The sequence below is a fragment of the Blastomyces gilchristii genome, assembly GCF_000003855.2.
Source record: "Blastomyces gilchristii SLH14081 genomic scaffold supercont1.42, whole genome shotgun sequence".
Taxonomy (NCBI): Eukaryota; Fungi; Ascomycota; class Eurotiomycetes; order Onygenales; family Ajellomycetaceae; genus Blastomyces; species Blastomyces gilchristii.
This window is the reverse complement of record NW_003101641.1, coordinates 51,982-124,070: the sequence shown is the minus strand read 5'-3', so window position 1 is coordinate 124,070 and position 72,089 is coordinate 51,982. Positions and strand designations below refer to the sequence as shown.

The 72,089-nt window shown below is 30.0% G+C and overlaps 6 protein-coding genes across 6 annotated transcripts; 5 read left to right on the top strand and 1 right to left on the bottom strand.

The window, feature by feature from the left end:
- Nucleotides 1-29,029: 29,029 nt before the first annotated feature.
- Nucleotides 29,030-29,520, top strand: BDBG_18011 (uncharacterized protein; the record flags this gene model as incomplete). Its single annotated transcript, XM_031725608.1, has 2 exons — nt 29,030-29,140; nt 29,230-29,520. 2 exons carry the CDS (start codon nt 29,030-29,032, stop codon nt 29,518-29,520), a joined length of 402 nt encoding a protein of 133 aa, XP_031581412.1.
- Nucleotides 29,521-32,630: 3,110 nt separating this feature from the next.
- On the top strand, nt 32,631-34,617 carry BDBG_09440 (chloride peroxidase). Its single transcript, XM_031724012.1, has 3 exons — nt 32,631-33,799; nt 33,880-34,309; nt 34,413-34,617. Exons 1-3 carry the CDS (start codon nt 33,380-33,382, stop codon nt 34,481-34,483), a joined length of 921 nt encoding a protein of 306 aa, XP_031581411.1. The 5' UTR covers nt 32,631-33,379; the 3' UTR covers nt 34,484-34,617.
- An 87-nt stretch (nt 34,618-34,704) lies between these two features.
- On the top strand, nt 34,705-37,302 carry BDBG_09439 (cystathionine beta-synthase). Its single transcript, XM_031724011.1, has 4 exons — nt 34,705-35,318; nt 35,399-35,433; nt 35,518-36,194; nt 36,262-37,302. Exons 1-4 carry the CDS (start codon nt 35,068-35,070, stop codon nt 36,886-36,888), a joined length of 1,590 nt encoding a protein of 529 aa, XP_031581410.1. The 5' UTR covers nt 34,705-35,067; the 3' UTR covers nt 36,889-37,302.
- BDBG_09437 (SRP receptor beta subunit) lies at nt 37,077-40,628 on the bottom strand. Its single transcript, XM_002620151.2, has 3 exons — nt 40,357-40,628; nt 38,167-40,274; nt 37,077-38,102 (listed from the first exon to the last, which is right to left on the bottom strand). The coding sequence occupies exons 1-2, from the start codon at nt 40,552-40,554 to the stop codon at nt 39,504-39,506; spliced, it is 969 nt and encodes a 322-aa protein (XP_002620197.1). The 5' UTR covers nt 40,555-40,628; the 3' UTR covers nt 37,077-38,102; nt 38,167-39,503.
- On the top strand, nt 37,773-39,367 carry BDBG_09438 (short chain dehydrogenase/reductase). Its single transcript, XM_031724010.1, has 2 exons — nt 37,773-38,873; nt 39,023-39,367. Exons 1-2 carry the CDS (start codon nt 38,181-38,183, stop codon nt 39,098-39,100), a joined length of 771 nt encoding a protein of 256 aa, XP_031581409.1. The 5' UTR covers nt 37,773-38,180; the 3' UTR covers nt 39,101-39,367.
- A 22,214-nt stretch (nt 40,629-62,842) lies between the features above and the next one.
- Nucleotides 62,843-64,052, top strand: BDBG_18010 (uncharacterized protein; the record flags this gene model as incomplete). Its single annotated transcript, XM_031725607.1, has 3 exons — nt 62,843-63,209; nt 63,361-63,397; nt 63,906-64,052. Coding segments are annotated over 3 exons (550 nt in total), but the record flags the coding sequence as incomplete, so codon positions are not given.
- Nucleotides 64,053-72,089: the final 8,037 nt, after the last annotated feature.

Below are 72,089 nucleotides of genomic sequence, written 5' to 3'. Positions count from 1 at the left end.
GTGACTAGTCAGCGGTGTCACGTGAATAGTTGTTTGAGAAGCCGTATAAGTGAGCTTGACTATCTTGCTTGAATAGTGAGCTCATGAGCTACAGGGTTATTGCGAGGATATCATAGATATAGTACTTAGTATACTAAGAAGATTGTATAAGAAATACAGTAACTCTTATATATATTATCAGTAGAAAATAAATCACTGACTCTTTTAATAAGAAGTCAGCATCTAGCTATTCTATATAGATAATAAGTGAATACGTTTCTTCTATTCTATAAGTGAGAATAGCTGAAGTGATACCTCAGCAGTGTCTCACTGTTATGAAAGAAGTAATCTACTGACCTTGTATAGAAGTGAGATTCTTATGTTCTTTTTATATTACATCTGAATAATGTTATAGAGTGATTAGAAACTGATTCTCTCTCTCTTCTTATCTATAATAGTGAGTGTATGAAAGTATCATTCTTGAAAGATAATAAAAGACTTATTCTGACATTTCTCTAGTGATTAATAAATGTCTTTGTGATGTGACTGTGACCTCTGTGACTGTTAAGAAGACCAGGTTGAAGGTGAAGACAGTGATGTTGATGAACTGTGAGAGCACTGCTCTCATTATCACATCTTCTTCTCCTGCTTTTCTTGCAGCTGCAGTGATAGAAGCTGCGTCTCGTAGTAAGATATTACCTCTTCTCCTGATCAATTTAACAGTATTCAGTTCTTCTTCTATTTCTTTCATCATCATTGCAACACTGCCTTCTTTCTCAATTAACAGAGTAGTGTATGATTTTGTATAATCATTTGAAGAGAATCTCAGAAAGAGCTTGGTTTTGAGAACAGTAGCTTGAAAGAGTTCAATCTATAGTTCTTCTTCTGTGACACACTCAAGCTCTGCTTAAGATACTGCTGAGTTGAGTCTGCAGAATCTCATGATTTCTTTATCTTCTCTCTGTGAAGAGGCTCTGATACAGTCTCTGATCAGCACTATTATATATCTGCACTGTGCTAAGCAGCTGAAGAAAGAAGAGATTTTATATATTCATCTCTTCTCTCACTTGTATTATTTTCATTGTATCTGTAATAACAACATCTGTCTCTCTGTAAGTATTAACTACTCTATAAGAAGATATCATGTCAGTTCTGATAACAAGCTCAGATGCTTAAGTAATACAGAGTAAGAGTCTCAGATCTTTAAGTATTAACAAATTTTATCAAGACTGAGAAGATTATCTTTGCTTATTTATAAAAGAAGATGAAGACATAAGTCTCTGAGATGGAAAATCACCTTAAAATGACTGATCTTAAAAATAAGAGATCAGTCAGTACTGCTATTAAAAGTATTACAGAGACAAATCACTGATTAAAGAGAATCTCACTTCAGTTGAAGCAGATGACTGAGATGCTTTATAAATTAATAAGTTAATACTTTATTATATATCTCTCATACTCTTCTGTGATACTGTAGTACTAACTTTACAGTAGATAAAGATATCAGTACTGAAGACTTTAACAATAAAGAATGAGTTTAATGAGAGTGAGATTATTAATAAGTAGATCTTAAAATTCTTCTTTTTACTTTTTCTATAGACTGCAGCTCTATTAGAATAGCAGCATCTCACAGATTAATAATATTAATCATATTACTTTTAAATATCTCTTTTATTTAACTGCTTCAGAAATTTTATACTTATATAGTCTTATTAAACTTCTAAAAAACCCTTTAAGAAAAATGAGAAGTTTTAAGCAGTATTACTTACTCAATATCTCTGATATGTAACAGAGTAATCTCTACTAGTTATCTCATAGCTTATAATCTCTTTCTCAGTATTTTTCAAATACTCAAGCAGTTCTTATAAATTATCTGATAATAAATAATCTTCTTATTTAACAAGATATTGAAGCTTGCTGTAAGATATTCACTTGTTCAATATTTTCTCTATAAGATATTTAATATCATTTTCAATCTTAATATCATCTGACTGAAACAGCTTCACTTCAGAGTATTACTTATAGAGTTTTAAATAAAGAATGTGAAAAACAGAATGAATTGATTTCAATTCTGAGATTAATTTCAACTTATATATCTGTTTATTCATCACTCTTATTACTGAGAAAGATTCTAGTCATCACTTACTAAGCTTTTTACACAGTCTTATTATCTTGATATTCTTTACTAAAAGTAGCACTTGATTCTTTATCAAGAACTTTATTGAAAGATGTTTTCAATTATAGTATTTTATCTATTACTTCTGAGTATAGTAAATGCTTTTCATCATCTTCTTATGAATTTTATTTAAAAGTTTCAATCTAGCTTTTACTTCTGATACTGAGAGATACTCTGTTCTCTGTTTCTGTTTAATATTCTAACAGTCTATTCTTCTCTTTAAAATGTCATCTGCAATATCACTGAGTAATGAAGAAATATATTCATAATAAATATAGAAAGAAGATACTTTTAAGATTGCATTCTGTATATTATTATACATAAATTCAGTAGTTAGAAGATGTTTGAGTCAGTTATTCTAATAATATAAATAGAATACTTAAAGATGCTATTCTAATATCTGATTCTGATATTCAGTCTGATCATCTATCTGAGAATGAAATACAGTGCTGAGAAGATGTGTTATTATAAGATAATAGTAAAAGACTGACTAATATTTACTGATAAAGAGAGATTCTTAATCTATTATTAATAATTTCAGAGTATTATGATTATAAATAATAATATTTAGAAATAGATCAGTTAATTCAGAGGCTTTAATCTTCTTATAAGTAGAGATACATTTTACTATCTTTATAAAGTAGTTAACAATGATCAAAATTGAGTTATATTCTTTGACTCTTATTGACTTTAGCAGATCAACTATGAAATTCATTGATAGATTCTGTTATAAGCTCTTTGAAACAGACAGTGATATTAACTCACTGTATTACTTATACAGCAGAATCTTTATTCTTTAACAAATATTATAAGTCTTAATATACTCTTTAATATCTGTCTGAAGCTTGTTCTAAACATATTTATATTTTAAAAGCTCTTCAGTCTTCTCTAATCTGAAGTGCTCAGTATGAAGATTATTATAATGAATTCTCAATAACTTCTAACACACTGCTCTGCTATGAGAGACAAAGACTGAATTATTTAGTAGTAGAAGTTCACATTTTCCTAGGTATCAGTGACTTGATTTCTTACTGATATCATCTCACTCAGAATCTGTCTCTTTCAAGTTCAAATCAGATTCTTTCTTCTTTAACTTTTAAATTTGAGCTGCAGTAGAGATGTTTCTCTGCTGTAATATATTAATGAATTTTAAAAGTATTCAGATTGAAAGATTGTAGATCATTTCATCTTTTATCAATTCAATAATAGTGTGATATAATATAAGAAGCTTATAATCTTCAGTGTTAGTTCTCTGCAGAGATCTGAATTTTCTTTCATCTTCTATACTGAGTTATACAGCTGTCTTATCAGTGCTGTTTTCAAGCTTTAGAGAATCTTAACTCTCTACAGTTAGCTTCTTCTACAGTGATGACAGATGTTCTTTTATAGAATTTTCATTTTTATTAACAATATTATAATCAGACTGTTTAAATAGTATATCAGCAGAGTTAAGCTGATCTGAGCAGTATTAAATATAGAAATTATACTCTGAAAGCAGCTCTGCACATCTGACTTGATATTTTATCAAGCTCTTTATTGTTAAGAAGTAATATAAATTTATATAATTAGTGAGAACTTGTACTGAATATTTACTACTCTGAAGATAATATTATCAAATCTTAAAGAATTCAATAATTGCTAATATCTCTTAATTATGAGTATTATATCTTCTCTGTGTAAGTGATAACTTTTTGAAGAAGAAGATCACTAATCTTTATTCACAGTATCTTATAGACTCTGTGAAAAAATCTTCTCTTATAGATATTTTATTACCTGTATTCTCAGAGATTATTATTTTCTAATTCTTTTAATATTGAAAGATCTTTAGTGTTAACTGTGAAAAGATTTCATAGATCTTATTTCTGAATGTATCAGTTTCACACTGACTGAGTAGATTAGAATTAAAGTAATTCAGTATTATGATATCTGTAAAAGCTTATTTCAATTCTGTAAATACTCTCACAGTGTCTTGAGTGAGAATAAATAGTTTTATTTTTCTATCTTTAATATTTCTCTTTAACAGATCTGTAAGAAGGGCAGTAATCTATGAATATATATAGATAAACTGTCTATAGTAATTCATAAATCTCAGAAATATCTGTATTTTACAGTATATCTATGATACTGATCAGTTCTCAATAATAAAGACTCAGCTTTTGTTCATTGAAATGTCATTAACTTTAATAATACAATCTAAGAAAATCAATCTTCTGTATATAGAACAGGTATTTCTCAGTGTTTATATAGAGTTAATGCTGTTTTAAGTGACTTAATACTTTTTAAATATGAATATTATGTTCTTCTTTCATTTTTGAGAAGATTAGAATATCATCTAAGTATACTATATAGAAGATGTTGACAAGGCTCTACAGTGTCTTATTTATATAAATCTGAAAGATGGCTAAAGCATTATAAAAATTAAAAAACAAAACAAGATATTTAAAATTGCTGTATTTAATATAAAAAGTTATTTTTCAAATATTATCTTTATTAACTCTGATTCTATGATAGATATCTTGTATATTAATCTTTGAGAATATCTTTGCTTCAGATAATTAATCAATGATCTTAGTAATTAATAGTAATAAATAGTAATTCTTAACTGTCATCTTATTGAAATCTCTGTAGTCTATGTAAAGACATAGTCTACTCTTCTTCTTAAGTATAAATAGTATAAGTGTCTCTGCTAAACTTTTTGATAAGTATATTCAGTTCTTTAATTACGCTTTCTCAAGATATTTATACAGAACTTTTAATTTCTTTACTGATAAGTTATAAAGAGATCTGTACAGTGCTGTTATATCATCTTTAAGACAGACTTTATATTATATCTTAATATCAGAAAACTTTACTGCTTCTCTTTCTGAAAAGATATTCCTATAATCTATAAAGAGATATTATATTTATTTATTTTTAATAACAGATACTACTGCTAATCTTGCAGTGAGAATGATAACTTCTTTATCTATTTTCAAGTCTTAGTTATCTGCTATATAGTATATTAACTCTATCTTTTTCTCAAGATTTTTTCAATGAAACTATTCAGATTTCTCCATTACTATCTCTTTATCAGTGAGACAGTACTATCATATCTGAGTAACTCAGTCAATGAGAGAATTATTCTCTCTCAATTATAGAAGATCTAGAATAATGTTCTTATCTATAATATTAACAGTGTGAAGAAGCAGACTGCTCTTTTTAAAGATTTCTTCTAAGTCTATAATTATATACTCTGCTTGAATTATACTAAAATAATAATATTTTAATTCATCAGTAAATTTCATATAATCTGATAGATCTATCTTCTTTCAACTCTTTATCAAAGAAAAGAAATAGAATATGAAGTTAATATCTATCTCAAAGTTAATTAGATATCTCACTAGTATCTTCTTATTCAGAGTATTCATTGTAATTATAACATAAACTCAGAGATATAAGAATTATTAATTCTTTATATTTTTCTCTTCTTTATCTTCTACAGATATATTTACTAGAAGAGAAGTTTACTTTAAGAAGATATCTTCTCAGTTTCTTTTCTTCTTTAGTCAAATCAATCTCATGCCAGACAACCGCTTCACCACGAACTCGCTCGATTTTTCGAATAAGAACCCGCCGATAGTCCATCGAAAAGCCCTCGATCATACAAGCATTTTTGACCCCATCGCCGACCGCATACCCCGTGTGGTGGTGGAGTTATCCAGCCAAACATGAACCAGACATTGTTCAAAACTCCTGTGTGAGATTATCCCCTGTTCTCTCCTATCACATCACAACTCTAGGCCAAATTGCCATACAAATTGTAAGGTGAAGAGACCTAGTCATATGCATCAATCTTCTTGATTTTGAAAGATCTCTGATCTGTAATTGTGAAGATATCTGAGAAGTAATCTCTGTGAAAATCCTGTTCATCTTTGATGTTTCAAAACATCAACACTAAGTCTCACTCTCATATTATCTTTCTCAATCTGGCTCATTCTCAGCAGAAAAATACAAAAAGATATCTCAGTAATAATATTAAGCACATAATTAACAGATACTTCTGATGTGCAATCTCTGCAGTCTGTCTTCAGTGTATTTAGACATTAACATCAAGTCTCACTCTCATACTACTCCTCTCAATCTGACTCATTTCTAGCAGAATATTACAAAAAGATATCTCAGTAACAGTATTCAATACATAATCAGTGAATAATAAGTTAACAGAACAAGTTAACAGCACATCAATAACTATAAATTCAGTAACTTATATCTCAAGATCTGACTGAGTCTTTAATCCCTGCACAGTGAGATATATTAAATCTAGTTTTAATATCTCAATATTTAATACATTCTGCAAGAGATTGAGAATAGCAATACTAGATTTCTATTGAAATTAAGAATTAACTCTATATTAATATAATCATTGATAAAGTCTTCTATTTTAAGATATAAATAATCAGTTCCTCTATATCCTGCTGATAATATTTATATTATTATATAGAAACAGACTTATATTCTCTATAATATCAAGACTCTGAAGAGAAAAAGTCTTGATAGAGAATATACAGTAGTATATATCTTAGCAGTTTCTATCTCATTCTTCTACAGCAGTTAATACAAAAAAAATAGATCTTAGAAATAGTTTTTTACATCTCTTGAAAAAGTAAGATGTTTTTCTCTGAGTTTTATATAATATTCTTACAAAGAATTAAAAACAGAGTTATTTTCTGTTATAATTTCACATTCTTTTAAGTAAGAATTACTTTTTCAGTGACTGAAGAGTTTTATTAATACTTAATTCTTTTTTACACTTTTTATTAACTGATTTGAGTTGTATACTTGTTGTGTGAGAAGAACTGAATAATTTAGAATAAAATTGAATAGTTTAATCAATTTCTCTGTAAAAAATTAATTTATTTTTTATCAGTTTTTCTCTCAAAAACTGTCATATTATCTGATTTATTATCAATTGATATCATACTTTTTCTCACTGTATTTCAAGAAAGAGATTATAAAGATCTTATTAATTTATCTCAAAAATCAATTTTAGTTTATTAGATTCTCTTCAAAAATCTAATCTAGTTACTGAACTAGTGTGAAAAAAATCAGGTGTTTTATATATAAAAGTCTTTTATTCTTCTTTTGAAACAGTCTGATCAACTTTTCAATTGAAAACAGACTTAGAAATCTCTTAATTGAAACAGTCTGATCAACTTTTCAATTCAAAAGAGTTTAATAAATATCTCAATTAAATCAGTCTGATCAACTTTTCATTGAGTAAGAATAATGAGTTCAAAAATACACTCAGTTAATGTGAAAAAAGATGCTTTCTCAAATACTATTCCTGAGATGGAAATTCTGAAGAGAAGAAAGAAAGAAGAAATAGAGAAATAACAAGTTCTTGAAATACAGAACCTTGAAAAAGTAAGCAAGAGTCTTGAAAAGTGGTATCTGAGTGAGATGAATAAAGAAGTTCTGTTAATTCTTCATACTTAGACTAGATAACTATAGAAAGTGATTAAGTTCAAACTTGGAATTTCAAACACAGTTCTAAAAACTTTGAAAATTTCTAATACAATCACTGACTCTTCAGTTTGCTTTTCTTTCTTTTCTACTTCTTCTTCTTCTTCTGATTTAAATCAGAAGAAAACATATACTCAAGTAGCTGAATCTGCTATCTCTAAATCTGCTAGCTCTAAATCTACTGTCTCAAAATCTGCTCAAAATTCTGAGAAAACTGAGAAGAATACTGCTCATACTTCTATTGATAGAAGAGTGAAGAAAAAATATAAAAAGAGAAAAATCTTCAAATCTTCAGAAATAGAAGACTTATTCTCAAAGTCTCAAATCAGAATATCTTACAGAGAAATAAGCTAAACTTAAATTTTATTTTCAGAATTAGAAATGAAATCAATCAGCAGTTCTTTTCTCAGTTAATAACTGATATTAAAGTTCAAAAATCAGTTATAACTTTAATTGAGTCATTCTTCTTTGAAAACTTCATCATTCTGATCACAACACCTGAATTCAATGCATAATTTCTTATTCAGAATGAGAATCTCTGAAAATCAGCAGTAGAATCTTTATTAAACATAATAATTCTATTTAAAAGAGATAAAAAGTGAGATAAAATCATTCTTTATAATATTTCAGTTGAAATCTTTGACTGTGAGAAAGAAATGCTACTTCTCAAAAATGAATTAGAAGAATACAATTCTATTCAACTGAGAAAAGAGTCTGTATAACTTAATTTAATTAAGTTCAGATAGAGTAGAAGAAATGTCTCTGTTCTAATATATACAAAAACACTTGAATAATCAAGAATCTCTGAAGTAAGAGTAGCAGATTTGAAAATGAGAGTTTATGAATACAAAGACTCAAGAATGAATCTCAAAGCTCAAATACAGTGTTCAAACTGTCAAAGATATGAATACTTTGTAATCTCTTATTTCAGAGCCTTAAAATGCACATTCTATACTAGAGATTATAAAACTAGTGAGTATAAATGTGAAACATGCTTAAAAAGAGATGAAATATATTAATAGACTCTGCTTAAGTGCTTTAATTGTAAAGAAAAATATGCATCTAACTCAAAAGAATGTGTATTTACTTCAAGAACTCAGAAGAACTGAAGAAAAGATGAAGCTCAAAGTGAATCTAAAACTGAAGAGAAAAGTCAAACTAGTAAATCTGCAACTGTAAGCTTAAAAAGAAGAAATTCTCAACTATCTAGATCTTCAAACTTCAATTCTTCAGCTGAGTGTAAATAGAATTTGAATTCTCAAACTTCTATTAAGATTAGAGAATTGAGAAATAACTCTGATAATAAACTAGATATAATGTAAGCAGTTGAGATTTCTACTTTTTAAAATAGTTATAATCTACTATCTAATAATAGTGATTAGATTCTATTCTATCTCTACTTTCTTCTAGTATGAATATACAACAAAAACAATAAAAAAAGTTTAAAAACTCTTCAAAAATCACATTTTATTCAAAATAATGTAAATAGAAACTCTAATTGTATTTATTCTTTATCTTCAGATTATATTTAAATAAAAAGTTAACTTTTATACTTCTTTTCAAGAATCAAACTTTGATACTGAGTAAAAGTACATCATTTCTCATTCAAGCTATTACTACTTTCTTTCTGAAAAATCTGAGATAAAATCAAGAGTAGTGATCTATGAGAGAAAAAGATTAAGATATTAATTTAATTTAAGATTTGATATCATATCTGACTCTGATATTCTAGTGAGTGATATTATAGATAAAGAGAATGAGTTTGATACTATTTAACTTATAAATATCTATAATGAAAAGTCATTGAAAGAAAACAATAATATCTGAATAATTAACAGAGAATTTTTGAATATAACTCTCTTAAAAAACTCTATAATTGTAGAAGACTTTAATACACATTATTTCTGATAAAACTCAGAGTGTATAAGAGCAGTAAGAACAGATAAACTGATTAAATAAACTTTTAAATATTTAATAGATTTAGTTAACAAGTATGATTAATAAACATTCTTTAAAAAAGATATGAAACAGAAATCTATTATAGATTTAACTTTCATATTATAAAATCTAATTAAAAAAAGACTTATAAACTAATTTATTGATTTAAATAAAATCTCAGAATCAGATCATGAGATCATTTAATTTAATATTGAACTGAGTGAAAAATAAAGAAGTGAAAATCCTCTTCTCTCTAATCAGTATAACTTTGAAAAAGCTGATTGAAAAGTAGTTAAAGAAAGAGTAAAACAGCTGAAATCTGAAAGACAGAGTGAGCTCTATTGAAATCAAAGTCAAGATAACTCAAATAAAATACTTAAGAATAGAGTAAAGCTAATTACATCTATTCTTCTAATAAGTATTGAAGAAAATATTTCAAAGAAAAGTCTTCTGAGTATTTCAAATCTTGATGAAATGAGAATATCACTTCTAAAAGAAAGTAATTAATCACTGTTAAGAGAGATTGAAAGAATAACTTAATATCTGATAAAGAGTTCAAAGCTATTTAAAATGAATATTTTTCAGATATTAAAAGAGTCAAAACAGATTACTGAAACAAATTTCTTGAAGAAGTATAAGAAAAAGAAGTTTTTAAAGTCTTCAACTATACTAAAATAAGAAGTGTAGCAAAGCTTTCAATCTTAGAATATGAATTTCAGAATAAATTGTATACAGCAAACTCTTTTGAAAAAAAATATCAAGCTTTTATAAGAATTCTCTTTCAAAACTCATTACATTTAGAAGAGAAGAATATATCATTTCATGAATATATTGATGAAAATAACTGAGAATGATCTGAGCTTACATGTGATGAACTAGAGTCAGTAATATTCTCAAGTTCAATTAAAACTGCTGCAGAGCCTGATTCAATTAATCACTTAATTATTCAAAACACATATTCCTACTTGAAGAATGAATATTTTGAGCTCTTTTTCAATCTCTTAAAAAATGACTATTATTCTGAATACTGAAGAGAAGCTACTGAAGTAATCCTTATAAAATCTAATAGAAAAGCTTCAATTTCTAAGTTATATAGAGTAATATCTCTGTTGAACTGTTTGAGAAAAATTCTAGAAAGAATAATAGCTACTAGATTATCTTTTATAAGCTCTATTAGTAATTCTCTTCTATTTAATGAATAAATAAGAGATAGAAAACAATGTTCTGTAATTGACACTGTTCTTTCAGTTATTCATGATATTCAAGTAGCAAAGTATGAAGACCTGGTCTCAACTGCAGTTTTTATTAATATAAAAGATGCATTTAATCATGTTTCAAAGTCTGAGATAATTCAAACTTTGAAGATGTTAAAACTGTCACTTTCTTTAATAAAATGAGTTAATTGTTTTATATCTAACAAAATTATACAACTATTCTTTGATAAAAGAAAACAAGATAAAACTGAGATGAAAATAGAAGTATTATAAGAATCTTCAATCTCATCTATTTTATTTGTAATATACACTGCATATCTATTCAAGAATAGAGAGATGAAAATAGTGAGATCTTCAAGTTATATAGATGATATTGATCTACTCTACAGTTCAAAGATAATCAAAGAGAATTTAGAAGTGATTGAGAAAGTAGTAAAGAAAATCTTTGTTAGAGCAGATATCAATTTAATTTAATTTAATATGAATAAAACTGAGTTAATTCACTTTTTTTCCAGATTTAATAAGAAAGAACTAAGTCTAACTCTTTTAAATAAAGAGATTAAACTCAGTTTGAATGTCAAATGACTAGAAGTATGATTAAACTCTAAATTGAATTTTAAATATTATATTCAATAAAGAATTATTAAGATAGAGAGACTACTGAATAGAATAATCAGATTATTAAATACTGAGAGAGATCTATTCTTTCAGACTATGAGATAATTATATATAGCCTGTATTATCTCAGTAGCTGATTATGAAGTTCAAGTTTAATGAAATAATCAAGATAATTTCACTGATCTCTTTCAAAGTCTATAAAACAGAGCTTTGAGAAGAATTCTGAGAGTATTCAAATCATCTTCTATTAAAGTAATGAAAATTGAAGCTTCAATTTCATCTTCTACTATTTGATTTAAAAAGATCTGTATAAACTATACTCTGAGAGTCATGAAGATGAGCTTAAATTATATAATCAGAGAAAGAGTCTCTTCTTTATTTTCATCAGTTAACTCAGGAAATGAACTGAATTAGAATAGATTTCTTGATTGAAATGAGAATAATACTTTAAAGAAAATGCCCTCTCAACTGTATAGACTATATTCACTTATTAAAAATCAATTTTCTTCATTAAATATTGAGAAAATTAATCATGAGAAGATATTTCTCTGAAGAGAAAAGCTGGAATCTCTCATAGACTTATAAATAAGTGAACTATCTAAAGAGAGAGAATATGAACAGTATTTGAAGAAGATCTCTACAATCAATATAAAAGACTCTATTCTGATTTACTCAGATAACTCAAAAAATGAGAATTTAAATAGATTAGATACAGACATTGCTTATACTGAAGATAATATTAATTTTATCTCAGATTTCTGAAATTTAGACTGTGAATTCAAAGTCTTTGATACTGAACTATTTATAATAGTGAAAGCTTTTAAACTCATTGAAATAAAATCTTATAAAAGAGAAAATAGTTTAAAAGAGATATGAATATTCTCTGATAGTCAAGCTGCTTTAAAAAGACTTAGAAATAGTCAGATTCATAATAATCAAATAAATCTTGAACTGATTTTAAACTCTGTTTTAAAAATTTAAAAGAGAAGAATATCAAAATTGATAATTTATCTGCATTGAGTTCCTGCTTATATGAATATTCATGATAATAAATTGACTGATTCAGCTGTAAAAAAGAATTTAGAATTAAGTAGATCTATTCAAAAAACAGTCTTCTAATTCTTTATAAAGAGAAAGATAAAAGAATCTTATTTAAATAAGTGAAATAAAAGCTGACAAAAATAAAAGAAGTGTATATATTATTCAAGATTTGAGATAAAATCAAAGTGAAAATCTTGTTCAATTAAATGTAAAAAGAAAATATTCTCATCTATAATTCAGCTGAAACTAGAATATGATTATTTCAAATTCTATATACAAAGATTTGATGATAGATTTGATTCAACAGAGTACTCATTCTGCAATATGAATGAAAATCCTGAGTATATTGTAATACATTGTGCATTATATAATAGTCTCAGAGTCAGATTAAAGAAGAAGTATGATTTAAATTAATTAAATATGAGGTTCTTATTCTCAACTGAGACAGAAATTAAATACTTAATAGACTTTCTATCTTTTAACTCAAGCAGCTACAAGAAAATAACTGAATTCAGAAATATCTCAATATGAAGAGAAGGAAATTGATCAGATATAGTCTGTTAAAATAGCTATATACTCTCTTTTAATAATTTTATTTTGTTATAGTCTCTCTTTACTGTACTTATTTCTTTCTGTTCTTTTCTATCAATCTATTTAATATATCTATCTTTAAGACTATGTTCTCTTTTTCTTTGTCATGATATTTTCAAATGATTTCAAAGTATCAGAAGGTGTTGAAATACTGTAATTTATAAACAGTTTTTGTATTCTGAGCTGGAATTTTCTGATTTTGTATATCTGAAATTAATAAATGTATAATAGTTGACTCTATAAATATAGGAAAAACCCTGAGATTTAAAGGTTCTCAGGTAGATGTCATAGTTTATGACTGCATACATCTATAATTGAAGAATAATAATAATAATAATAATTCACTGTGATTCACACATCTCAGAGCTTTATATATAAGATTGTTGAAAGAATATTGAATGTTGATATTCATCATGAGTCAGGAGTAATAAATTACACTGCAAAATCATATAAATATATAACTACTATAACTACTATTAATAATAGTAATTTCACTAATAATAATCAAACTTAACTTCTTATAATTACTAAAACACTCATTGAATAATATACATACTTAAATTATATACATATAGAAGTCATTATTGTACTAATGAAGAATCTGCTATTAAATATCCGATTTAAGAGTCTCAAGACTGACTTTTTCTATGACAGTTATATGTAGACTAACTGCTGAGACTATAAATTTCACATTTAATTTCATTTGATCTGATTTCATGCATTTCTTGATATAAATTCTGCTGAAACTAATCATCAAAAAAACATGCAAAGTGATTATTTATTAGATCTTAAAATAAAATCATGACTTAGAAAAAATAAGAAAGTAATTTCATTTAATCTCATTTAGTTTCATTCTTAATATAGAGATACTATTTTTAGACATTTTAAGGTTTTTTTAAGACTATTTTTAATTTTTTAAGAAGTAACACTTTTTGATAATACTTAAATAAGATTTAAAGTCATTTAAAGTAATAAAATGAATTTAAATTGAGAAGTGAAAATCATGATCTTATTTGAAAAATGTGATAAGAGTAGATAGTAAGTTTTGCTAAGATAGTACAAAACTACTATTTAATCTTAAAACTATGTAATGAGATTAATTAAATTAATAATAAGATAATCAAATATTCTGATTCTGATCTCAGACACAGTCACATAGTCAGTCTACTTGTGTGTGATAAGTGTATATTAAGTGAGACATCTGATCACTCTGTCAAGTTATGTCAGAGAACTAAATACTACATATTAATTACAGATAATACAATGAGATATAGATAAGTCTATTTCATACAAAGTAAAGATTAAGCTTATGACTATTATACTTATTGAGCTCAATTTACAAAGAATTTAAGGTTTACAGTGTCTGTGTATGTTAGAACTAGTATTAATAAAGTGTTCAGATTTGGAAAGATTACTGCATTATTCAGTAATTACAGCATAATTTAAGAGCTGATAACTCTTCATTCTCTACATCAAGATGATGTCTCTGAACACAGGATTCACACAATTATAGCATGTATGAGAGTGATTATCATTGACAAGAACATTTCTAAGAAATTTTGAGTGAATGTATTGAACACTGTTGTAGTGATAACTAATAACATGTCTACATCTACTATATTATACAATGAGAAGTATTGGCCTGCAGTTGCGGAAGACAAGGAACCCATCTGCAGGCCTCATACAATCTCTTTTTCAGCCCTGACGAATGCCCCGCCGCAGATCTCACATTTCCGCGAGCTTGGGTCAGACATCTACGCTCACCTTCATGGATCGCAGAAGCCAGTGGACAAGCTGTCTGCTCGGGCCGATCTATATAAGCTTATTGGATTCCGCGGACGCGCGATGGTGTGTGCTGTCGAGGGATCTCTATACAGCTTGGACCCTGCGGCGAAAATCTGGTACAATTACCTCACAACCCTGCTGCGGGAACATGGATTCACCCCCAGCTCATACAACCCTTGCCTCTGGCGACATGACACGCGGAAGAATCTGTATATGACAATTTATGTTGAGGATCTTCATATTATAGCTGAGCAGCCTGCGGATGCTGATTGATTGATAAACATACTGAGTGAAAAGCTTGAGATTAAAGACCTCAAGAAACTCAAAAAGTATCTGAATATGAAAGTCAGTCATACAAAGAATGAGATCAAATTGACACTTGAATAATATATCACACACTTGATGCAAGATTTTCATCTTGATGATGTGATTACTGTTCATTTATTCATGAATGAAGACTTACACCTAGATGACTCCCCTGTGTCAGAGATAAAAAGTGGATTTACAAAGACTTGATATCAACACGAAGTCAGCTGCCTGCAGTATTTGACAGTCAAATTACATTCAGATATTACCTGTGCAGCATTTCTTCTAATACAGAAGAACTTGACTCTCACACTGAAAGCTTGAAAAGCTCTGCTACATATTATACACTATTTTCATAGCACTAAGAATATAGGCATTCTTTACAAGAGACTGAACAATGATAATGATAATAGTATGAGTGACTTACTGAACATCGTATATGCACTGATTGAATATATAAATTCTGACTGAGCTGACTCTTTCAATGATAATTAGAAGTCTATGTCTGAGTTTGTCTTTAAAGTCACAGATATCTCTATATTATGATGATTTGTTAAACAGCTCTGTATATCTCTTAGCTTAAATAAAGCTAAGTATGTAGCTTTTAATAAGACAGTGTATGAGATAATATAATTATATAATATAATAATGAACTTGATATTCATTCTGAATAACTTGATCAAGATTTACACTGATAATAAGAATTCAATTAAGTTGATCACTATGATAGCAGTGACTATGTGCAGTAAGTATATTAACACATGATTTCATTTCTTATATATACAGCTGAATAAGAAAGTTATATCTTTGAAGTACATCTTAACTGAGGAAATAATAGCAGATGAATTGATTAAATATTTGAACACTATTATATTTCAGTAATTTCTTGATTTATTAGATCTTATAGATAGAAAGAATCAGAATCCCTGAAATTAATGTATATAGCATGATTTGAAGAGACTTAGAGACTGTATGACAGGCTTTTCTATATAATATTTAAAGATAATCACAGTGTTAAAATCTCACACAGTGATATGAGAGAGAGTGTAGCAGTAGCTATCTTAATAATATACTCTAGTGATTACTCCGCCTACATATAATCTCTTATATTATAATGTGACTCATCACTCAATAAACTCATTTACTTAATAAACTGCTATTTTTTTCATAAATCTCTGCAAATCTTCAACTTCAATCACTCATCATGTTACTTAATGAAGCAATTATAAAGCAAGTAATCACTCAATTGAATTAATAATTGATTTCTAAATATGCTGCAGTTGTAAAGAAATTCAGAATCAATTATATTATCTTAATACAGTAGTTCAATAATCAACAAATCTTTAGAATAGAGATAATATTAACTTACTATCAGAATCTTATAAATACTGAAGAATAACATCTTTAATTTCATATTAATCAGTTATTCAATTATAACTTCTCTATAATATCTCAAATACTATACAACTTTGTATTTAAGATTATAAAAATATAAGTAGAAATTAACTGAGTATCTCACTTTTATAAGTAATATAAAATAAAGATTAAGAGTATCTATCTTTATACTCTGAATTAAAAGAGAAAATAGATGAATAATAACTACTATTTTGAATAATTCTTTATTCTAATAATTACAGTTTTTTTGCTTCTTTTTATATATAATTTTATAATCTTTTTACTCACTTTTATTGAATAGTTATAGAAGAAGATTAAGTAGTATAATATTCTATCTCAGAATATATACAATTTCAATGAAAAAGACTTTCTTCTTGATCTTCTTTATACTCTTAAATAACTCATTTCTATAGAAACTCTTAAACAGAAGTATATAATTAAAGCAGTATAAAATAATAGTAAAGAATTTATTTCTCTACTTAATAATATTTATATAAATAAAACTATAATTTCATCTACACTCATTTACTACAGAGAATTAAGAGATATATAAGATATATAACTTAAAGATTTTAATTTTAAAAAGAATCAGATATACTTTATTACTTCAGAAAATAAATAAAGTAATAATAAATATAAATTAATCTAACTGAAACAGATGTTTAATTCTTATATAAAGTAAAAAGCAAGAAATTATTACTATCTATTTATATTAGATAATTATTCATCTTATATAAATATAACATTCATTGATTATATAGATTGAAATTAAATTTTACTTACAATTCTTTCTTCTCACTCTACACATTATTTACAGTTACTAGATATTAAAATATTTAACTTATTTATAAAGATATATTCAGATTAACTAGATTTCTATACACATTCTAACTATAGCTTTATTCAGATTAGACTGACCGTGTGACCGTGTCTGAGATAGACTGACCGTGTGACCGTGTCTGAGATCAGGACCAGATTTTTTGATAGTCTCATTACCAATTTCAACTGATCTCATTACACAGTTTTAACATTAGATAGTAGTCTCATACTGTCTTAGTGAGACTTACTGTCTACTCTTATCACATTTTCCAAATGAGATCATGATTTCCACTTCTCAATTTAAATTATTTTTATTGCTTTAAATGACTTTAAATCTCATTTGAGCATTATCAAAAAGTGTTACTTTTTAAAAAATTAAAAATAGTCTAAAAAAAACCTTAAAATGTCTAAAAATAGTAACTTTATGCCAAGAATAAGACTAAATGAAACCAAATGAAATCACTTTCTCATTTTTTTCAAGTCATGGTTTCATTTTAAGATCTGATATATAGTCACTTTACATGTTTTTTTAATAGCTAGTCCCAGCGGGATTCACGTCAAGAAATGTATGAAATCAGACCAAATGAGATCAAATGTGAAATTCATGATCTCAGCGGCCAGTCTAGTCTGGGACCAGGACCAGATTTTTTGATAGTCTTATTATCAATTCGACTGATCTCATTACATGGTTTTAACATTAGATAGTAGTCTCATACTGTCTCAGTGAGACTTACTGTCTACTCTTGTCACATTTTCCAAATAAGATCATGATTTCCACTTCTCAATTTAAATTATTTTTATTGCTTTAAATGACTTTAAATCTCATTTAAGTGTTACCAAAAAGCGTTACTTTTTAAAAAATTAAAAATAGTCTAAAAAAAACCTTAAAATGGCTAAAAATAGTAACTTTATACCAAGAATGAGACTAAATGAGATCAAATGAAATCACTTTCTCATTTTTTTCAAGTCATGGTTTCATTTTAAGATCTGATATATAGTCACTTTACATGTTTTTTTGATAGTCAGTCCCAGGGGGATTCACGCCAAGAAATGTATGAGATCAGATCAAATGAGATCAAATGTGAAATTCATGATCTCAGCGGCCAGTCTAATTCAGATTATAAAGTGAGATTTTTAATAATTATTTTATACTGTATAAGAAATTTCTATAACTGTAGAAAATATTAAATGTATTTTTATAACTATTAATATACATTCTATACATTCTATCTGTATTCTAAAAAAGATTTAATTATATTTACTTATACTCTCAGAACTGCTTTAGTAGTGTATATTTATATCTATACAAGTTTTATAAGATCTGATAAAGCAGATAAATTAATATTATTACTAACTTTTAATTAATATTAAAAAAATTCTCTATACTGAGAAGAATATTACTCTGAATAGAGAGATTCTCTTAATAGAGAATAGAAATCTTCAGACTGCTCTAAATAATGAGAGAAAATAATATAAATAGAGTAAATATATAATATTATTTAATTTATTAAATCTTTTACTTACTTAATTCTTTTCTCTTATCAAGATACAGACTGTGAGAGAGTAAATAGATACTAATAAAGCTATAAAAGTCAATGATCAGATATATAAGAAGAATATAAAGCTTTAACAAGTGATTCTTTATAAGTAAAAGTAAATAAAGCTTGTTAAGTGAAAGAAATAATATAAGAAGAAATGTGTGACAGGCTGCGCCTGATCAATGATATAGACTATTTCATTACACTTCACAGATTTCAATCACTTCATTGTTGAACACATACACTTTGATTCTCAGCCATTCTCAATCACTGATCCTCAGCTGCTATAAATATGTATAGATTCTTCCGCCTTGAAGCTTCACTGCATACATCATCACATACACATATAAATATTCACTTCAATTACTGATTCTCACACTTTCTCTTTCTTTTCTTCTCTAACATTTTTCTCTTTGTTATATAAGATCTATAAATATTATATCAATCTATTTAGCGTAGGCCTCTTACACTAGAAAAACATTCATCATCTTCTTATTAGAAATGATTATTCACACATTGTCTTCTTATTAGAAATGATTATTTATCAAGATATCTGAATGCATAACAACATGTAAGAAATAGAGAAACAGTTAAACAGTTAGGTGAACACTGAGTTCTCAGATAGAAGCTTGCTCATCAGTCACTCTGACTCTGCAACAAGATCTTATGAAGAGAGTAAGATCTTATAAGAGAATATCAGTGAAAGACCTGAGAGTTCTGACATCTCAGATATATGATATATTCATACAATTACACTTTCACAGATATTACATATCTGATAAATAATATAATCATGTCTAACAACAATATGAAAGAACTATCAAATACAAGCATAGATATGATATCACAGTGACTCTGAGCAATGTTGAAATTACAATAATAATAAATAGCTGATATGCATGCAACTCAATAACATCAATATGAAGAGATTCAACAATTATCACAATAAGAAACTCATGCAATTTTAACATCTATAGAATTAAATATAAAGATGCTAAAAGAATGCTTAGATACTTCTGCATATTTTAATGCTTTCAATCTCACTCTCTACTCATCATGAAGAATGGAAATGCTCATCAAACTGAGTGTAGATGAAGATGCTATCAGTTTGTTAACTAATTAAGATTGATATATCAATGAATAATTGAAGAATCATGTGAAACAGAAGTTTAATTCATGAATGAAAGCATGTGAACCAGTGTTACAAATATCTAATAATATTATCAAACATCTTAATGTTCTGTTCTGAGACACTGTTATATAACAGAAAGTATTAGATTGATTACAGAGTATCTGACAGAGAAACACTTCACTTACAATATTCATCTCTGACTTTGATACTAAGATTCTAGAAGCAGATGATCAATCTTGAAAGAATTGAATGAAGATTAGTATGCTTAAGAAGATATTAACTTTTGAACTCTTACAGACTTTTGTAAGTGTAGATGAAGATCAGACTTATGAAGATTTCTGCACACAGCTCTGAACATTGAATGACTGTCTTATCAAGCTTAAGAGTATACAAAACAGTGACAGAAGATGTTACATTTCAGTCACTTATACACTTACACTGAAGAGAAGTAACAGTAATGATACAGATGTTATGAACTGAATAGATTCAAATGCCTATGTATAAGCAAGAGTTTTCACTGTTTAAACAGACTTCTGAGTTTCTGAGATCACTTCTGAAGAAGTCGCTGATCAATGTCAATGTGAAGTATACATTAACTGTAACTAATCAGAACATATTACTTTCAACTGTTGACTGATCTATGTGCTCTCTCAATCAAGAGAAAGATCAGTGTCTTCTTATTTGAAGAATAAATCAGTATCTGTTCATGTCAATCACATTGCAGTGAAGAAAGATTGAAAAGATAACTATAAGAATGCTCTGATGAAACAGGAAAAAGATTAGCTTCTGTTTAAATTTGTAAATAGAAGCTTAAAGAGATCAGATGATAATAATTTGAAGAGAAAATAATAATGAATGTGATTCTTGTATCTACTGTGATTGATAATATATATAATATGAAAGCTATGATAGACAGTGATCTATATCACTATACAATGATAAAATCTTCAGTTATGAGATATTATAACCTTCAGTGTATTCTCTTATCAAAACTCTGACTTCTTGCAGAATGTGATAGTTCAAAAGACATTTGTATCTGTTACATGATGAAGTTGACTATAGATATGAGAGAACATCAATATGAAGATGCCTATACATATGAAGTTGATAATCTTGATTATAATCTTATGTTAGAACTTGTCTGACTATCTGAATAAGATATCTTGTTAAATGCTTAAAACAGAAGCTTGATATTCTCTAACAATGATAGAATTCATGAAGATGATATTCACAAGACTATGAATCTGACACAGATCTCTGTCAATATATATAAAATGCTTTGAAAAAGAAGTTGCTGATAGCAGAATCATGTGACAATCTATTTCATCAGTCTGACTGATATTAAAAAGGCTCTAGAAAAGTTATCTCATATTACAATTACAGATTCTCATACAAAACTCTCTTAATAATATCATGAATATCTAGATGTCTTCTGATAAGATAATATTATAAATATATTCTTCTTATAAGATTCTGAAGTGAATCACAGTATTAAGTTAGAGAAGAAGAATGATAAGAACTCTGAACTGTTATGAAGTTCTCTTTATAACATATTCTGAGATGCACTTCTTCTTCTTTGAAAGACACTTAATAATCTATTGAATAAAGAATTCATACATGTGAATAATTCTTTCACTGCAGTCTCTATTCTCTTTGCAAAGAAATCAGATAAAGAACTCTGATTCTGTGTGAACTATCAAGAACTGAATAGAATAACAAAGAAAGACTGCTATCAACTATCTCTTATTAATGAAATTCTGGCTCATATTGAACAAGCTCAATGATTTATAAAACTAGATATCATCACTATGTTTTATAAGATCTGCATCACTGAAGAAGATGAGTGACTTACAGTATTTTAAACACAATATAGTCTTTTTAAATGAATAATTACTCTCTTCAGACTGATTAACACTCTCAGTACATTTCAGAAGTATATTAACTGAACACTGAGATTTTCTTAATAAATTTATATTTATATATCTTGATAACATTCTCATCTTTACTGATGAATTCAGGAAAGAATATCAAGAATATGTACAGAAGATATTACAATGACTACAAGAAGCAGAACTATTAATAGATATTGATAAATATGATTTTAAAGGCAAGAGTATTAAATATCTGAGTTTTATTATAGAAGCTGATAAGAGAATTCAAATGAATTCTGAGAAAGTCTCTGTTATTCTTGAATGAGAAGCTCTGTGTACTGTGAAAGATGTATAAAGCTTCATCAGATTTACTAACTTCTATCAGTGATTTATATAAAACTTCTCAGATATTGTAAGATTACTTACAGAACTTATTAAGAAGAACTCAGTATTTCAGTCATCAGTGAATACTGAAGCTGTATTTATATAGATAAAGAAGATATTTATCAATACTTCTCTACTAATAATATTTGATTCTGATTATAAGATAGTTATTAAAGCTGATTTCTCTAACTATATAATAGAAGAAGTAATATTATAATATAATGATGAAGATGTTCTACAATCACATATCTTTATATCTAAGAAACTGAGTCCTGCTGAATGCAATTATAAGATCTATGATAAGAAACTTCTTATAATTATATACTGTCTAGAAGAATGAGACTCTGAACTCTGAAGTATCTCTGAATTTAAAATAATTATAGATTATAAGAATCTCAAATACTTCATAATAACCTGTAAACTCACTGAATGATAGATATAATAATCAGAGTTTCTAAGCTGCTTTCATTTTATAATATACTACTGCTCTGACAGTCAGAACTCAATGATAGATACTCTTTTATAATGAGAACAAGATATACTGTCTAATGTAACAGATACACACTGAATGAATTGAGAACACTGACTCTTAAATCTGAAGATATTAGTTAATCACAATGAGATTATCTATAATACTATACATACTTTACTGATCAGAACATTCTCTGAATCTACACTGAATAAATTATGATATATAACAGCTCAAACTGATGAACTTCTTCAAACACTCACTGAAGCAGTATATCAAGAAGTGCTCTGATTTCTTCCAGAACTATATATAAGAACTGATATCTCAGAATGTTTAATTGATGATAATAACACTCTATAATTCTATAAATAATGTTAAGTTCTTCACTCTGAACTCTTATACACTTGAATAATACAAGAGATGTATAATTCATGTATAATCAGTTATTCAGGTTGTAAATAACTATATTAAATGATCTCTTAAGAGTTTCACTAGTCTGAGATATTACACAGTATCAGACATTTTATCTGAAACTGTAACTATTATTTCTCTATCATCTTATAAAAGAACTGTAGAAAAGACCTGCTGAAACTGCTTAATATCTCTGATAGAATCTAATAAGATGTGATAATTAACTTCACTATTAATCTCTCTGAGAGTAAGAACTATAGAAATATTCTAGTTATTATAAACTGATTGAGTAAGAGTGTAATATTGAAACTCTATGATAAGATGAATACTGAACAAGTTATTGAAGCTTTTCTAAGAAGCCTGTTCTATTAGATATATAAATTACTGAGATCTATAGTATCAGATCAGAGCTGTCAATTTATAAGTACTTTCTGAACAAGAATCTATCAAGTTCTTAAGATTATACACTGTTTATTAACTATCTATCACTCTGAGACTAATAATACATTAGAATGAATAATTCAGACTGTAAAGAATTATCTTTATAAGTTTTATAATTACTTATAAGATGATTGATATAATCTTCTTCTATATACAGAGATTACTATCAATGATTAAAATAATATTTTAATAGATATAAGTCTGTTCTTTCTTACATATAATTATTACATGAAAGTGTTGAATCTTCTAGAGATCACACAGTTTATATCAAATCTCTGCAGTTCAATTCAGATCACTGATAATATAGTAATAAAACTCTAAGATATTTATAATTGAGTAGAAGTCTTCATGCCAAGTGCTAAATAGAATTAAGAAGATTGAATTAATATTTATCAAGATCTTATTAAATAATATAAGATAGAAGATCTGATATAATTAAATCTTAAGAATATACAGATTATACATTCATTCTGTATACTGAATTACTGTTATACAAAGTATAAAGTGATAGAAGTTCTAAGTAGTTATAACTACTGTCTTAACATATTATCAGAGATTTATAATATCTTTTATACAAGCTTGCTTCACTGTACTATCACTGATCTGTTCTCTTCTTAACTGACTTTCAACTGACAGCTGTCAGACATTATAGAAGAAGATAATAAGCTTAAGTAAGAGATTGAGAATATTCTTAATAAGAGATCTCACAGCTGCAGTCAATAATATCTCATAAAATGAATCAGATATAATCACTCAATCTGAACTCTGAGTTTCATATTATCTGAAATAGCAGCTCTTAACTGATGAGAACTACTTCTGAAAAGAGAGAACTAATATAACAGACTGCATCTGATCAATGATATAGACTATTTCATTACACTTCACAGATTTCAATTACTTTATTCTCAAATGTATACACTCTGATTCTCAGTCATTCTCAATCACTGATTCTCAGCTGTTATAAATATATATAGATTCTTCCGCCCTGAAGCTTCACTATGTACATTATCATATACATGTATAAATATTCACTCTGATCACTGATTCTCACACTTTCTCTTTCTTTTCTTCTCTAACATTTTTCTCTTTGTTATATAAGATCTATAAATATTATACTGATCTATTCGGCGTAGACCTCTTATAAAATAATTAGAAACTGCTTAATACTGTGAGAAGATCAAAGCTGCAGCTGTAGCTAAACATCTTATAGAGAAGTAACAGTGAGATAAATGAAAGCTTTAACTGTAAAAAGAGAAGAAAGAATATACTGCTAAATATTATAAAGCACAGTTAGTAAAGCAGATATTTATAAAGATCTCAAAAGATCTATAAGAAGATTAACAGTGAGCTTAAACACTGTAGAAGCTCTATACAATTCTCTGAAAGCAGTAATAAGTATTACATACAGATCTCTCTAATGAAATTAAATAATATTCCTTCTCTGACATCTTCTACACTGTGATCTGATTCAATCATTTCAAAATCATGAGTTTCACATTTCAGGTGAATTATTAGGTCAAGCAACTGTTCTCTGAATTAATCATATATATTTATATGATGTATTCTGTATATAGTTTTAATCTTTAATAATTAATTTGCGGAGCGAAGCGAAGCAAATATATGATGAAAACCCTGGTCATTAAAAGTGAAGAATTTCCTTTTTAAGGTTCTTGGCGTGAATACAGCTCACTGATTAATGTAGAATTAAGTGAAGCACAATTTCATGACATTGCACTATGACTTCTTCTACACGCTCACAACGCGTTCATCTTTCATCTTATCAACCATATCATCTACTCCGTACAGATTCTTGAATAATAGATCACACATCTCATCAACTACCTACTCCGTACAGATTCTTGAATAGATAATGCATCTGATCAACCACCTCTCATAGATTCTCAAGAATGAATAACGCGTCAAAAGCCTGTGTTCGCTGCTTGCAAAACCAGTCTCTTGACCAATTCATTTCTTTACAGTGTTCTACTACTTCTACAGCTGTCTGCCTTCAATGCTGCACTCAGAGAACTCAGGTATTGTAATCTTCTCTCATTACACCTTTTCTATCACTGATTATCTCTTTACACTGTGTAGAACTGTAAACAGATGCATGCAGTGAAACCAGATTCTTCTATAGTCACAGATTCTGTGATAAATGAGCCTGAACTTCTCTCATCATCTCAGACATGTTAATACTTCATGCAATCAACAGCAGTCTCTTGAGCCTGTGAACAGTCTATTGCAACAGACATGTCATCTAAGATTAAGTTTTATCACTGTGAGATTCATAGTTCTGATGCATCTTCATTAACAGTAGTCTGTAAAAAGAAAATTATCATTCAAAGAGCTTACTGTGTTATCAGACATTATAGAAAACATCTCTTATCAACTTTATTCTTAACTCAATTGAGAAAACAGCTGCAGCTGTTATCTTTGATAATTAATTCATCTTCTAGTTCTGCAGATCTCTCTTCAACCTTTCATCAATTATCTGTGTCATTATTCAACTCATTTTCAAGTCAATCTCATTTCACTTTTACAGGCATGCTTCTGCTGCAGACATCTTTTATATTATTTTTCTTACTCTCAACTTCTCAAAGTTCTGTTTCTCAGAGTTCTGCAGATTTATTTATTAATTAACTTAATAGAAGAGTTAACAGTCTCTTAACATCTCAGCACTCTATATAATCTGAAAGCTCAATTGATATATCAAATATAGAAGCTCTTATAATTCTTCAGAAATATAATCAGTTACAGACTGTAATTATCTCAGATTCTCTGATGAACTCTCAGAGTTCTACTTATCTTATAGATTCAGCTGTTAATTCTGATAATTGATAGTATATGCAGGAATTTCATCACATACTTAAAGATTTACAGATGAAGATCTGTAGCTGTTGTTGAATTCACTGATTTAGAATGAATCTTCAAGATGATATTTATACTCATTATTATGCTGTTAATTTAAGACAGCTGTCTGATAAGCTGTTTTTATTCTCTCAAGAGAATAACCTTGATTCTGATGATCTTGATTCAGATCTCTCTGTTCTCAGTCAGGTTGAAGAGATGTTAATTTCACACATGCATGTCTTCATTGAGGTTCATCAAGTCAGAGAACATCAGTATAAGTATAAAGATCATGTTGTTAGCTTTCTTAGAGACACTGACTGTGTTTATAACACTCTCTCACTTCTTTCTAAGAATCTTGATGTTATTATATTAAAGTCTTTAAATTCAAATGCAGATCCCTGCTTGTAATATCAGTTTCATCAAGATTTCATAGTTTGTAAAGAAACTATTACTCAATGACTAATCTATCTCTATAAAAATCATTCTGATTATCAGAATATTGTAATTGATGAAGAGACTTAAAATCAGTTATCTGAAAATAAAGATGTCTCTGATCAGATTTCTTTTCACAAGCTTGATAAACAAGAATTAATAGCTATTGAGAATGAGAATTATTTAAACCTTGATAACTTGAATATCTTATCTGAATACTCTGATGTTTCAGATCTTTTGATCTCACAGTCTGAAGTTGAGTAACTTCATCATGAACTTGAAATATCACAGTAAGAATAGATTGATCATCTCACTCTGTCTTTGATCTATAATACATTACTTAGTAAGTTTAACAACACTCATTCACTCTTTTCTTAGATCTTTTCAATACTTTTCTCACAAGATGAAGCTGAATTCATTCTCTCTAGATAAAGAATAATTAGTCTTGCAGATTACATGCAGTTTCTTCTTAAATATCATGATAGCTGCTTTGCTCATTATAGCTGTTTTCAATATGTTCTTTTCAATTCTCTATTTCATAGATAGATTAATAATCAGGACTGCTTTTTCTACAATCAAACTGACTCTCTTATTAAGAATCTCACTCTAGAGAAGCTACAGACTGCTTTTACTGCTGACACTTCACAATCTGCTATGATTTTGAATTCACTTACATAGTTTGCAGAGAGTCTTCATGAAACTCATTCTTTTTAAGATATAAAATATCATCAGCTATAAGTCTATGTTCAAAATATCAGATCTTCACATCTATTTCTTACTCTCTCAGTCACAGATCATCACTGAAATGATCTGATGCATCACTTTTCTGACTATATTATTTAAAAGCACAGCACTGATCTTGAGAGGTTGAAGTTTGTAAGAGATAGTATTCATGACTATTTCACTATAGTCATATATTACTTGCATCTATAACTTACAATCTTCAAGGAAAAGATTCTAGATCTGAATTTCAAAATCCTAGATCACTGAACTCATTATGAGTGACAAGATCATGAATCAGTGCACTCATATAGTGTATTTTAATGTAAGAATGTGCTGAATCCTGAACTTGATATAGATGAAGACTCTCATCAAGCCTTTGCTGACTACTGAGACATCATTATTATAACTGAGAATTCTGAGCTTAATCACACTCAGTCTGAAGATGCACAGTCATTCCTTTTCCTCAGTCATTCTGATTAGATGAATGTCATTGAACATTTATCTGCAGTTCTCAACTGTGTTCAATATCATCACTGTAGTGAAAAGTACTGCATTTGTAAACATCAGGTCACTGATAATCTATGTTACTGATTTCACTTCTCACATGAATGCTGAACTAACTGTGCTATTCTCAAATCTTTGAATAGTAGATATTATCAGCTGCATTCTCATTGTAACAACTCAATTCTCAATAACTATAACAGATTGATTACAGTTAGCTGGCTAGTAAATACTGACATTGTTCTCTGCACTAGCAGCTGTGCCATTCTTAATTATCTGTCTAAGTACATTGTCAAGGCTGAAACAGACATAGAATCCTATCATCAGATTGTTCAATGAGTGATTTCAAGAGTTAGTTCAAGTCACTCACTGCTCTCTACAGTTATTAAACTTATGAATCAGCTCATTGATGAGTGTGATTGATCTGCTTAGAAGATTTATCATCTTCTTTTAAATCTTTCTTTACAAATGAGTTCTCACAAGTCAATTGCAGTTGATTATCAGCTCAAATCTCAATATTGTCATAGCTATATTCTTGAATCTGATGAATTATAATGTAGTTCATTCTTTTTAAAAAAATATAAGCAGCAGTCAACTGAATTTGAAGATCTTTCATTTCTTGAATTTCTTTAAATCTTTTCTCACAGTCATCAAATTAAGAGAAATCTTCATATAAAATCCTGAGTGTTGATCTACTTTTCTGTTTATCAGTTTGAAACTGATTCAGAGAACTATGCTTGTGTCAAACTTCTTCTTCATCACTCTTTTTATTAAATTGAAGATCTCAAGATTATTGATCTCTTCACTTCTTGACTCTCTTTTACAGAGGTCTTTAATTATTACTGTCTTTCTCATAATTACTCAGTTGATGTCTATGATGAAGATATGTCAGAATCAGAACCTGAGTTTGAAGATGATCAGAATGATGAAGAGAAGCTTGATCTCTCTTGAGTATTACTCATCTATCAAAACCCACAGTGTGATAATGATGGCCTCATTGACACCTGAAACTGTGAACAGCTTGGTCATCAGTTCTTAGATTTCAACTATGATTGAAGCTCTCATGTTGACACTTATATCAATCTTGACACTGAATTTTAAAATAATATAAAGGCTGACTTCTCTGCAGATACTACTCTTCATGAATATGACTCACTCAAGACTCTAGGCCCTGATCAACATCTTCTTCATAACACTATTCTCTATCATTATACTGAGATTCTTAACAGCAGATCTTCAGATCCTTTATTAATTAATCTAGATAGTAAAGATGACACTGATAAAACTTATCTGATTATGATTTTATCTACAACTCTTCAAAATCTTGCAGAGGCTCAAGATCTCTCAACCTCAATTATTCAAGCCATGTCAACTGATGTAGCTGCTTACTTCATTAACACTTGAATCTTATATGCATTATTTTGACTTCTCATACATAAGAATATATCATATAAATCACTCAACCCTCAAAATCTTTGATCTTTGCAGGCCCTTTTTAAGGATGTTCACTATCTGTTAATTGATGAAAAGTCAATGATTGATTTACAGCAACTTTCATGAATTAATCAGGCCTGTCATTACATATTCTCTCACAAGAATGCTCATTTTAATAATCTCAGTATCATTCTCAGTGAAGATTTCTATCAGCTCTTATCTGTTTTTCAAACTTCACTCTATTATAATGAATGTATTGATTATAAAGAAGACATTCAGAGCTATCAAATCTACTTGACTTTTAGTAAAATCATTCAACTTACTGTGATTTAATAATAAGTGAGTGAAGATGTCATCAGCTGTCAGTTCTGTAAGATCTTGAAAAATCTTCATCTTGATCAGTTAACTCTGAATGATTGAGAGTTTCTTTCAAAGTGTGTGCAGACTCTTATCCCTCATGAAGTCTCAGTCTTTGAGAATACAATTCACATTTATACAAAGAAGCATTATATTCATGCCTATAATAATAATGCTATTTGAAGTCATAAACAACCTGTTATTAATATTCAGGTTATAAATATTGATATAGACACTTCTCAGTTAGATTCTGATAAGACTGACAATCTTTATCAGAATCTTTCTCTCTTTATCAGCTGTTAAATCATACTTCTACAGAATATTTGAACAGACTGCAGCCTTGTTAACAGTGCTCTTAAGACTTTTCATAATATTGTATAAAGTTCAGATGTGAAGAATCTCTGTCAAGATTCTTCATTTACACTGCTAATTAATTTTGACAAATATGACAGCTCTGCTTATTTGAAATGAGAGAATCTTAAACTTGTGCCTATCTTCTGCAGCTGTTATGACTTTTCTCATATTAATCAAGTCTGCAGTCACACACAGTTCTCTATTACAGTTGCATATATTATTACTGTTTATAAATCTCAAGAATTATCACTTGATCAGACTGTTCTTAATATTTTCAAGACTAAATTTCAGGCTGGTCTCACATATGTTGTGGTTTCACAGGTTAAAATATATCAAGATCTTCTATTTGAACAACTCTTTGATTATTTCAGATTTCATCAGCCTGATAGTGAAGTAAGCAGAAGCATGCAGATGCATGAGATTGATTATACAAGATATCAAAGTTAATAGATAACTAAGTTATATTTCTTTTCTTTTTGTAGATCTCTGCTAATCTATATTCTATATAACTTCATCTGCTCTTTATTTCATCTTTTTCATAGTTCATATTTAATCTGCTCATTCACTCATTCTTTATTACTACAAGTTCTTCATTCTCTGTTCTATCATTCTTTTCATCTGTTCTACTTGCAGATTCACTGAATTCAATCATTGAATTTAATAAATCTATTGCAGTTAATTCTATTATAATCACTGAATCTGAGAATGAGCAGTTAGCAGTCTATAAAAGATATTAAAATAATCTGAATATTGATCTATACAGTCTAGATTTAATATAATAATATTTTTAATCTGAGAGATCAAGAATCTTCTAAGGCCTGTGTTATTAAGATCTGTATTGTATTATGTGATAAGAGATATTGAATTCTTACAGCTATCAACACATGTATAAGAGAAAGTAAATGAATCTCAGAGTATTCTCTTTCTCTTTGAAGAATTTATCTTATCTCTCATCTCTCATCTCTATCAGCTGTTTTTTTTTTTTTCAGAAATCATGTTATTTATCTCTATTAATTTATCAGAAGTTTAAAAAATCATCAATACTGTTATTATAATTGAAAATAATATTTCAAAACATGTTTATTGTAAGTAAGATTCTTAAAATGATGAAAATTGCAATTCTAACAGTCAGCACAGTTCTTAATAACCTTGTTCAGTCTGCTGAGCTATCAGCTGTTAATCTCATTCTCAGTTCTGTATCTATGTCTGCGTCTGTCTCTGCTGTGTCTGTCAGTTCTAGATTATCAAGTCAACTGTTGACTCATTTGACTGAAAGAATGTCTGAGAAGCTGTTAAAGAAGCTACAGACTCTCATCAAATTGCTTTATACTTATAAGTCAGTCTTATGAAAGAGTTATCAGATTAATATAAAAATCAATACAAATTATAAAGTTCTTCTTCTATAATCTCATAGTGCTGTTTTTACAGTTCTCTACAGTCACTGTATTAGAAGAGAAGACTCTTTTATCATCTATCTCAGTGCTCTGAATTAATGTTATAAAGCTTGTATCAGTTATTATTATAATAGCACTGAAAGTTACTACTCTTATCATAGAAGTGAGTCACTTTTCAATATGAAATATATCAATTTTAATACAATTAACTAATAGTTATATATAGTCAATGTCAGTAAGAAGAATGATAAAGTGAAAGAAAAGAAATAGAAGAATGAAAAGAGAAAGAAAGTTAAGAAGAAAAGTTCATTCAAGAAGTACTCTGCAGCTGAGAATACAGAGACTAGAATCTTGAAAAAACAGACAGTAAGTATTGAGTCAGTTGATGATTGTGATATTGAGATTTTGACTCTTTATATTGAAAATGAGACTCTGTGCAAGAAGAATGCAGTTCTGAAGACCAAATTCAGAACTATTACAAGCCTTTTTCAGATCACTCAAACTGTTCTTGAGAATGACATATGAGTCAGCAGGGCAGAGTGAAGTGTTTTTTGTTTTTTTCCTTGCTTAGTTAGCTGATGCTTTTGCACTGAAAAATGAATCTCTATATGTTTTTACAGTTCTATCCCTTCTATTATTATTAATAATAAGCTGTAAAATCAATCTTGCAGGGCCTTCTGTTTTGAGCTTAGCTCTGCAACATCTTTGCACACAGAGGCTCGTGTGCATTAAGATATTTTATTAATATCTTATTGCATTGTTATGCTATGGTTGAAAATTAACAGCTCTATAAAGTGCTTTTTGGAGTTCGTTGGGTGGATGAGTTTGTTGGGTGGTGAGTCACGTTATAACGTAGCTAGCTGCTCCCATAATCATAGAAGGATCAATCTTTCCCACCTACAGCTACGTTATATCCATTACTCCGTACATATGTTAGTGATTACTATGCCTAACGTTAGCTGTGATCCAATGATGGCCAGAAGGATGCATGGCGAACGATTGCTGAAAACAAAGCGCGGCGCAAACCCCCCGAAACTAACCCCGGCTAAATCGTTACATTAAGGGATAAACCGCTCAATCCCAGTTCCTAGAAAGGAAAAAAAGGTTGAAGCTGGGTCAAAGCCGCTCAGCTGAAATTGCTGATGTCTGGAATAGGACGCAAAAGTCAGCAGTTTCTTGTGCTATCAATCAACTCATACTTGAGCGTTGAAATGAATGAACAACCAGAAACCAATTCTTTAACTACCGACAGCCTTTGACTCCATTCAACCTTTGCATATTTCAACAGAAGAACTCTATCACATCATCGCTCGTATCCCTTAAGCCACCAAATCCACAATTTTGTTGTGGTGGTTGAGAGTTTCTATGGTGAAAAGTCTTCCGTACTGGTCTTTCTAGCCATAACGTTATGAGGTGTGAGGACGGAATCTCGTATATTTAACTACTGCGCGGGGAACCAACTGGTGCTTGCCAAAGAGTTGACGTGCAAAATACACATGGGCATCTGCCTGAAACATGACCTTAAATAACGAAAGCCAACAGTTGCGCTCGTTATATTTTGTATTTAACATCGTCGCAAGAATATATTATGAAAGCCAACTCCACACCGCTGCTGATATCGCCCCTGTTTCCTCACAAAGCTGACGAGTAATTCAATATCAAAACGATTTCCAGCACCCAGAGAATACCAAATAATCATCTATTGCTTTTATTGCTACCTTAACATGCCTCGCTTCACCAGCCCTTTTGACGGAGCCGAGCTCTTCTATAGGGATTACCAACCTACAAGCAATCCCCCGCCATTCAGAGTGGACAAAACCTATGCAGGCAAACAGAAGCCCGCACTGGTATTCATCCATGGATGGCCAATGTCTTCGCTGATGTTTGAGCAACAGACTCTACCCCTTTGCGAGACTTATCGATTCAGATGCATTGCCCCTGATCGCCGTGGTTTCGGTCAGAGTGACTGGAACGGTGCCGAACCGGGCAAGGAGCAGATAGACTATGACGTCTTCGCTCAGGACACGGTCTATCTATTGGAGAAACTTGATATCCGGCCTTTTGTATTTGTGGCAGCCAGTATGGGCCCAGGAGAAACTCTGCTGGCGTACGAGCGCAGCGAATATGTCAGAAGTAACTGCAAGGTATGTCGAAACATTCCCATTAGCAATTAGCAAGTTTTACGATAATTTCACTAACACGAACGGACGGTCGATATATATAGGGATTCTTCTGGATAGGTCCCGCACTTCCATTTCCCCTGAACACTCCGGAAAACCCTACGGCACCATCGCGCGAGGTGTGGGGATCGATTGTCGAAGGATTCCGTGCTTCACGGGCTGATTACACCCATGAAGCTCTCCCGCTATCACTAGCTGTACTCTCGTCAGACCGCAAAGTATCAGAATGCACGCTCCGCCGGGTGGAAGGCATTGTTGCCCAGGCCGATTCCCTCGCCATCGAGCGCTGTGTCCAGATCATCACGAGCGTGGATTTCACGGACCGCTTGCGAAAACTTGGTGCGGAAACTGATGTTCCCATCATGTGCGTTCATGGAGATCAGGACATGGGTTGTCCCTATGAGTCCAGCACCCAAATCATCAAGGATATGATTCCCAGGACGGTGGCCAGGAAGTATGAGTCGGGTGCTCATGGTGCGTGAATCATTTGTCTCATTCTTTTATTTCCAACCAATGTTGTAATTGGTATTTCATCTTTTGTATCCCTCCTTTGCTAATCAATTTCGTCCCTTGACAGGCCTGTATATCACGCATCGTGAACAACTTCTTCAGGACCTACTGGCATTCATTGATGGGTTAGTATCTTAGATTGTATCGGCTGGTTGACCATAGAGCTGAGCAGCATCCGATGTGCGATGTAGAAGGACCGCAAATTTGTATCCATGTATTTAACTCATTCCGAGTGACTTATTTGATATCAATGAAATCGTTGAAGTTCCACATACACCCTTCAATAATATGCCTTCAAAATAGCCTTTTTAGCTCAGACAAAGTTGTGAAAAAGCGAGCATTGCCACATCACCACATACATTTAATTCAGGATGACCACGTATAGGCATTCAGTCGCAGTGATTTATCTTTATCTCCTTTCTAGAAATATTATGACCTTGTTGAGATGTTGGAGTTCCCCTCTTACATACTTTTCTCATGCTTGACTTCACAAAGCGGTTTGCATCGGCGAGCTAGGGCAGTCCGGCCCCATCTGAAGTTTTGCTGAAGGCCGAAAAAAACACCTCCGTTATTATCGGCAACACCCGCCCTGCTTCACCTAAGGTGGCATACCTCGCTCTAACTATTCTACCTTTTTCTTTACTTTTTCCGTCCTCCGTTACTTCTCGCCCTTCTCTCTCTCTCTCAGTTTCATTGTCCACTCATATCTACACCCCGCGACAATGTCTACCAAAACGAACCCTCCAGTGGTGATGGAATCCATCACGCAACAAATCGGCAATACCCCGCTAGTCCGCCTCAACAAGGTGCCCAAGAGTCTGGGTATCAAAGCGACTGTTTATGCTAAATTGGAATACTTCAATGCGGGGGGTAGTGTCAAAGATCGGATTGCACTGCGCATGATTGAGGAGGCCGAGCGCAAGGGAAGAATAAAGCCAGGTGATACGCTGATTGAGCCTACAAGTGGAAATACGTGAGTGATAACCGGATATGCCCATGTTGGCTGGAGCCAATTGGATTAAGATCGGTTGACTGACTACAATTGGTGATTAGGGGTATTGGACTTGCTCTTGTTGCTGCAGTGAAAGGTGAGTTGTAATCCTGAGTCGCGTGTACTCCTTCTGTCGATCGGTTGTCCCAGCTCTCTAACGGTTTACGTTATACACCGGCAGGTTATAAAACTATAATCACTCTCCCAGAGAAGATGTCCGCTGAAAAGGTTTCCGTTCTGCGTGCATTGGGTGCCACAATTATCCGAACACCAACAGAAGCCGCCTTCGACTCTCCAGAATCTCACATCGGTGTCGCAAAGCGATTGGAGAAGGAATTACCAAACGCCCACATTTTAGACCAGTATGGAAATGAAGATAACCCACTCGCGCACGAATATGGCACAGCGGAGGAAATATGGACCCAAACTGAAGGCAAGATCAAGGCTGTGGTAGCAGGAGCGGGGACAGGTGGTACGATTACTGGCGTTGCCCGTGGTCTAAGGAAGTACAATCCCAATATCAAAGTCATTGCGGCGGACCCTCACGGCTCCGTCCTCGCGTTACCGGAAATTTTGAACGAGGAGCACATGAACGAGCCATACAAGGTAGAAGGCATCGGTTACGACTTCATTCCTGATGTGCTGGACCGTAGTACTATTGACAAATGGTATAAGACGGGTGACAGGGAGTCGTTCCAGTATGCCAGACGGCTGATAGCTGAAGAGGGCCTTCTCGTTGGTGGGAGTAGTGGAAGTGCGATTGCCGGTCTTGCAAAGGCAGCCAAAGACTTCAATTTTACTCAGGATGACGTTATCGTTGTTGTTCTCCCTGATAGCATTCGAAGCTATCTGACCAAGGTATTTCCTTTTTTACATTATGCCCTAGGATGTGGTGTCGATATGAATGGTACTGATTACCCTTTAGTTTGCGGATGATGACTGGCTTGCGGCGAATGATCTACTTCCAGAGGTCCCGCCGACGGAGCCTCCATCACCGGAGTTGCAACCACGCGGTCCAAAGGATCCATTCTCAGGGGCCAAAGTTAAGGCGCTCAGATTAAAGCCAGTTACTACAATCCTATCAAATTCCACATGCGAAGCCGCCATCGAGGTAATGAGAGAAAAAAGCTTCGATCAATTACCCGTGCTTGCCCCTACGGGGAGACGTTTGGTTGGTCTTGTAACTCTCGGAAATATCCTCAGCCGCCTTTCTCACGGAAGAGCTACGAGCAGCAGTCCCGTTTCCGATGTGATGTTTGACTTCTCGAAGTTGTCAGAGGTAGTAACAGATCCCAGAGATATCTCACGGTCTGCTCCAGAACTCCTCGCTGGCTCGACACGTTCTGAATCTGAGCCGGGCGCAGAGAAGCGTCGCCAGTTTATTGAAATAACGCTAGAAACTCCGCTGAGCGCATTAAAGCGTTTTTTCGAATGGAACAGTGCCGCTGTTGTTACGGAGAAGGATGAAAGCGGAGCTATGAAGCCGGTGGCTGTGGCTACCAAGGTGGATTTACTGACCTGGCTGCTACACCAGAGTAAAGTGCAAGGCTGATTTGTCTTAGTCTGTAACCATCGGTGGCCGCTCTGGTGTTTGAGTTTTGGGTATTTTATTCTCTCCATTCCTATGGCAAGTCAGTCAGGTCTTCGGGCTTTCTTTAGATAGAATTTGCGCCATGATGTCGACATCAAAAAGGTGGTGAGGCTCCAACCTGTTTTCAACATAACAAACCCCTGGAGATATGACGATGACTTAATTACCTCTGGCTATTAATGTAGCATGATAGATTCTATATAATTCAACATCGAATATCCATGGGAATTTCTACTTATTTTCAAGCTCCTGATTTTCAATGTCAACCCGTCAGCTTGCTTCATGCAAGGGTGGCTTTCCCAATATGTTTATTTAGCTTAAATGAGTATATCCGCCTCATACGCCGTATAACTAAACCACGCAACTTCAAGTACATACATACACTGTAAGTTATATCTACAAACGAAGATGCTGCACAAACCGTTAATTGGAAGAAGAACACGTCGAAGATGACAGGTATATTTACATCCCGGAGGTTCTCATTATCTCAAGTTCCAGACCTTCATGGGAAGGCTGTGATTATCACTGTAAGCCCCGTTTCGTGTGGTCGCAGTGGCTAGGGTATCTATCTGCACAACTATCTATGATACAACATCTAATCCATAGGCAATAGACAATTAACGATTGTGGTCGCCGGCTATTATTTTACGCGTATCCCAATAGGGAGGTCAATCAGGCATTGGACAAGGAAAGTTCGATTTCTAAATTTTCTCTTCAGTTCGATTGTTGTACTCATTTATCTACTATTCATCCATCCCATATCCTAATCCAACACTTTGACGTTGCTGAGATGTATATATATATATATATATATATATATTTAAAAAAAACATCTCTCTAGGGATAAGCATGCAGCTTCTCCTCTATGGCATCGCGAAGCTATATATACTTTAGTCGCAGACGAGACAAATATGACGCTACCGTCGATATCTGGAAGAGGAACCCGCATATTCAGCTGGAGACTGGTGCGAGATGCAGAGAACTGAGTTTATCCAATGCGATTTGGGAGATATGGTATAGGTAAGGAGGGCGGCGTGGAATATTCGGGGGAGGGCTGATAGGTTGGATATTCTCGTATGCAATGCTGGTATGAGAACTCAGCCCCTTAACCCCTCTTTCTTCTGATAAACATAAGGCGCCTTTTTGAAAAACTTTCCTCTATTACCCGGGATCACCTACGAAGATATATATTATTAATATATCATCAAATCTGAAAAACGGGACCTCCCATTGACTCACCTCCACACACACGTATGACCCCAGTTTCTCCCAAATCAATTGAGTCCATCTTCGCCACAAACCACGTCGGCCACCACATCCTAACCGTCCTCCTCCTTCCCCTCCTTCACTCCACAGTCACCCGCTTCCCAGATGCCACCTCCACCTGCATCGTTTTCACCACATCATCCCTCCACAGCCTCTGCCGCGAACTAGACCTCAACCTTCTCACGCCATCCGAAGGATCTCCAACCAAGAGCGCATGTTATGATGGTATCTGGCGCTACGGCCGCTTTAAGCTGGCAAATATTCTCTTCACGTGCCATGTTAGCAGGAGACTCATGGAAGGGGGACTTAGTGAGGTTTTAGCGGCTGCGACGAATGGTGAGAGCGGCAGGTATAATCGGAGCGTGGTGGACGGCAATGGTGCCAATGACGAAACGACTAAACACATCTATGTCAAGAGCTTCTTCCCCGGAAAAATCGCCACGGATCATATGAAGATCTGGAGAGGATATCTAGGTACCGTAGTGGGCAAGGCATTTGAAATGTTTTTCTCCGTGGCTGGGCAGTCCATTCAGGATGCGGTGGGGACAGCGCTTTATTTGGCAGCTAGTGGAGATATTGCTGCAGGTGGTGGAGTGAGGGGCCAGTATTTTGTGCCGGTTGCGAAGAGGGATGAGACCAGTCGTATGGCAGGCGATATGGAACTGGCGAGGCAACTGTGGGTGAGTGGTTCGACGTGATTTCTCTGTTTCTTTCTTTTTTTTATTCTCTGGTAGCGGTGGGCGACATTGTGGCATTGTAGAGCGGGTTTCGGAGGAGCTGTTGTTAATGACTAACCGACTGACTACTTCATTTCTTTCCTGTTTTGTAGGATTGGACTGACAGGAAGGTTGCCGAGGTGTTGGGGGATGGTTGGCAAAGAAATGGCATTTCCGAGGGAATTTGTTGACGGATATCAGGAGCATCCTCTTTTCTATCCAACTCAGAGAGGACAGGCAAGGAGCAACTGTGTTGGGCGATTTTATATTGGCAGGTAACTCATGATGAGGACTTCACGTATGCCTTGTTCCTAGACATGGATGGGAATTGCATGGTCTGGGCCGTCTTCATCATGATCCTAAGTTGAAGAGCTATTTCCATTTCCGGCCGCGAAATATACCCAAATTTCATTTTGCCGGGGCATACACATATGCACTCTCTTTTCATGACGATGGCGGGGTAGATGAGGAGATTGATCGATATGATCAGCAACAAAAAATAGGAAAGACCCCGGCTAGAGGGTATGTCGAATGGAAAATAAAAATGGGAACCGAGTTCATGATCTGCGCAATACCTCGTGCATAACAAGCACATCATAAGCACATCCCAATCCACTCTTCCCAACGCCGCATCCCACCCCCACGATCCGTTTCATCATCGTTCAACACAGCACCCCCCATAACGTCAACTTCAATCCCCATTTGCTCATCTAGCATCTGAAAAGTAAAAGGCCCTTCCTCTTCGTCCCCACCTAGCATATCCGGCTCCTCTTCTGCAGACAAGCCATTCATGCTCACATCCAACAACCCTCGCCGTTTCGAGACTCTGATATTCTCAAGTTCGGACTCCATCTTCGCCTTTATTGAACCCGGCGGCAGGGCTGTGAATAAATCTTGCTTATTCGCAGCGACCAGGACGGGAATCTTAGGTGTCTTTTTAGAAGATGATGATGATATTCTCTTCCCGTTCTTGTACACTCGGTTCTGTAGCGTAATGAGCACATCGTGTAGGTAGGTAGCGGTGTCCCGTAGCGTTTTATCGCTTTGTGATAGGGCAGCGGAATCCAACATGAAGATTACTCCACGGATCCCAACAGAGCCTTTCCTTTTAGGATCTGAGAGGGACAACAATGAAGCGATGCCCTGGGATGCACGGAGTTTGCCATGGCCAGGGGTATCTCGGAGCCGATATGTAATCGGGTTCTTTGTAGCTTCTCCGAGAGTCGGGTCATTGACTGAGCGATATTTGTTGGAGCCAATAGGGACAGTTGGCGGGAGAGTTATGTGGACAAAGGATGAAACTTGGGAGGTATGTGTTTCTCGAGGTGGTTTCGGAGAAGAGGATGATATCGAGCGTTGTTGCAACTATACACTGTTAGCTATCAAGATTTCACGTATATGCTGTGCTATATGGGTTTAAAACTTGGAACCGGGGCGCTGTACATACGAGTGAGCATAAGGCTGTTTTGCCTGACCCGCTAGGACCCAGGAGCAAGAAATCCCTTGAGTCCTTTGCGGGTGAGGTTTGGTAGAGAAGAATATGGAAGACGACAGGGAGCGAGAGGGCAATGGTGCAGGTAACGAGAATGGCAATTAGGTTGCCGGAGAGAAGGGTGGTCGCTATTCCGCTGGGACTCCAATCCATGGTGGTGGCTAGATTGTGCCGTCGCACGCAAATTATATAGGGAGAGCGGACAATTGGAATTTGATAAATCTGTTCATTCAATGCTGTCGAACTAATAGTAGGCCCTAGATGATTAGTAAGCTGATATAATCAACCACACCCAGCAACCTGTTCAGGAAGCAGAAAACTTGACCTCGCTAAGTGCGGAACTTGTAGGATAGTTAAAGGTTGTATTGATAGATCTATCTACAAAGAGTATAATATAGTGGTGGGTCACGTGATGTAGTGGGATCGCTAACCGCAACGGCCGTAACGGCCAACACGGTGTTGGCCCGTGTGACCGTGTCTGGGACCAGGATCAAACTTTACAGTTGTCACATTGCCTAAAAGCATTACTCCTGATCATGGTTTGTGTTCATCACATTGATTTCAAATCACATTATTTCAAATATTAAAGATTTCAGATTCACTTTTCAAATAAAAATCTAGTCTTAGATAAAGAATATGTTTAAATTCTTAGTCACATTTTTATTCTGATCTTATTATTGAGAATGATATTAAATAAGATTATAAAATTATTTCTCACTTACATAATATCATAATATAGTGCTCATTTGTTGAAAATTCAATAGAGAGTATTATCAAATATTATTACTTTTCTGAACATAGATTATAATTCATATAATTTTAATTATGAAAAAAACATAAAATACAAAAAAAAAACAAAAAATAAAAAATAAAATAAATACAAGAAAAAATCATAATAAAAAAAAAATAAAAGAAAAAGAAAAAAATAAAAAATAAAAAAAAAAAAATCAAGATTACAGAGTTATAGCATCTCTAAAATACTTACTTTTCAGAGTCTTTATAATATTTATTATTAACTATATATCTCTTATAGTAAGAGTAACACAGTTATAATAAGTTATTATCTTAATATTATTTAATAAATAATCAGTATATATCTGTATAAATGTGAATAATTAGAAAATATACACTTAAAAAGTGTGATCAGAATGAACTCTGCTATCACTTGAATAATATCAAGAGTAGAATACTGAAATCAATAATTTTCTTCATTAATTTCACAGATAAGATATACAAAGATAATCTTGAGAAATATAAGATTTCTTAACTTCTGATAAAAACAGATCTCACAGAGAGACTCTATTTTCATAATATTAGAGACTGAGTATTATTAAAAAGTGTTACTTTTATATAATATATATACACTTACTGCAGTGATTTACTCTCTGTATATATAATTAAGAGTTGCAGCTTTCTCACACTGCACAGCTCTTTCTGAGATACTACTATCAGTTTACAACTCACACAGTCTCTCAATTCAGTATACACTGTATATATACAGCTCTGCATACTGAGGTCATGTTGATTATTATAATCTAACATGATACTCACTTTTCATAAGCTATATTTCATTTGAGAGAGAGAAAGAGAAGATATAACTATTATTTTATTAAGAGAGAGATAAATAATTAGTATTATTAAATTAATTTAATTCATCTGTATTTAAAATTTGATTAGTCTATACTCTTCAATTTGAGAGTTTCTATGAGTGTTTTAATAGTTTTTATACCAGCTTGAACTTAGTGATGAATTGAAGAAGAAGAGAAAAAAGAGAAGAAAGAAATAAGAATAACTTATCTTTATAATATGAAAACAGAGAATCACTGTAATCATTCTTTCTAGTAATAAAGATCTGTTTTCTGCATGTATTTCTTATATGATAAATGCATACAAAGAATATCAATAGTGTATGCATTAAATGAAGATAATATTACTATATAACACTGTAGCTGTTTCTGTACATCTCTGAAAGCTGTTAATAGTTTCTTTATCTCTTTATATTTAATAAGTCAATAATATATTTTAATACACTCTTTCTTTCATCATCATCATTATCATCATCATCATTATTATTATCATCATCATCATTATCATCATCATTATCATTATTATTATTATATTAGTGCCTGTCTTCACCCTTCTCTCAACACTTATTAAAATCAATTATGTCATTTCTCTTCAAATATTCTGCAGTTCTGCAGACTATCAAGATGCATGAGCACTATCACAGATTGAAGAGAGAGAAGAAGAAGATGTTCAAGTGCAGAGAGATAGATTGTAAGACATATTATAATATCTTAAAGATGCTCTGTAAGAGAGTAGAATAATAATAATTTTAAGTAATACTTCTGATAGATTTAGACTGAACTAAGTATAGAAATAATGTGAATAACACTGTCTGTGAGAGATTGAAAAAGAAAACAGTGAAGAGTCTTATACAGTAGTAATGAGATCAGAAGAAGTTCTGTGAATAATTTGAGGTCAAGATAAAGAGAGAGAGAGAGAAGAAGAGTATTACTATAAATAAGCAGCAGTAGAAGAAGATTAAGAAGATATTAAAGTAGAAGATAAAAAAGTCAAAACTGATAAGTTTTTTGTTAAGAGATAACAATTTTTGATAATACTTCTATTCTCTAATTGATTAGCAGGAGCTGGCAGAGAAGAGAATTAAGGCCTTGTTCAGGTCTTGAATGCACTTCATAATTCAGAATATTAAGAAGACAGCCCTGCTCTCTGAGCATGTCAATCTGCTTACTGCTGAGATGGAACCTGAGACAGCAGACTAGAAAATGCAGGATTTTAAGATACAGGTTGACCTGGCTGAGAGAAAACAGCAGAAATCCTTCTCTGAGAAGACAGCAGAGAGAGATTTTAAGATGATTATCATCTCAGATGAGAAGAAGAAGAAGAAGAATAAGAATGAGAAGTAAATTATAAAGAATGATGAGAAGAATAAGAAAGAGAAGAAAGATAATAAGTAGAAAAAGTTTTTTTCTTTTTATATTAATTAGTTATAAGTTCATAACTATAGTTAATAATTAAAATTAAATTTTGAGTTTCAAAAATTATTGTACAAGTTGTAATCAATACCAATATCAGAAATAATATATATATCTATATCCAACTAATCATCTCACTATAATGTATACGTATCAACATTTTTGCAATATTGATATTCATAATATTAATATATCTTTAATAATATTATCTGATAACATAATTTGATAACACTCTCTTTCATAATATTAATATATTTCAAGAAATATGATAGAGATTAATCAAGATTATTTATTTACTTTTATACATTGATGATATTCAATCTGAGTTAGTACTAAAATTATAACTAAGTTAAGAAAGAAGATTATTTTCTCTTATATTAATTCTTCTTATACACATCAGTGATCAGTTATTGAAAATAAATTATTATCTTTCTTAAATTATTATCATATCTTTTGAATTCACTTCTTTCACTTCTTCTACTTCTATTGAAGATTCATAAACTCTTCAAGAAATCACTGTAAATCACAAAGTCTATATTATTTACAATTCAACACAGAATGCTCTCTTTCAATTATAATGAATAATTACTTCATTCTTCACATCTGATTTCAGGTCATGAAATTTATGAAAAACTCAACACAAACACTGAGATGAACTATGAAATAATTATCAACAGATTGTATTACAGATTACTGAAGAGTCATCTCTCTGCTACAATCACTGTAACTTTATTCAGAAACATTCATTATAAACTGATCATAGCTCTGAAGAAATTTCTCAACATCTGAAGTCATCAGAATGCAGACAATAAAAGAAAAATAATCAGAAAGTTACTACTGAGCTGATAAGTTACTCTATTAGATAATAATTTTTAGTAACACTAACTTTCTAATTTGAAGAAAATCATGTAAAAATAATTATATATCAGTACTCTGATTTCATAACTCTTATCTGATAACTTTCATGAATAATTACTTTGTATATGTATATCTCTGAATCTTTCTCTTCAATTAATTGAAAACTCTGAATTTCAAACACTTCTTCAAATGCTTAATTCAAATCTTCATATTCTACATCAATTCTGTCTTCAGTTCAATCTCAAGATACACTACAAAGTTAATATACAATATCTAGAATCAGAGTTGAAGAATCATCAAAGAGTATCTCTCACAGTGAATGTATGAACTAGTATAAATAATCTTACATTTATGAAAGTTATATGTTATTATATTGATGAGAACTGAACTTATTAAGAGACATTAATTGAATTTAAATCATTGATCAGTAGTCATACTGAGGATTATATAACAGAGATATTAATGACTGTGATTAAAAATGACTATTGAGATATTAGTCTCAGTCTTCTTACAATTATAACTGATAATGCTGTAAATAACTACACTATAATGAACAGCTTGAAGCAAAAATTGGCTTTGCATTTCTGAAATAATAAACAAGGTCATATTCTCTGTATTGCTCATGTGATTTAACTTGTGATGTAAACACTGATAAAGAATCTTAATATTGAGATGAAGAATAATAAGATGACTGATTCTTGAGATGAGAATAAGATAAAAGTAATTACTCAAGTAACTTTTATATTCACTTTATAAAAGATAATGTTTTTTAATAACACTTTTTAATATTGCTTTTTAATAACACTTTTTGATAATACTACTGTTAATTTTGAATAGATTGACTAATAATTTAAATATCACAGATTCAAAACATTGCTAATGTGATTTATATCTTCTCTAAATAATAACAATGATTTCATGAGATTCAATAAATAAATAAATCAGTTACATCACTGAATATGATACAGAATGTTAGAACACAGTGAAGTTTAATATATAAGATAGCTGTTCAGACTCTTTAATTGTATCAGATAATTAATCATTGAGTGTAACACTCTGATCAGAAAAAAATTCAGATATTGAAACTTTCTGATATGAAGTGAACTCAGTTGAAATATGTGATTGATTTACTGTTTCAGTTTTATAAGATAATAAAGACAGTCTCAATCACTTATACACTAATGCTGCAGTCAGTCTGATGAGTGTATAATAGTTTATTTACTTATCTTAAGAAGCAGTTAAATCACTTAAAAAGAAATTCAGTCTGAGATAATGTTATAGCACAGACTATTATTACTGTAAGAGATAAACTGATATATTACTACAGTAAAACTAAACAATCTTTTACAGAGTACTATACTGTAGCAGCTCTACTAGATTTCTCTTATCAAGTTAACATCTACACTTCTCAAGATTGAACAGAGAAAAAATGAGACTTATATATCAAATTAGTCTGAGACTACTACAATGTCAACTATCAGAGATTTGAACAAGCAGATGTTCAAGATATGAAGACAGTGAAATATAATTCTCTAGTAAGTAATAATCTTTGATAACACTTCATATCTCATAGAACTATAATACTAACTTTGAAACAGAACTTACATACATTGATTGCAACTGAAAATCAGGCAAAACTACATACTTGTAAAACTGAATTTAATTGCTATCTTCAAGATAATCTGATGAATTTACACATTAAATCAATTCTAGAGTTATGAAAAATTGTTAAGAGTATATATTCAACTGTTGCACTGATGACATGTGATATTCTGACAATTTCATTAATAGAGATGAGAATAGAGTGAAAGTTCAACTCAAGTCAAGATATTTATCACTATTATCAGAGACAATTACAAGAAGAAACAATCAAGAAACTCATGATTATAAAACATGAAATTATCAGATAGTTTAATACCTCTGATCACAGTATATCAGAGAAGTGTAGTTTTCATAAGAAAGTAAAGAATAAACTTGTACAAGAATGTATTTAGTTATTTCATGAGCATTATCAATAATTATTATCAAATTCTGATTATATAAGCAATCACTAAATGAACTGAATGAGACTGATTTTGATCTTCAGTCTCAGTCTCATTCTGATTTTGAAAGAATGATCATCTTTCACAGTTTATTCTGAGAAATTACTCTCATTTCACTGTTCTTGAATTAAATCTGGTCATTTTTCACATCATTTCTCTCAGAAATGGTTCATTTTCAGATTTTTTTGAGGCTTGGTTCTGATGGGACTCACGTCAAGAAATGTATAAAACCAGACCAAATGAGATCAAATGTGAAATTCATGGTCCCGCCGGCTAGTCTATCAACACCCTCTCTCAAGATAACAAGAATCACATACAAAAACGCTCAATCCATCAAGATAGTCTGTCAAAACTAAATACAAATGTATAATTAAGTATTCCCAGCTTTTTCATCTGTAAGATCTAGTAAAATCATGAATTATATAAATATCACAATATTCAGAGATTTAGTAAGTTCATTTATTATTATCTAAGAGATAAGAATATATTTTAAATCAATAATTCTCTGATTTAACTATTAATATGAAAAATGAAAACATGTATTAATATACTTACTTCAGACTATAATAACTGCTATCTTTGTAAGATTTATAATATTCTTATTATCAGTAAAAATCTGTATCAGAGATGTAATAATGAAGTCAAGCTTAATTATAAGATTTCAGATTCATATTACTTCATAGATTACCTTACTAAGAGTTATATATTTAGTCTCATTAAAACTCAGAGATATACAAGATTACTTCACTAAATATTATAAAATCAGACTATTTATAAGCTTAAAAATATAGCTGAATATTAATTTTCTATCATTATTTAAGAGTTCTACTCAATCAGAATTCAAGTAGCTGAAGAGTAAGTAGAAATTATCAGAGAAATCAGAGAGAATAGAAGAATCAGTAGAAATAAATCTCTTATATAAACTGTATCTGTAGAAAATGCTTAAATTTATTATCTCTTTTAAATAATATATAATATATAACAGAGTCTTTTAACATTGAGATATTAAATTAATATTCTGTTAAGTGAGTAGTAAGACAGTATAAGTAATATCAGAATATGTTTTAACTGTAAAATATTATAAGTAGCTTATATTATATTAATATTACTGAATTATAAAATCAGTCTCTTTCTCAGATATTGAGAAATTATTAATACAGAATTCATTCTTCATCAGTGTCTTGATAATAACTGTATTATCAAGATAGAGATCTCTAATAAGACATTTAATATATTGATAATATATTAAATCAATTTCTTTGTCAGAATAATTGACTTTTATACTTTTATACTTAGTTAATTAATATAGATTCTTGACTTTTAATTTCTCACTGAGTATACTCACTAGTTAATCAGCATTCTCAGAAACTTCAGATACAATATTAAGATTATTAATATAGATTGTTGTGGCAGGCTGCGCCTGATCAATTATATAGACTATTCTGTTACACTTCACAGATTTCTACTGCTCTGATTCTCGGTCGCTGATCCTCGGCTGAAAACCTACGGAATTTCTATTCTTCCGCCCCGAAGTTTCACTATGTATGCTATATACATGTATAAATATTCACTCTGATCACTGATTCTCACACTTTCTCTTTCTTTTCTTCTTTAATGTTTTTCACTTTGTTATATAAGACCTATAAATATTATACTGATCTATTCAGTGTAGGCCTCTTACACTTGAAAAATGTTTATTATCTTCTTATTAGAAATAATTACTTACTAAGATATTCAAACATATAATAATATATAAGAAATAAAGAAACAGTTAAACAGTTAAGCAGATACTGAGTTCTCAGATAGAAGCTTACTCATCAGTTACTTTGACTCTATAACAAGATCTTATAAAGAGAGTAAGATCTTATAAGAGAATATTAGTAAAAGACGTGAGTTCTGATATCTCAGATGTATAAGATATTTATATAATTACACTTTTATATATCTGATAATTGATATAATCATGTCTAACAATAATATGAGAGAATTCTTGAATGCAAGTATAGATATGATATCACAGTGACTCTAAGTAATGTTGAAATTACAACAGTAATAGATAGCTGATATGCATGTAACTCAATAACTTCAATACAAGGAAATTTAATAATTAACTTAATAAGAAACTTATACAATTTCAATATCTGCAGAATTGAATATAAAAGCACTGAAAGAATACTTAGATACTCTTATATATTTTAATACTTTCAATCTCACTCTCTACTCATTATAAAGAATGAAAATGCTTATGAAACTGAGTATAGATGAAGATATCATCAGTTCACTAATTAATCAAGATTGATATATCAATGAATAATTGAAGAATCATGTAAAACAGAAGTTTCATTCATAAATAAAAGTATGTGAATCAGTATTGTGAACATCTGATAATATCATCAAATATCTTGATATTCTGTTTCAAGACACTGTTATATAATAGAAAGTATTAGATTGATTACAGAGTGTCTGACAGAGAAACACTTCTCTTATAATATTCATTTCTGACTTTAATATGAAGATTCTAAAAGCAGATAATCAATTTTAGGAGCAGCTGTTTGACATAATGCAGGGAAGAACACTCAGCGCTATAACTCTTACAGATTCTTGTAAGTATAGATAAAAACCAGACTTATGAAGATTTCTGCATACAATTCTGAACATTGAATAACTATCTTATCAAGCTCAAGAGTATACAAGAATAGTGATAGAAGACATTACACTTATATATCTACACTGAGAAATGACAATAAATGATACAAATGCTATGAATTGAGTAGACTTAAATATCTATATACAAGCAAGAGTCTCTGCTGTTCAAACAGACTTTCAAGTTTCTGAGATTACTTCTGAAGAAGTCACTGACTGATATTAATAAGAAGTATGCATTAATTGTAATTAATCAGAACATATCACTTTCAACTGCTGATTAGTCTACATATCTTCTCACTCAAGAGAAAGATCAGTATCTTCTTATTCAAAGAACAGATCAATGTCTATCTGCATCAATCATATTATATTGAAGAAAGATTCAGAAGATAACTATGAAAATATCTCAATGAAACAGGGAAAAGATTAACTTCTGTTCAAATTTATAAACAGAAGCTTGAAGAGATTGAATAATAACAATTTAAAGAGAAAATGACAATGAATGTGATTCTTGTATCTACTGTGATTAATAATATGTATAATATGAAAGCCATGATAGACAGCAGTCTATACTATTATACAATGATTAAATCTTCAGTTATAAAATATTATAATCTTCAGTATATTCTCTTATTAAAATCTCAACTTCTCACAGAATTTGATGATTCAAAAAACATTCACATCTGTTACATGATGAAACTAAACATAGATATCAGAGAATATCAATGTGAAGATGTCTATATATATGAAGTTGATAATCTTGACTATAATCTTATACTAGAACTTATCTGACTATCTGAACAGAGTATCTTATTAAATACTTAAAACAGAAGTTTAATATTCTCTAACAATGATAGAATTCATGAAGATAATATTTAAAAGACTATGAATCTTACACAGATCTCTGTCAACACTTATAAAATACTCTGAAAAAGAAGTTATCAGCAAGATTATTAACAAAGTCATTAATAGCAGAATTATATATCAATCTATTTCATTAGTCTGACTAATATCAAGAAGACTCTAAAGAAGTTATTTCATACTATAATAACAGATTCTCACACAAAACTCTCTTAATAATATCATGAATATCTATTTATCTTTTAATAAGATAACATTATAAATATACTCTCTTTACAAGACTCAGAAGTGAATCACAGTATTAAGTTAGAAAAGAAGAATGATAAGAACTCTGAGTCATCATAAGACTCTCTTTATAATATATCTCAAGATGAACTTCTTCTTCTTCAGAAGACACTCAATAATCTGTTAAATAAGAGATTTATATATATTAGTAACTCTTTCACTGCAGCTTCTATTCTCTTTGCAAAGAAATCAGATGAAGAACTCTGATTCTATATAAACTATCAAGATCTGAACAGATTGATAAAGAAAGATTATTATCTTTTATCTCTTATCAATGAAATTCTAGCATATATCAGATGAGCTTAATAATTTATAAAGCTAGATATTATTACTACATTTTATAAGATTCATATCACTGAAGAAGATGAATAACTTACAGCATTCTAAACATGTTATAATCTCTTTAAATAAGTAGTCACACTCTTTAAACTGACTAACACTCTCAGTATATTTCAGAAGTATATCAACTGAGCACTTCAAGATTTTCTTGATAAGTTTGTATCTATATATCTAGATAATATTCTCATCTTCACTGATGAATTCAGAAAAGAATATCAAGAATATGTGTAGAGAGTATTACAATAATTATAAGAGACAGAACTATCAATAGATATTGATAAGTGTGATTTCAAAGTCAAGAGTATAAAATATCTAGATTTTATTATAGAAGTTGATAAGAGAATTCAAATGAATTCTGAGAAGATCTTCACTATTCTCAAGTAAGAAGCTTTATATACTGTGAAAGATATGTAAAGCTTCATTGAATTTACTAACTTCTATCAGTAATTCATATAAAACTTCTCAGATATTATAAAATCACTTACAGAACTTATCAAGAAGAATTCAGTATTTTAGTGATCAGTGAACACTGAAGCTGTATTCACACAGATAAAGAAGATATTCATTAATATCTCTCTAATGATAATATTCAATTCTGATTATAAGATAGTTATTGAAGCTAATTTCTCTAACTATATCACAGAAGAAGCTATATTATAATATAATAATAAAGATATCTTATAATTATATATCTTCATATCTAAGAAACTGAGTCTTACTGAATACAATTATAAGATCTATAATAAGAAACTTCTCATGATTATACACTGTCTAGAAGAATGAGACTCTGAACTTCAAAGTATCTTCAAATTTAAAGATAATCACAGATTATAAGAATCTTAAGTATTTCACAATCACGTATAAACTTACTGAATATCAGATGTGATAATCTAAGCTATTAAACTGTTTTCATTTCACTATACACTATCATCTCAGCAGTCAGAACTTGATAACAGATGTTCTCTTATAATAAGAGTAAGATATGCCTTCTGATGTAACAGATACTTATTGAATGAACTAGAAACATCAACTCTTAGATTCAAAGATATTAGTTAATCAAGATGAAATAACTCATGATATTATACATACTTTTTCAATTAGAACACTCTCTCTCTAAACTGTCACTGACACTGATATTAATATCTCAACTTCTCTCACACTGAATAAACTGTAATATATAACAGTCTAAGCTAATGAACTTCTTCAGACTCTTACTGAAGTAGTGTAATAAGAAGTATTTCAATTTTCTTTAGAACTATATATAAAGATTAACATCTCAGAATATTTAATTAATAGTAATAATACTCTATAATTCTATAAATAATATTAAGTCTCTCAGTCTGAACCTCTATACACTCAGATAATATAAGAGATGTATAATTTATATATAACTGATTATCTGAGTTATAAATAACTGTATTAAATAATCTCTTGAGAATTCTACTGATCTGAGATATTAAACAGCATCAGATGCTTTATCTGAAACTGTAATTATTATTTCTCTATCACTTTATAAAAGAATTATAGAAAAGGCCTGCTGAAACTACTTAATATCTCTGATAAAATTTAATAAAATATGATAATTAACTTTATAATTAATCTCTCTGAGAGTAAGAATTATAGAAATATTCTGATTATTATAAACTGATTGAGTAAAGATATAATACTAGAATCTTGTAATAAGATAAATATTAAATAAGTCACTGAAGTCTTTTCACAGAGTCTGTTCTATTAGATATATAAATTACTGAGATCTATAGTATCAGATCAGAGTTGTTAATTCATAAGCACTTTCTGAATAAAAATCTATCAAGTTCTTAAGATTATATATTATTTATTAACTATCTATCACTCTGAGACTGATAATGTATCAGAATGAATAATTCAGACTATAAAGAATTATCTTTATAAGTTCTGTAACTACTTATAAGATGATTGATATGATCTTCTTCTATATACAGAGATTACTATCAATGATTAAGATACTATCTTAATAGATATAAGTCTGTTCTTTCTTACACACAGTTATTATATGAAAGTGTTAAATCTTCTAGAGACTACACAGTTTATATTAAATTTCTGCAGTCTGATTCAGATTATTAATAATATAGTAACAAAGCTCTGAGATATCTGTAACTGAGCAGAAGTCTTCATAACAAGTACTAAACAAGATTAAGAGAACTGAATTAATATTTATCAAGATCTCACTGAGTAATATAAGATAGAAGATCTGATATAATTGAATCTTAAGAATATACAGATCACATGCTCATCTCACACACTGAATTATTATTATATAAAGTATAAAGTGATAGAAGTTCTAGACAGTTATAACTACTATCTTAACACATTATCAGAGATTCATGACATCTTTCATATGAGCTTGCTCTGTCATACTGTCATCAATCTGTTCTCTTCTCAACTGACTTTTAAGTGACAGCTATCAGGAATCATAGAAGAAGATAATAAACTTGAATGAGAGATTGAAGATATTCTTGATAAGAGATCTCACAGCCGCAGCTGATAATATCTTGTGAAATGAATCAGCTACAATCACCTGATCTGAACTTCAAGCTACACATTATTCAAGACTGTGGCCCTTGATCGATGAGAGCTATATACAATCAAGAAAGAAAGAAGGAGCTAATGTAGCAGGCTGCGCCTGATCAATTATATAGACTATTCTGTTACACTTTACAGATTCCTACCACTCTGATTCTCGGTCGCTGATCCTCAGGCTGAAAACCTACAGAATTTCTATTCTTCCGCCCCGAAGTTCCACCGCGTATGTCACTATGTACACATATAAATATTCACTCTGATCACTGATTTTCACACTTTCTCTTTCTTTCCTTCTTTAATGTTTTTCACTTTGTTATATAAGACCTATAAATATTATACCGATCTATTCGGCGTAGACTTCTTACAATTGTTATATACAGATAATATCTGAATATATAATATCAGAGTACTGAATTATAGATATTATATAAAAGATGTAAAACTTGCTTAATTGAAAAGATTACTAGCTTATGAGAAGTTATATAGTGAAAGAATTAGTAAGCCAGATCACATGACCTGATACTCTCACTCATCAGAGTAACTATATACAATGCTATATATAAAATTCGCCTTCAAATCAAGTACAGATATAAAAAATGACTGGAAAATATGTAGTAATAAAAAATCAGTCATGAGATATATCATTTTTTATTCCTCTATCTCTTCATCTTCATATTCTCTTTTCAATATATATATTTCAACATTTTAAGTGATTTAGTAAGCTCATCTGCTGCATTCTCAGCAGATGAAATATATCAGATAGATATCTCATTCTTGCAGATAAGATTCTGAAAAATGTGAAAATAAATCTTTATATACTTTGAGCAGTGTGAAATTGCTTTGAAAGAGAATAGCTGTATGATGAACTTATTATCAGTATGAATTATATAAGTCAGATTATTGACTGTGATAGAAATGAGATAATCATTAACATTCAGATTGTTGAGATAGAATAGAATGAATTCAGCATCTTCTAGAAGCTTATAAAGACAGACAAGCTCATATATAGTCTTAGAGAATACAATATATTTAATCTTCATTGATGATTTAAAGACCTCTGTTTATCAGCAGCTCTGTCATGTAACAGAGCTATCTGTTATATAAATGATATAATCAATGATTGAATAAGATTCTGAATCTCTACCGGCTCAATCAGTATCTGTGTATATTATAGATTCAATATCAGTATCTCTGTGATAGATTATATCTTCATTGATTAAACTCTGTAGATATTGAAGTGCATACTTGTATACAGCTCAATTCTTTGATGTAGATCAGAAGCTGAATTGTTCAATTATTATTATTATTATTATTCTTCAATTATAGATGTATGCAGTCAGGGACTATGACATCTACCTGAGAATCTTTAGTTCTCAGGATTTTTCCTATATCTGTAAAGTTAACTATTATATATTCATCAATTTCAGATATGCAAAATCAGAAAATTCCAGCTCAGAATATAAAAACTGTTTATAAATTGCAGTGTTTTAACATCTTCTGATACTTTGAAATCATTTGACAATATCATGACAAAGGAAAAGAGAACACAGTCTTAAAGATAGACACATTAAATAGATAGATAGAAAGGAATTGAAAGAAAAAGATAAAGTAAAGAGAGACTGTAACAAAACAAATTATTAAAAGATAGTATATAGCTGTTTTAACAGACTATATCTGATTGATTTCCTTCTCTTCATATTCAGATATTTCTGAATTTAGCCATTTCTTATAGCTGCTTGAGTTTCTGATAGAAAGTCTATTAAATATTTAATTCCTGTCTCAGTTGAGAATAAGAATCTCATATTTAATTGATTTAGATTATACTTCTCTTTCAATCTGACTCTGAGACTATTGTATAATGCACAGTATATTATAATATACTCAGAATTCTCATTTACATTGTAGAATGAGCATTCTATTGAGTCAAATCTATTATCAAATCTTTGTATATAAGATTTGAAATAGTCATGTTCTAGTTTCAGCTGTATTATAGATGAGAATATTTTCTTTTTATATTTAATTAAACAAGATTTTCACTTAAGTTTTATTTCAAATCTTAAATAATGTATACTTTTCTTTTATTTCTGTCAGCTTTCATTTCACTTATCTAAACAAGATTCTTTTATTTTTCTCTTTATAAAAGATCAGAATATAACTTTTTGAATAGATCTGCTTAATTCTGCATTCTTTTTTACAGCTGAATCAGTCAATTCATTGTCATGAATATTCATATAAGTAGAAACTCAGTGTAAATGAATTATTAGCTTTGATATTCTTCTCTTTTGAATTTTCAAAACAGAGTTTAAGATCAGTTCAAGATTTATTTAATTATTATAAATCTGACTATTTCTAAGTCTTTTTAAATCAGCTTAACTATCAGAGAATATTCATATCTCTTTCAAACTATTTCCTCTTTTATAAGATTTTATTTCTATGAGTTTGAAAGCTTTCACTATTATAAATAGTTCAGTATCAAAGACTTCAGATTCACAGTCTAGATTTCAGAAATCTGAGATAAAATTGATATTATCTTCAGTATAAGCAATGTCTGTATCTAATCTATTCAGATTTTCATTCTTTGAGTCATCTGAATAAATCAGAATAGAGTCTTTTATATTGATTATAGAAATTCTCTTTAAATACTGTTTATATTCTTTCTCTTTTAATAGTTCACTTATTTATAAGTCTATAAGAGATTCAAGCTTTTCTCTTCAGAGAGATAACTTCTCATGATTCACTTTTTCAATATTTAAAGAAGAAAATTGATTTTTAATCAGAGAGTATACTCTGTAAAGTTGAGAAGACATTTTCTTTGAAGAATCATTTTCATTTTAATTAAGAAATCTATTTCAATCCAGTTCATTTCCAGAGTTAATTAATGAAAATGAAGATAAGACTCTTTCTCTGATTATGTGATTTGAGCTCATCTTTATAACTCTCAGAGTATAGTTTATACAGGCCTTTTCAAATCTAATAGTAGAAGAAGAAATTGAAGCTTCAATTTTCATTGCTTTAATAGAAGATGATTTGAATGCTCTCAGAATTCTTCTCAAGACTCTGTTTTACAGACTTTGAAAGAGTTCAGTAAAATTTTCTTGATTATTTCACTAAACTTGAACTTCATAATCAGCTACTGATGTAATACAGACTATATATAACTGTCTCATAGCCTGGAAGAATAGATCTCTCTCTGTATTTGATAGTCTGATTATGTTATTCAATAGTCTTTCTATCTTGACAGTTCTTTGTTGAATGTGATATTTAAAGTTAAACTTGAAGTTTAATCATACTTCTAATTATTTGATATTTACACTGGGTTTAATCTCTCTATTTAAAAGAGATAGAGACAGTTCTTTCTTATTGAATCTAGAAAAGAAATGAATTAACTCAGTTTTATTCATATTAAATTGAATTTAATTAATATCTGTTCTAACAAAGATTTTCTTTACAGCTTCTTTAATCACTTTTAAATTCTCTTTAATAGTTTTTAAGCTGTAGACTAGATCAATATCATTCATATAACTCAGAGATCTCACTATTCTCATATTTCTATTCTTGAATAGATATGCAGTGTATATTGTAAATAAAATGAGTGAGATTGAAGATTCTTATAATACTTCTATTTTTATCTCAGTCTTGTCTTATTTCATTTCATCAAAGAAAAGTTGTATAATTCTTTTAAATATAAAACAGTTAACTCATTTTATTAGAGAAAATGACAGTTTTAACATCTTCAATGTCTGAATTAACTTTGACTTTGAAACATGATCAAATGCTTCTTTTATATCAATAAAAACTGCAGTTGAGACCAGATCTTCATACTTTGCTATTTAAATATCATGAATAACTGAGAGAACAGTGTCAATTGCAGAATACTGTTTTCTATCTCTTATTTATTCACTGAATAAAAGAGAATTACTGATAGAGCTTATAAAAGATAGTTGAGTAGCTATTATCTTTTCTAAAATCTTTTCTAGACAGTTCAATAGAGATATTACTCTATATGACTTGAGAATTGAAGTTTTTCTATTAGGTTTTATAAGAATCACTTCAGTGACTTCTCTTAAGTATTCAGAATAATATTCATTTTTTAAGAGATTGAAAAAGAGCTTAAAATATTCATTCTTTAAGTAGAAGTATGTATTTTGAATAATCAAGTAATTAATTGAATCAGGCTCTGCAGCAGTTTTAACTGAACTTGAGAAGATAGCTGACTCTAATTCATCTTGAGTAAGATCAGGCCATTCCCAGTCATTTTCATCAATATAGTTAAGAAGTGACATATTCTCTTCCTCTTTCTCTGAATCTGATAAGTTTTGAAAGAGAGTTCTTATAAAAGCTTGATATTTTTTCTCAAAAGAGTTTGCTGTATATGATTCATTCTGAAACTCATATTCTAAGGTTAGAAGTTTTGCTACACTTCTTGTTTTAGTATAGTTAAAAGCTTTAAAAACTTTCTTTTCTTATGCTTCTTCAAGAAATTTATTTCAGCAGTCTCTTTTAGCTTTTTTAATATCTGAAAAATATTCATTTCTGACAGCTTTGAACTCTTTATCAGATATTACATCATTCTTTCAATCTCTTCTAGCAGTAGCTAATTCTTTTCTTTTAGATGAGATATTCTTATTTCATCAAGATTTTGAATACTCAGAAGATTTTCTCTTTGAAATATTATCTCTAATACTTATTAGAATAATAGATGTAATAAGCTTCACTCTATTCTCAAGCATTTCATTTGAGATATCTTGATCAGAATTTTAATATAGCTCATTCTATCTTTCAGATTTTAACAGTTTTATACTTTCTTCAACTGTCTTTCAGTCAGTCTTTTCAAAGTTAAACTGATTAGAGAGAAGAGAATTTTCACTCATTTATTCCTCACTCAGTTCAATATTAAATTGAATAATCTTATGATCTGATTCTGATGTTTTATTTAAATCAATAAACTAGTTTATAAGTCTTTTTTTCATTAGATTTTATGATATGAAGATTAGATCTATAATAGATTTCTGTTTCATGTCTTTTCTAAAGAATGTTTCTTGATCAGACTTGTTAACTAAATCTATTAAATGCTTAAAGATTCATTCAATCAGATTATCAGCTCTTACTGCTCTTTTACATTCTGAATTTCATCAGAGATGATGTGTATTGAAATCTTCTGTAATTATAGAGTTTCTTGATAGAGTTATGTTCAGAAATTCTCTATTAATTATTCAGATGTTATTATTTTTCTTCAATGACTTTTCATTATAGATATTTATAAGCTGTATAGTATCAAACTCATTCTCTTTATCTATAATATCACTCACCAGAATATCAGAGTCAGACATGATATTAAATCTTAGATTAAATTGATATCTTGATCTCTTTCTTTCATAGATCACTACTCTTGACTTTATCTCAGACTTTTGAGGTATAAAGCAGTAGTAGCTTAAATGAGAAATGACATATTTTTACTCATCATCAAAATTCAGCTTCTGAAGCAGTATAAAATCAACTTTTTATTCAAATGCAATTTGAAGACAAGAATAAATATAATTTAAGTTTCTATCCACATTATTTTGAATAAATGTGATTTTTGAAGAGTTTTTAAACTTATGCTGAATTGTTCAAGAAATTCTGCAGTGAAGCTCATATCAGAATGTAAGAAATCCCACTTCTCATGAATTCTTTATCTCTATTTCTATCTCTCATGTAATCAATAGAGTTAGCGGCCCTTGACTACATATAACTATATAGACTGAAGTTTGTGAATACTATTCATAACTCAGCTTAAATACTATTATATATTAATCTCTATATTTTATCTTTCTATCATGAATACTTCTAGTAGTTAACAGTATATATTATACCAAGCTGTAAATATCTGAATAATTATCTGTGAGCACTTATTCTTACATTTCAAGCTAAGTCAGTCAGTAACTGTCTGTTATGACTGAAAGAACTAGAAACTTATATACTTCAATCTCTGTGAACTCTACTACAGACACTCAGAAGTAGTCACTTAAATTATAAATAATCTCTGTAAAAGAAGTCTCAGAGAACTTATTAATTACTTATAGAATATTATTCTCTGTATCTGTGACAGAGAAACTCTCTGAGCTCATAAATAAATCAATCTCAGTGAAGAACATTCTTGAGTATCTTTTATAAAATTAAGCTATTTTTCTATAAGAAATGCTTACTGTCTGTAAACATTCTTAAACTGAATCTCTAGATATAATCTTCAGAGACATTTATGAACTGAAAAGAAACTTTCTTAAGCTGTGATCACTTAAGATTACTTACTGAATCACAATCTATAAAAGCTTTTATAAGTTTGTGTTTAAAATTGACTTATAAGTCTGACTGTGTGATATAAAAGATTAAGAAGCTGTTATCTATATAATAACAGATCTCTACTATACTGAAGTCAAGAACTGACTAGATTATTTAGAGAATAATTATAAGAGATTTCACTGATCTGTTCTCAAGATCTATCTAGAGAATAAGTTAAGAGACTTTATAAGTCAGATAGAGAACATCTAAGCTATAATTATTAATATTAGAAAAAGAGATAAGAAATCTGATAAAGTCTACTTATAATACTTTATGAAATTATGATATGAATTGAGATCTATGAAAACAGAGCTCTGAAATAGAATCTGAATGATAATATTTATAAAGAGACTGAATAAAGATATATAGAATAAGCTCATTAAGTAAGACTCTAAGTTCTTAACTCTGAAGAAACTGATAACTCTTATTCATCACTTATAGATTACTGTGAGAGTCACAGACTTATAAAGAGTAAATCACTGATCAGCTCTGTAAGAATCAGAATAACAGAGAACAGATTTACTAAGAAAAGATAATAAGATATAGAGAGATTTATATTTGACTACTGAGCAGAGAGAGAGAGCTTTATAAGCTCTTATAAACAGAGTGTATAATAGAGAGATTAAGAAAAAGAGACTCTACTTTATCTATTCTAAATCAGAATATCTCTGTACAAACTGTTCAGATAAATCAAAATAGAAATTTAAGAAGTTATGAATAAAGTCAGTAACAGTCTTCTTAAGAGTCTTGAAGCTAATATCTGAATCTGTTACTTCTTTAATAAAAATATATACTTATAAAGAAAGACTGCACTGCAGTACTACTATCTTATAAGTATAAGAAGTATTAATAAATTCAGAATCTCAGATCACTGTAGTGTCTTTAAAGCTTACAGAGTGAATAAGCTGAATAATAGAAACTGAGAATCTGCTTTTATAATAAGCAGAATGTAAGAACTCAGATCTGAGAACTGAGAGACTTATAAGAGCTATCTTTGAATTATAAGATCTCTCTGAAATCTGAAGAAGATTTGTAGAAACTGTGATTATTACAGATATCACAGATAACATGTACTTAAGACTTGTATAACTTCAAAGATACAATTCATACATAGCTGTTTATAAGTCAGGTTTATACTTCTGATCAGTGTTAACAGACTCACTTATAGAGATAGAATCAGTTGATACTGTAGACTTAATTAGAGAAGATAAACTTATCTATATAAGAACTTTATAAATGTCTGAGAACTTTACAGTCATGAAAACTGAGCTTCAGATATCAGAGAAATATCAAGATCTCACAGAGATATTCAGTTCAGCTAAGACAGCTAAGCTTTCATATTATCATGAGAAGAATCTAATAATAGATTTAATAGAAGAATAGAAACTCTTCTAAGAATCAATCTATAAGCTCTTTTATCATGAGACAGAGATCTTACAGACTTACATAAAGAAAAATCTGAAGAATAACTTTATTCAATTTTCACAGATCTCTGCAGAAGCCTCTGTGATATTTATAAAGAAGAAGAATAAAGATTTCAGATTATATATAAACTACTGTGATCTGAACTTTAAGATAATAAAGAGTTACTATTCTCTATCTCTGATTAAGAATGTGATTAACTGTCTCACAGAAGCTGTCATATTTATACAACTGAATATAATTAATGTATATATACAGCTATAAATACAGTCTGAGAATGAATGAAAGACTGTCTTTAAAATCATGCTGAAATTATTTAAATATCTAGTAATATCTTTTAATTTAACTAATACTCTCACAGTATTTCAGTCTTTTATTAATAAAATACTTTGTATATATCTGAATATCTTTGTGATAATATATCTGAATAATGTGATAATGTACTCTGTGAAGAAGAAAGAACACACTGACTATATATAAACTGTGTTAAAGATCTTAGATAAGATAGAACTGTATATTAAGCTTATAAAGTACAACTTCAGTATCTATCAGATTAATTTCCTAGAATATATGATTATCACAGATAATATTCAGATGAAATCTTCATAGATTGAGACTATTCTATTATAATCAGAGTTAACTAGTATTTATGAGATTCAGATCTTTCTGAGCTTTATGAATTTCTATAGATAATTTATCTTTGTATTTATAAGAATCTTCTTAACTCTTACAAATATACTGAAGAGTGAAAATAAGAAGAAGTTATTTCATAAATAAAGAATGAAAAGATTGTTAAGAAGAGAGAACTGTAAGAACTTTCTTATCTCAGAAGCTCACAGAGCTTTTATAAGATTGAAACAGATATTTATAGATACAGTGATACTATTTCACTTTAATCTCTTACTCTTAATCAGATTAAAGACAGATATCTTCTTCTTTATAATTTCAGAAATAGTCTTATAACTACAGTTAAATAAGAACTGAATTTCAGTGATCTTTTTCTTATAAAAGATACAATCTGTAGAGATTAACTATAGCATTTATAATCAGAAGCTTCTTATAATAGTGAAATTCTTCTATCACTAATATCACTACTTTAAGAGTCTTATAACAGTAATTACTATTAGAACTGATTATAATAGCTTATAACAGTTTACTTTGATAAAGAAACTCTTGCAGTGACAGATTTGCTGAGCTCAGAGACTGAGTGAATTCTGATTCAAGATAGAGTATATTAAGAGAACTAAGAACTCAGTGAATGAACTCTCTCACAGATCTGACTATGTTAAGAAGATCAGAACAACAGATACAGAGAGACTAGAGAAGATGAAAAAGCTTTATAAAATACTCAGACTGAGTGTTGTAAAGAAATTGTAAGAGGTCTATGCTGAATAGATTAGTATAATATATAGGTCTGTGATTCAAAGGTTGCTTGAGTCAGCATATGATTACAGGTGTACACTGGCTTCTTATATACTGTACACTAAATTAATTGATGACCGCTATGGCCTCTTTACATTTGTAAGCAAGTTTAGAAGCAGCTGTATTATCTCTGACAGTTGTACATTCTTTCAAATCACATCCTCTCTCATCAGATTCAGTCATGCTTACATGATTATAATGTATACTCTAGCTTCATGCAGATTAGTGTGTCACTAGTGTTTACAATTATGTGATCTATCTCTAATTCAGCTAGTGTTCTATGTACACTCTCACAAAGAAACTTTCACTATATTACATCACTTATTTACTAACTTTTCTCATTCTTCAATTATCTTTTTTATCATTATTATCATTAAATGTCATCATCTCATTCAAGATTCCTGTCTCTTCTCTCATTTAACATCTTCTATCTGTTATTCATCTATTACATTGTACACATTTCTGGTGATGACTCTCTATTCTTATAATAAGTGTTCTTATAGTGCTCATACCAGGCAGTTTGTTAGCAGTAAGTGTAATATATTATGAAATATAATCAGGACTTATTTTCTTTTAATAATTATCAGAATATATTATCATGAATGACACATCTTCTTCATCTTTTTATACACTCTCAATCTTCTTCTTCTAGTAGGTATCTGATTGTGTTTTATATAAATACAGATACAGATATTTTATTTTAATTTATATAAAATTTTCACATGTTGACAGATCTACATCTGCTGATGATAGTGAATATCTCAATATTGAATTATTAATTAAAAACTTGAAGAATATGATAATGAAGAAATTGTTTATATTATATATAACTGAGTCTCTCACATCTCTTTCTACTCTCTCTGTTTCTTTCTCTGTCACTCTCTCTCAATCTCTTATATCTGTCTCTGTGTCTGATTCTCCTGCTTCTGCTATCTCTGTTTCTGTAACTTTCACTCTCACTACTTCTGCTCTCTCTGCTTCTACTGTCTCTGCTTTTATTATCAGCTCTTCTCATTTTAAGAAGATGTTATATAGACTTAATAAATCATATTTCTCAGTATATACACTCTTACTCTTCTTATTAATCTCTAAAATAATTTATTATACAAAGACTGTGTATAATATAACTATCTGAAGCTCAGTTATAGACACTGATTATTACATTCATTTTAAATATTTATAATAAAATAATTATTTATTTATATCAGAGAATCACTCTCTCTCTCAGCAGTGTTAAAATTATAAGTCTTTTCTTTTATCATCTTTTCTTTCTAACACTGATTTTCTTATTCTTAGAGAAAATCATTATGAGTTTTATTATATATAAAGTTATAATATTCACAGATATTAAGAAACTTTTTATAACTGTTTAATTCAATATTATAGATATATCTGCTCTAATGAATATCTTCAGAATAATTAATCTGTATCAGTCTATTCTCTGATATTTATCATCTGACTTTGTGATGCAGATGAAGAATATTTATATTTTTAGAAACAGAAATATAAATATTATACTCTTTTATATCTGTAAATATGAGACTTGTATATCTGATCTGAAATGTTATTATAAGAATAAGCTGTTTATATACTATATTCTGTTTTCTGTATTTCTCTGTATCTCTCTCTCTCTTTCTGAGAAGTCTCATGTATGTTATAATTGTGTGTATAACTCTAAGATTAGTGAGTATTTATTTAGTAACTGTTCTTATCTCTGATTTTGTAGTTCTTGTACACTAATAATGATTCTTAGTTACTTCAGCATCAGAGATCATTCTAATCAAAGATGATTACATCACTGAGACTACTCTCTTTCACTCTCAAGCTTCTTCTGTCACTTTCTCTTTCTTCTCTGTGAAGAAGATTGTGTGCATATCAAATTATAAGTATTCAACTCTGAGTGACTCTCACTATCATTTATTCAGTTCTGTACTCTCTTCTTCTTTTATTTCTTCTATCTCTGTCTTCTCTATCTTAGCTTCTGATTCTGCAGGTCTCACACTCTTCTTCAGTTTTTCTACACATATATATATACATTTCTATATTGGCATTTCAGTCAATCTTGCAATTAATAACATTAATGTCATATACAGAGTGATAGAGAAATTGAAGATATATGTGATATTGTTGTAAGAGCAGCTTGTAGCTCTTGAATCTCTTACAGATCTTAAGTTTTGAGATTTTCTTTATTTTTAATGTTTTTCAGATAATGTGATGTTGAAAATAGATTAAATATGTAATATATGAAAATAAATGAGATATATATGATAATATTTATCTTTTACAGCTGATTCTTATAGTTGATAATTAATTCATTATCTCTTCTCTTTTCTAACACTTTTCCTTTGTCTGCTAGTCACTACTCTTACATAATCTCTATATAATATAGTGTTCAGTAACTACATTTAACAGCTTTTATCTCTTATGATTCTATCTCATGTATTATACTGTCTCTCTTCATCTGCTCAGACTACTACAGTGAACAGTTTATTAAAACTAATCTTACTCAATCTCTGAGTATTTTCAGAGATTGAAATAACTTGATCTCATATATCTGTGAATGTTTCAGATGCTTCATCCTCTGTTATCTTCATAATTGAACTGATATAAACAGTTAAATTCAACTCTGAGTTTCTTTTTCTTCTGTGATCTGATTCATATATAAGTCTACTACTCTGAGACTGCTCTTTACTGTGTTGCATCTGCTGTCTGCAGTGCATTATTATATAACTGACTATAGTCTCATCACTTATTAAAGTGTGATATTTATCTAATTTCTTCATTTCTTCTCATTCTTTTTTTATAATTATGAAAAGATCAGAATAAGTGAGATTATCTGATTCATAAGTATCTATGATTTCTCTTACTTTGTAAGACTTTTCAATTATAAGTCTCTTCTTTTTCAATACTAATAATAGTGCTGTGAATAATTATAATTCACTCAGATCTTGCATCTTTGCTTTTATAAGATATAAATTATTTATTCAGTTATATAAGACTCATCTCTCTGATTCTTTTAATGTGTATATTCTCAGGGAATATGATTTAAGTATTTTATATAACTTAAATTATCTAGATTGAAACTTCTCAGAACTCTCATTGTGTATAAGAACTTATATTCTCATCTTGAGACTTAATTTCTTAACTAGTGAGTCTTGTATTCTTTTTGATTGAATTGCTCAGTTCAGAAGTAACTTATTAGCTTTTACACATGTATAACTGATCTCTTTCAATCTTGATTTCATGTTCACAACTGCTGTGTCTGTGACTGTTGTGTTCACAACTATTGTTTCTGCTGCATCTGCAACTGATTCATTCACAATCACTGTTTTCTTCCTCACTTTTTTCAAAGCATTCTTCAGGATGCGTGGATGCAATTCATACAATAGATAGAATAGTGAACACTTGAAGACTGCATGCTGTCAAATTTATGTGATTAATAGTGCTTAACTGAGATATTCATCTCATAATTATATCAGCTTACTCACTAGATATTTTATCAGTATATTACTCAAGATTTTATTCAAGTGTTTCATCTTTCTGTTTATCTATGAATGATATGATATTGTTCTATAATGTCTTGTCTGTAACTGGCTCATGAAATGTCTCACTACTTCTTCTATGAGATTTGTACTGTTATCAGTTAAAATCTCATACAGCATTTCATAGTTAATATAGATCTCATTATATAGAAACTTTACTGTCATCTTCTCTATTATCTCTGAAACTGCTTTTATGACTGATCAGTCAGTAGTGTAATTAATAGCAGTGATTATTCATTGATTTTCATTTGATATTCACAGCAGTATATCTATGAGATTCATCTCTTATTATTTGAACAGTTGTATCATATATTTCATCTGATGTTATACTTTCTTATGTTTTAATCCTTTCTTAGATTCTTTTACAATCTGATAATTCAAACACTCATGAGTATACATCTGAATATTCTCAGTCATGCTTGGCCAGTACACTCTTGATTTGAGTACACTCATGAGTTTAGGACTTTCTAAGTGACTGAATTCCTTATGTATACAAGTCATCAAGTTGTGTCTAAATGAATATTCTAGATAGAGAGCTTCTGTATATTCTAGATTATAATAAAGTAGAACATCATTTTTCAATTTTCTCAGCTTGAAGTTTGAAAGTATCTCTTCTATCACTTTTACAAGATGCTTATCATTCAATATCTTACTGTTCTTCAAGTGAGAGATCATTATATTCACTCATTCTGATTTCTTGTATTTTCTTAGTATATTTAACATGAACTTTTCTTATATCTGATTCATAGAACTCTCACTCATGAAATTAAGTCTATGACTGATTACATCAGATATCACAGTGTCTGACTTCTTTCAGTATTTAATATTAAGATTATACACTTAAAACTCTGAGATTCAATATACTAAGTATTTGAAAGGTTTTATCATTGATTGTAGATAGATGAGACTTTCAAGATTTGTAATCACTGTTATTATATACTCATTATTACTATATCTATTTTATAATACTAGTGTATACTTAATCACTAGTAATTTCTTTTTATACACTGAATAATTGAGCTCAGTGTCTGATAGTTTTCTATTATTATATGTCACTGAGTGTGACTTGTCATTCTTACTCATCTGTAGAAGAGTGTCTCTGATAGCTCATTTAAATATATCTGTCTTAATATAGAAAGATTTATCATGATCTGATTGAATAAGTACTGAGAATGTTATTACACATTTTCTCAGTGTGAGAAAAGTCTCTTTACACACAGTATTTCAGATAATTGACTGAAACTTCTTCTTCTACAGATTAGTATCTATTTCTCTTAAGAGATCTGAGAGTGATGCAGCTATTTATATGAAATTCTTAATAAATCTGCAGTAATATAAGATTAACTCAAGAAACTATTATATATAGTGTACATTTCTCAGCTGTAACTAATTTGCTATGACATTCAATTTCTCTGAAATGAAGTGTATACAGTTATCACTCACTATATATTCTATGAACTTCAACTCTTTCATTTCAAACACATACTTTATTGATTTGATATAGAGCTTATACTCTGTCAGAGTTATAAGCACTTTATCAAGATACTTCATATATTCATTATATGAGTTTGAAAAGACTGGAATGTTATTGAGATATACAAGATATAAGGTTTCATTCTATTTATAAAGAATTGTATTCATCATTATTTAAAAGATGACAGGTACATTTATTAGACTGAATGATATTATCAGGAATTTGAACTTCTCTCATTGTATATTAAATATAGTTTATAATACTGACAGTTCATCTATACAGATCTGTCAGTATTCTGAGAGAAGATTAATCTTTGATAGATATTAAGTGTTTTCAACTGTATTCAACTATTATTGAATTCATAACAGTGAATATTCATTCTTGATCATAAGCTTCTTAAGTGCTTGATAATCAATACACATTCATCACTCTTCATCTGTCTTTTTCATGAATAGAACTGAAAAGTCTGATACACTTAATAAGAGTTATATAAGACTATGTTCTAGAAGGTCTGTGATCTGATACTTCTGTTCTTCAAGATGTGTTTGTGACAGAGGGTACACATTCTGATTGACTGATTTCATGTCTCTCATGTTAATCTCATGTATAAATCCTTATTTCAGTGATAATTCTGATAAAAGTTCTGTTCAGAAGATCTTCTCATACTTCTTCAGAAGCTTCTTCATATGCTTATTCTCTCACATATTTTTTATCTTAGTTTTCTTCACTTCTGAGTTCTGTATAATATACAGAATGCTTTCAGATGAGATTTTGTGAATCATTCTCTTTACTTATTAATGTATAAGCAGATTTAACTCTTCTATATCAGAGACATGAAATGTCCTTCTCATATCAGTTAATAGAATTATATAAACTGTTTTCTTTCTATCAGTTAACTGTATATAACATGTACATCATTGAATCTGTGAATTGAATCTTTGAAATTAATTAAGTCTGAGAATAAGATTGTATTTCACATTCTGCAGCTCTCATGCTCAAATATAACAAGATCATTCTTTGAAGTGTAAGAAAACTCTTACTCTTGCAGATAATATCAAATATCAGTTATCAGATAATCTTATATATTAAGAATTCTTTATTCAGCAGATTCCTTTCAGTCTTCAGATTATATAATTATTAATATATTATATAGATGCTTCTGTATCTGTTAATACTTTTATAGTCATCTCTCAATTCTTATTCAAGTGCCTCTTATACATTAATATTTCAGGTCTCAAGATATTGAGATGAGTATCTGCTTCATTCTCACTCACATCTAATTCAGAAGCCTGCTTTCTCTTGATATTTGTAGAATTCAGAGAGTCATTTAACACAGACATCTCTTTTACTTTGAAGACTTTTTATAGAATATCAGTGAGTGTCTCTGAACTCACTGATTCTGCTAGTTTTTTGACTTTCTTATTTCTCTTAACTGTGCACACTGTGTACAATTCTTTGTATCATGATTCTGATATTCACAGTTAAAGCAAGCTTAATACTCATAATATCAAGATTTTCACTCAGAGAATTTCTTTTTCAGAGAATTCAGTGCTTTAGCAATGACATTCAAATCTAGATTCATTATATCTGAGTGTGTGACTTGTATTATAGAAGTCTGATTATCTATTCTCTGTTAAAGTATACTTGATTGCAGTATTTTCTGTCACAGTTGACTCACTTATTTCTGTATAATAAGAATGTTATATGCTTTCTTCACTATGTCTGACTGTGAGATTAAGTATTTTCATTTCACTCTCAACTCAGATGTAATACTATAAATGAAGATCTGTAAATAGAAAGATATTGAAAGCTCTTCATTCAATACAAGATAGTGTAAACTGAAGTATATAAAGTATGATATAAGATTACTCACTTATCTACACTTAGTGAAGTATTTGTAATACTTGTCTTATATATTCACTTTCTCAAAGTTATGCAAGATTTATTTGAAAAACTCATTTCATATTTATGAGAATGAATATCATTTTAAGTCTGTGAGATTTATCTTTTTATCAGTTATTTATAATAACTTCACTTTTCTGTGTAGAAACACAGCAGATCTTAAGACTTGTTCAAATTCTGTTAACTATCTGTCTGTAAGTTCATGTTCAATCTGATAATATAATTACATCTGACTTAGCCAGCTGATTGCAGTATTATTTTTTCAGTTACTATTAAAGCTTAATAGCTCTGACAGATCTTCTGACTTAATATATTCTATGTTCAGATTCTCATCCTGCACAGCAGTCTCTGATAGTGTATATACTTTTGAAGAGATTATGAACAATCATAATAAGATCTTCAGATTCAGTGTAGTTATCTGTAAACATTTAATCTTCTACTGCAGATCTAAGATCTGATTTTCTCTATTCTTATTAATGATGATAATTGTGTCAGTGAAGCTCTTTATAGTGAATACTTGATTCACAGTGAATATCAATTGTTATTTAACTTTCATCTCAGTCTATCACTGTGTATACAAGGCCTCAATTTTATTTAGAATTCTCATATATATATAGAGCTTTGATTCTGATTCAGTGATTTAAGCTGCTTTTCTTACTGCTTTAAGTAAATTCTCTGAGAGATTCTACATATCTTTCAGTTCAGATAGCAGAGAAGAACATTGTTTGTATTGACTAGAAAAGATATTCATTTCAGTGATTTCTTATTAATTATATAATATCTATTATTATATCACTATATTATTATATTGCTATATTATTATATGATTTCTGTTATTATTATAAAACTTCAGTAATAGTCACTCTCTCTTTTATTCTTCTGAGTAGAGAGTGATCTTCTTTGAATCTGATTCACTACTTACATACTCTTTCTCACATCTCATTTATTTGCATATAATACATGACATTCACCTGAGCATGAAGTTTTTCTCTAACAAGTGAAGCAGCATCAATTGAATACTCTTCTGCTCACTGCTCTTCATACACTATCTTTTGAGATATTTTTAGAATCACACTGGCATGATAACTATAAATCACTTTGTAGATAGAATTATCACACTCTGAAGAAGCCTGCACTTCTTACTAGTTTTTAGACATGCTATCAGATGTGATTCAAAGGTTGCTTGAGTCAGTATACAATTACAGATGTACACTGGCTTCTTATATACTGTACACTAAATTAATTGATGGCCGCTATGGCCCCTTTACATTTGTAAGCAAGTTTGAAAGTGGCTGTGTTATCATCCAGCAGTCATACATTCTTCCGAACCACAGGTCTTATAATACAAAAGTGAAAAATGTTAGAGAAGAAAAGAAAGAGAAAGTATGAAAATCAGTGATTGAAGTGAATATTTATATGTGTATGTGATGAAGCTTCAGAGTAAAAGAATAGAAATTTCATGAGTTTTTCAGCTGAGAATTGATGACTGAGAATTGAAGCTTTCAGTGAAATCTGTGAAGTGTAATAGAATAGTCTATATAATTAATCAGGTGCAGCTCATCATATTAATCTCTTCTTTTCAGAAGTGATATAGAGTTGTGAGTGTGTAGTTCTCATCAGTCAAGAGCTGCTGTCTCAGATAATACAGAGCTCAGAGTTTAGATCAGATGATTATAACTGACTTATTTCATAAGATATTATTAACTGCAGCTGCAGAGTCTCTTATCAAGAATATCTTCAATTTTTTATTTAAGTTCATTATCTTCTTCTATAATCTCTAGCAGCTGTCAGTCAGAAATTAGTTGAGAAGAGAACAGATCAGTGACAGTATAACAGAATAAGCTTATATAAAAGACATTATAAATCTCTGATAATATGTTAAGACAGTAGTTATAACTGTCTAGAACTTCTATCACTTTATACTTTATATAACAGTAATTCAGTATGTGAGATGAGTATGTGATTTATATATTTTTAAGATTCAATTATATCAGATCTTCTATCTTATATTACTCTGTGAAGTTTCAGTGAATATTAATTCAGTTCTCTTGATTAGACTGGCCGGTGGGACTATGAATTTCACATTTGATCTCATTTGATCTGGTCTCATACATTTCTTGACATGAGTCTCACCAGGACCAAGCATTAAAAAAATCTGAAAATGAATCATTTCTGAGAGAAATGACATGAAAAATGACCAGATTTAATATAAGAACAGTGAAATGAGAGTAATTTCTCAGAATAAACTGTGAAAGATGATTATTCTTTTAAAATCAGAATGAAACTGAGACTGAAGATTAAATTCAGTCTCATTCAGTTCATTCAGTGATTGCTTATATAATCAGAATTTGATAATGATTATTGATAACACTCATGAAATAACTAAATACATTCTTATACAAGTTTATTCTTCACTTTCTTATGAAAACTACACTTCTCTAATATACTGTGATTAGAGATATTAAACTGTCTGATAATTCTATGTTTTATAATCATGAGTTTCTTGATTATTTCTTCTTATAATTATTCTTAGTAATAGTGATAAATATCTTGACTTGAGTTGAACTTTCACTTCATTCTCATCTCTGTCAATGAAATTGTTAGAATATCATATATTATTAGTGTAACAGTTGAATATATACTCTTAACAATTTTTTATAACTCTAGAATTGATTTGATATATAAATTCATCAAATCATCTTGAAGATAGCAGTCAAATTCAGTTTTATAAGTATATAGTTTTATCTGATTTTTAGTTGCAATCAATGTATATAAGTTCTGTTTCAAAGTTAGTATTATAGTTCTATGTGATATAAAGTGTTATCAAAGATTATTACTTATTAGAGAATTGTATTTCACTGTCTTCACATCTCTAACATCTGCTTATTTAAATCTCTGATAGTTGATATTGTAGTAGTCTTAAGCTAATTTAACATATAAGTCTCATTTCTTCTCTATTCAATCTTGAGAAGTGTAGATGTTAACTTGATAAGAGAAATCTAGTAGAGCTGCTACAGTA

What these genes read in the sequence shown, in the direction of transcription:
- BDBG_09437 (XM_002620151.2), bottom strand. Translation starts at nt 40,554, where the DNA reads ATGGATTGGAGTCCCAGCGGAATAGCGACCACCCTTCTCTCCGGCAAC. An exon ending in AAACAGCCTTATGCTCACTC is followed by an intron (nt 40,275 to 40,356) that starts GTATGTACAGCG and finishes AACAGTGTATAG; the next exon opens with TTGCAACAACGCTCGATATC.
- BDBG_09438 (XM_031724010.1), top strand. Translation starts at nt 38,181, where the DNA reads ATGACCCCAGTTTCTCCCAAATCAATTGAGTCCATCTTCGCCACAAAC. An exon ending in AACTGGCGAGGCAACTGTGG is followed by an intron (nt 38,874 to 39,022) that starts GTGAGTGGTTCG and finishes CCTGTTTTGTAG; the next exon opens with GATTGGACTGACAGGAAGGT.
- BDBG_09440 (XM_031724012.1), top strand. Translation starts at nt 33,380, where the DNA reads ATGCCTCGCTTCACCAGCCCTTTTGACGGAGCCGAGCTCTTCTATAGG. An exon ending in ATGTCAGAAGTAACTGCAAG is followed by an intron (nt 33,800 to 33,879) that starts GTATGTCGAAAC and finishes CGATATATATAG; the next exon opens with GGATTCTTCTGGATAGGTCC. An exon ending in GTATGAGTCGGGTGCTCATG is followed by an intron (nt 34,310 to 34,412) that starts GTGCGTGAATCA and finishes GTCCCTTGACAG; the next exon opens with GCCTGTATATCACGCATCGT.
- BDBG_09439 (XM_031724011.1), top strand. Translation starts at nt 35,068, where the DNA reads ATGTCTACCAAAACGAACCCTCCAGTGGTGATGGAATCCATCACGCAA. An exon ending in GAGCCTACAAGTGGAAATAC is followed by an intron (nt 35,319 to 35,398) that starts GTGAGTGATAAC and finishes ATTGGTGATTAG; the next exon opens with GGGTATTGGACTTGCTCTTG. An exon ending in TCTTGTTGCTGCAGTGAAAG is followed by an intron (nt 35,434 to 35,517) that starts GTGAGTTGTAAT and finishes ATACACCGGCAG; the next exon opens with GTTATAAAACTATAATCACT.